At 37.6% G+C, this 72,089-nt stretch overlaps 2 protein-coding genes across 5 annotated transcripts; one reads left to right on the top strand and one right to left on the bottom strand.

Moving 5' to 3' along the window:
• The first annotated feature begins 19,659 nt into the window (after positions 1-19,659).
• LOC122029532 (homeobox-leucine zipper protein HAT22-like) lies at positions 19,660-63,113 on the top strand. 2 transcript variants are annotated; one of them, XM_042588557.1, is made up of 3 exons: positions 19,660-19,813; positions 62,232-62,573; positions 62,669-63,113. In XM_042588557.1, the coding sequence occupies exons 2-3, from the start codon at positions 62,277-62,279 to the stop codon at positions 62,957-62,959; spliced, it is 588 nt and encodes a 195-aa protein (XP_042444491.1). In that variant the 5' UTR covers positions 19,660-19,813; positions 62,232-62,276; the 3' UTR covers positions 62,960-63,113. The 2 variants fall into 2 exon arrangements, with proteins under 2 accessions (XP_042444491.1, XP_042444490.1); XM_042588556.1 differs by having other exon boundaries at positions 62,137-62,573.
• Positions 63,114-65,131: 2,018 nt separating this feature from the next.
• On the bottom strand, positions 65,132-70,480 carry LOC122029576 (probable protein-S-isoprenylcysteine O-methyltransferase). 3 transcript variants are annotated; one of them, XM_042588626.1, is made up of 6 exons: positions 69,950-70,480; positions 69,571-69,814; positions 68,617-68,860; positions 65,741-65,869; positions 65,507-65,610; positions 65,132-65,438 (listed from the first exon to the last, which is right to left on the bottom strand). In XM_042588626.1, the coding sequence occupies exons 2-5, from the start codon at positions 69,755-69,757 to the stop codon at positions 65,520-65,522; spliced, it is 651 nt and encodes a 216-aa protein (XP_042444560.1). In that variant the 5' UTR covers positions 69,758-69,814; positions 69,950-70,480; the 3' UTR covers positions 65,132-65,438; positions 65,507-65,519. The 3 variants fall into 3 exon arrangements, with proteins under 3 accessions (XP_042444560.1, XP_042444559.1, XP_042444558.1); XM_042588625.1 differs by having other exon boundaries at positions 65,132-65,429; positions 70,008-70,479; XM_042588624.1 differs by having other exon boundaries at positions 65,132-65,429; positions 69,950-70,478.
• Between the last annotated feature and the right edge of the window lie 1,609 nt (positions 70,481-72,089).

The raw sequence follows: 72,089 nt of genomic DNA, 5'->3' as shown, positions 1-72,089 counted from the left end.
AGATAAACAAAGATATATGAAATAATCAATTTTACAAATAATAATAAAATTGAACAAAATTTAAATTTTTGCATGCATAAATTAATTTAATTTGACTAAGCATGATTTGAGAATCCAAAATAAATTTCTACCTATTGGATTTATCAAATATTTCATTGGAATGTAATTTCTAGCTACTTTTGCAATACTTTTATGATTTCTTAAATACCAATTAAGTTCTCCATTATTTCTAGAATATGACATTTGTGAGAAATTTGAATTAAAGCATGTAGAGTCATTTTTCAATAAATCTATTTGATCTTTTAATTTTTTATTTTTCATTTGAATTTTATCAAAATTTTCTAACGGACAGGCTGTTGCTAATTTAATTTTTAGATCAAGGTCATCCTTTTTTAATTTAATATATTTGGACCTTAATTTAAATAATGATCTAGACATAAGTTTAATACTATCATATAATTGTTCAGAGGTAGAAATCGTATCTCACTTATCATGGTGTCAGATTCGTAGTTTGATTCTCCTCCTTTATTGCTGCTTTCTTTAGAAGTGGCTCGTCCTTCATCGATGCTCACTTCTTTATGACTTGTCATCAGTGCTATTCTAACATACTACTCACGCTCGGACTCTTCTAAGGATGCCTCATTCCATGTTGCTTTGAACTTCTTGTATTTAGATTTTCTTGCACCTTTGCCCTTCAATCTGGAGCAGTTATCTTTGATATGCCATTCTTCATTACATTTGTAGCATCGTACATTCGGAGCCTGCGACGACTCCTACTCCAAGACCGAGGTCCTGTGGACCTATCGACGAGTAATCCACTAAAATACCTTTTCTAGTACCTTCGAAAAAGGAAATCGAGTATACAGAAAGATAGAACAAGTGCAACACCCTGCACTTGTCCTTTTGCAAATAGTAAAGTGCACAAATTACAAATTCGTTACCTAACAACTTTGAAGATTGTCAACTTAGGCTCGGTGTCGGTTGGTTCCTTGGCAGTAGTCGGGCATGGCAGCATTAATATTGTAGCAAAGTCACAGCAGGAAGCCGGAGAAGTTGGATCCTCAAATGGACGCATAGAGGCTTGTATGGATGTTGTTATTGAAGCTTAGGTCGAAAAGCCTTTATAAAGGCTGTGGAAGGCGCCTCCAACTCGACAAATTAGATCCCAAACAAGTTGGCCCTTATCCACGATGAGGTTTGATTTTTATCCTGTGGAAGGTGCCTTCCATGAACTTAAGGCGCATTCTATAAATAGTGCCAAGGCGCCTTCCACTGCTTGAAGGCGCCTTCCTCCATCCCCCGGAAGGCGCCTCAGGTACTGTTCATTCGAGGCTTTTGGTACTCTTCTTTCCTTGGAAAATGTGTTAGTCCAATAAATCAAATAATAACCCGCAAGACAAATGTTAGCATAATAATATTGAGTAATAATTAGACCCTGTCTCCCCGAGACTAGGGTCTAGTCAAGGTCTCAGTTTAGGAATATGAAATGGACCTAAATTGGACCGACGCCTACTGTCCCTCAATTGGGACGCGTCCTCACCGAGTCACTGTCCTCCAGTGACTTACCTTTACTTATCTGCCAAACATCTAATCCTTCAGACCTGTTTGGACTTTCTCTAGCCTTGCTTAGTATCTAACTAAACTAATCTACTAAGACTTACCTGCAATATTGAGTTAGTACCATAGATATAAAATGGTAAAGATAAAACAGTGTTAGCATTATTAATAATTCACTGGTCTGGTCGATCGTGCGTTGATTACATATTACCTAGGGTTACCTTCCTCTAGGGATGCCCAGCTTCACTCACTAGGATTTCCATTGTTTGACTTCACTCATCGGGGCTTCCACCACCTAGCTTCACTCACTAGGGTCTGACTTCACTCACCAGGACTTCCACTACCTAGATTCACTCACCAGTGCCCGACTTCACTCACCAGGACTTCCACTACCTAGCTTCACTCACTAGGGTCTGGCTTCACTCACTAGGACTTCCCCTTGCATAACCTCCAGTTAGGACTTACCTTTTCTGGTCATCTAGTTCTGACTAGACTTTTCTTTTCCAAACATCAAGTCCTGTTTGGATCAACCCTTGGTCAAACTGATCAGACTAAGGTACATTGTTAAATATCAAAATCATAGAGGTTGATTTTACCAATAATCTTCTCCTTTTTGATATTTGACAATTTTCTTAAGTTATGCTTGGGTATAAGGGTTAATTCTCAAAGTTTGAGAGATTCGAAAAGTTTGAGAGTTAAGAAATATTCTTTTCTAATGTAAGATCTTAACTTTTCTAACTTAAGATCACTCTCTCTCTTTGACACACATCAAAAAGATTTAACCTGAAGGTTACTCTCTATTAGGTTTTGCAACAACAATAATATTTGAAAGACATAAGTAAGTGTTTCAAAAACATAATTAAGATGTAATTTTTCAGAGTAGTTGTTAAAGGGAAAATTATGTTTAATCTTTCAATCAGGACTCCACCTCAACTTGACACACCCTTAGGAATCCTTATTAACTATAAGGAAAACTTCCTATGTGCCTAGGGGGTTGGATCCAAATTAAAAGAATACCTAAGCTATTTTCAGAATATTTTTTAAAAAGGTATTTCAAAATAATTTCAAAAGTTTAAAAGAAAAATATTTTTCAAATATTTTTGTTAAAGAATTTTCAAAGTAATTTTTTTAAAAAAAAATTCACAAGGATTTAAAAATACTATGTTAATTAAATTTGTCTTTTAAATAAGTCTCCCCCTTAATTTGCCACTTCTTTAGGAAACTCTTATTAACCACATATTTGTCTGGGGGTCTACAAGTTTATGGTTGACTTTAAAGAATTAAGACACTGAGTGTTGGTTAACAATCATTTTAAGGCACTAAGTGTTGGTCAACAATCATTTTCTTTTCCTAACATCTAAACCATTCTAGATTTTTAAACATGGTAATCTTACGTGTTTAGGGAGATGCTTAATATGTATTATCTAAGGTAGATATAATTTTTTTTTAAAATTCTAACTTAAATAATCTAAAATTAGTCATGAATTCAATTTAATTAATTAATGTCTTGAATCATTAATTAATCATGAATTATTTAGCTATTTTGGATTTAGGAATAGAATTTTAGATTAATCTTGTATTTAAGTCAAATCTAATATTGTTTTCATATTAATTGATTAATTTTAGAGTAAATGAATAAATTATATGTTAATGTATTAAGTTAAGATTGAGTTAATAATTGAATTTCTAATTAACTTATTAACTAAGATTAACTATAATTTAATATAGTTTAATCTTAATTTGAATTAACAAATAAGTTATAATTATTTTTGGATTAATAGTAAACATTGAATTATTTATTGAAAGTAATTAATTTTATTTAGTTGATTAATTTACACTAGTATTGGTTGGATTAATTGATTAGAATAATTAAAATGCATATTATTAAATGAATTATTAAATTAAGATTAACTAATTAAAATTTGAGTTAATTGATTGTTACTTGAATTTAGATAAGTTAATAAAATTTGAAATAATTAACTAAGATAAACACTTATTGAAGTTCAAATTTAATTAAGTTTAAATTTTAAGTTTTAAGTTTCAATTTTAAGTTGATTAAGTTTTAGTTGATTTAATTATTTGTTGAATCAAGATTTAGGTTTAAGTTAATTAAATTAATTAAACTTTAGGTTTATGATTTCATTAAAGTTTTTTAAAAATAATTTTTAAAAATTTTTTAAAATAATTTTTAAAGATTTTTTTAAAAAATAATTTTTAAAACAATTTTTTAAAATAATTTATAAAGATTTTTAAAAAATAATTTTAAAAGAATTTTAAAATAGTTTTTAAATGATTTTCAAAATAGTTTTTTAAAAGAATTTGTAAACAATTTTGAAAATATTTTTTTATAAAAACAAATTTTAATTTTAAAATAAATAATTTTTAAAGGTTTTTAAAAATAATTTTTAAAATAATTTTTAAAATATTTTTTAAAATATTTTTTAAAAGAATTTTTAAAATAGCTTTTAAATGATTTTTAAAAGAATTTTAAAACAATTTTCAAAATAAATTTTAATTTTAATTTTACTTTTAGTTTGGTTTTAATTTTAAATAAGTTTTAGGTTAAGTTTAAAGTTATTTTTTAATTTTAATTTTAATTTAATTTATTTTAATTTTAATTTATTTTAATTTATCTAATTTAATTTAATTTAATATAATTTGATTTTAAGTTTAATTTATTTTAATTTAATTTTAAGTTTTAATTTAAATTTGAATCCTGAATTATCTCACCCAGTATATGTTTCAATTAGAAATTTTATAATTTTGTGAGATGAATTAAGTGAAATTTTAGGGTTTGGTTTAACTTTGTGTTAGATTTAAGTTTAACTTTGGATTCAACAAACATACATTTTTTGAATAAAGTTTTAAGCTGTGGCGAGTCACCTGGACATCATTAGAATAACCATTCATTCGAAATTTTTCAAATAGTCATATCCACTAAACTTAATACAAAACTTTGGTCTAACTGGTTAGGATTGGTAAGGGGTAGCTTCAGTTAGTTCCAAAATTCGTAGGCACATTTGAATTCTCTGATTTTGCACACAATTTTATTAGGCAATAACTCTAAAATAAAGTTTATTACCTTTTGGTTTGCTTCTGAATTGTAAGTGGTTCTTTTCAATGTTATTCCATAGTCGAAGTCGCCTATTATGATGAAGTACTCCATTTGTATCCTCCACAGATTGAATTCATGCCTCATGTACATCTTATATGGAGGTGGTTCATTGACATTTCGACTGAGCGTCTCTTTGTGCTCCATTTCAAATATCTCGTAAAAAAAAATAGAAGGAATGTCTTAAGGCTAGATCTTGAATTAGTAGAGTCTGAAGTAAAAAGGAAATATCAATGACTCGAGTGGTGTTGCACCAACTTCTAGTAAAAATCGAACAAAGAAAAGTTATTTGAAGAGGTAAACTTTTACCGATTTAAATAGAATGCGAAAAACTGAAATCCAAAGAAAATAAAATAATTCCCCCTGGCTTGATTGGTGGTTGCACCAATTCAGAGCAGAACCTGCTCTGATACCACTTGTTGGATCGAGTCGCACGTGAGAGGAGGGGTGAATTACGTGGTTTTGAAAATTTATCTTTTCTTTTTAAAAGTAAAAGCAAAGTACGCAGCGGAGAAGGGAAGTCAGAAAGCGAAGTAAAAGAACAAGCGGACAACAATGTAAACACAGTCGGTTTACTTGGTTCAGAGATTGTGACAACTCGTACTCCAAGACCCAGGTCCTGTGGACCTATCGATGGGTAATCCACTAAAATGCCTTTTCTAATACCTCCGAAAAAGAGAATCGAGTACAAAGAACGGAACAAGTGCAACACTCTGCACTTGTCCTTTTACAAGTAGTAAAGTGCATAAATTACAAATTTGTTACCTAACAACTTCGAAGATTGTCAATTTAGGTTCGGTGTCGGTCGGCTCCTTGGCAGTAGTCGGGCGTAACAACGTCATAGCAGAGTCACAACAAGAAGCTGGAGTAGTCGGATCCTCAAATGGATGCGTAGAAGCTTGTATGGATGTTGTTATTGAAGCTTAGGTCAAAAAGCCTTTATAAAGGTCGTGGAAGGCACCTCCAAAGGCCTTGAAGGTGCCTCCAACCTGACAAATTCGATCCCAAACAAGCTGGCCCTTATCCGTGATGAGGTTTAATTTTTATCTTACGGAAGGCGCCTTCTATGAACTGAAGGCACATTCTATGAATAGTGCCAAGGTACCTTCCACTCCTTGAAGGCACCTTCTATCCCCTGGAAGGTACCTCAGGTACTGTTCACCCGAGCCTTTTGGAGCTCTTCTTGCCCTGCAAAACGTGATAGTCGAATAAACCAAATAATAACTTGCAAGCAAGTGTTAGCATAATAATACTGAGTAATAATTATACTCTGTCTCTCTGAGACCAAGATTTAGTCAAGGTCTCAGTTTAGGGATTTGAAATGAACCTAAACTGGACCGACGCCTACTATCCCTCAATTGGGATGCATCCTCACCGAGCCACTCTCCAACAGTGAGTTACCTTTACTTATCTACCAAACATCTGGTCCTTTAGACCTGTTTAGACTTTCTTTGGCCTTGCTTAGTATTTGACCAAGCTGATCTACTAAGACTTGCCTGCAACATTGAGTTAGCAGGATAGATATGAAATGGTAAAGATAAAACAATGTTAGCATTATTAATAATTTGCTGGTCCGGTCGACCGCGCGTCGATCACATATTACCTAGGGTTACCTTCCCTTAGGGATGCCTAGCTTCACTCACTAGGACTTCCATTGTCTGGCTTCACTCACCAAAACTTCCACCGCCTACTTTCACTCACTAGGGCCCGGTTTCATTCATCAGGACTTCCACTACCTAGCTTCACTCACTAGAGCCCGACTTCACTCACCAGAACTTCCACTACCTAGCTTCACTCACTAGGCCCAGCTTTACTTACTAGGACTTCCACTATCTAGCTTCACTCACTAGGGTCTGGCTTCACTCACAAGGACTTTCTCCTGGCTAACCTCCAGTTAGGACTTACCCTTACTAGTCATCTAATTCTGAATAGACTTTTCTCTTCTAAACTTCAAGTCTTATTTGGATCAACCCTTGGTCAAACTGACTAAACTAAGGTACATTGTCAAACATCGAAACCCTAGAGGTCGATTGCACCAACATATAATCCTCTGGACCATTCAAAATCCTTCCGTTGAGAGTTATCACTATCCAATCACTTTCGAACTCCATCAGATTGCCTGGAACCATCGAGCATGAATCCCTGTAATGTTGGTTGCTTCTCGAAATATCGTACTAGTTCCCCTGTATAAAAATTTTGTACAAGTCCTGAACCTTTCCTAACAACCTATTGTATTCTTTAGAAATTAAACTTGGAATCGCAAACAGAACTTAACATTATTGATTCCAAGTTCAACTTATCTGTTCTTAGAGGTTTAGACTTGGATTGCAAACGATGCTTAACATTATTAATCCAAATCCACCCATGTTACAAAGTTGATTAAATATTTATTTCAAAGATCGGCTTCCAGGTTAAACATGGCGAGACACTAGGCCTTCTTGGTTATGGAATTATCCACCACTTCCTAGACAAAGCCTTTCAAAGAAATTCAATATTTAATCCCCTTATAGTAACCCTAGATTTAACCACTAAGAACAATCGAATCACAAGATCAAAAAACAAAAGAAACACAAAATTGAAATATAAAATCGATTGCCTAAAACCAATAGTCTCTTGTGTTTGGTATTTCAAAATCCATACAAAGAAAAACTAGTATGATGCGGAATAAAACTTCTAGTTATACCTTTCTTTGTAAACAAAACCTCTTGATCTTCTATTGTATTCCTCTCCTTCTCTTGGACGTCGTGTGGGCGATGATCTACCAAGAAGAAATCTACCAAAACCTTCTACTCTTTCAAGTTTCGGCCACCACCACAATGCTCAAGGGATGCTAGGAAATAATGCCTTCTTTCTTTACTTCTTCACCTCCAAATAACTGACCACCAAGAGCTCCACAAGGGTTGATGCCGCCGGCCACCAAGAAGAAGAATAGGAGAAGAAGAGAGGGCTGGCCACCAAGGATGGAAGAGAGGAACAATAGAAGAGGGTTGTGTCTCATGAAGACACCTTTTACCTCTCTTTTATAATCCTTGGTGAATCCAAAAAAGGAAAGTTTTATAAAAGATAAAACTTTCTTTTATTCCTCTATATGGCCGGTCACAACATGTTTATACAATCAAGGAAAGATTTTAAACAAAAATTAAAATCTCTCTTTTAAAACATCCCTTATGTGGTTAGCTATAAAAGGAATATTTTATAAATTAAAATCTCTCTCTCTTAAATCCTTTTATGGATATCTATAAAAGATAAGATTTTAAAAATAAAACTCCTTTTATATCATGGTTATAAAAGGAAAAGTTTTTCTTAAAAATTAAAATCTTTCTTTTAACATTATAGATATCTACAAATAAGAAAAGATATCTAATATCTCTTTTAATCCTTTGTAGAAAATCTATAAAAGGAAAGATTTTAAAATTTAAAACTCTCTTTTAAAATCATGTGGATAAAAACATAAAAGGAAAGATTTTATCAAAATTTTATTTTTAATAAAATTCCCTTTCCTTTCCTTATTTGGCCGACCCCTTGCTTGGGCACCAAGCAAGGCTTGGTCGGCCTTAGCTCTAGCTCCAAGCTTGGCTTGGGCGACCCCTTGCTTGGGCTCCAAGCAAGGATAGGGGTCGGCCCCTAGCATGGGCTAAGAGGCAAGGCTTTGGGTGTATATAAGGCTTTATATAAGAGGCTACAATAGGGACTGAAAGGAGGAATTGGTTTTGGTCTCCCGATGATCTTGAATTTCCTGTGTTCGCCCCGAATACCCAACTCAAGTTCATCAATAATAACTCATATCACTAAAGAGCTACTATTGAACTACCACACCAATCCCAAATTACATTATGAGATCCTTCTTATCATGAGTGTGTTAATCTCCCTATGTTTAAGATATCGAATGCCCATTAATTAAATGAGTTACTGACACTCACTCAATTAATATCTAGCTCCAAGAATAGTACCACTTAACTTTATTGTCATGTCGGACTAAGTCCACCTACAGAGTTTACATGACAATCCTTATGAGCTCATCTTGGGAACATCATCAATCTAGATCACTAGGGCATAGTTTTCTTCTATAACCAACAACACATCATATAAATAATATTATTTTTCAACCTATCGGGCCTTTTGATTTAATGAGCTAAATCTCACCAATTGATAAGTCAAAGAAATAAATACTAAGTATACGTGCTTGTTGTTATATCGGGATTAAGAGTACACACTACCATAATAACTGAGGTTCTATTCTTTTATGTAGTTATTATAAAAAGAACAACCTCAAATGATCCTCCTCAATACACTCTAAGTGTACTAGTGTAATTTTATAGTCAAGATAAACTAATATCAAATTACACTACGACCATTTCAATGGTTTGTCCATTTTCATTTTGGTCGTGAGCTACTATTTATAATTTATAAGGAACTGATAACATGATCTTCTGTGTCACACCAAACACCATGTTATCTACAATATAGATTAAATGGACAACTACATTTAACATAAATGCAGACATTTGACCAATGTGATTCTTATTTTATAAAATAAATATTTACAAAAAGCTAGGCTTTTAATATACACTCTAACATGTAATGGTTACATGCAATGAGTAGAATACAGAATATAAATTTACTTCCACTTACGTTGGGTCTAAATTTTTAGCCTTCACTCATCTAGATTGAGTTGCCAGGCTACAACTCCCAGTGACTTCCACTTGGATTTTGTTTGCAAAGTGCTCATGTAACGACCCCACCCTCCTCCCTACTAGTCTGTGAGGGTAGGACCGCTACTGGACTACTAACTATACTTAACTAGAGTTGCTGACATGAAATTAAGATTACTTGAAACTCTCAGAACTCAAAGCATACAATATGTAACAGCGGAAATCATACTACTCAATCATACGTTCACAACTAAAAACTATACATAAATCTGAACATGCTAGAAAATATATATATAAATCTACACAAGCATGCAACAATGATACAACTCAGATAATAAACCAATGTGCATAGCAATTAAAAGAAAGAGTTCTAAATATAAAATATCCAATGAGCAAATCTAACAACATGAAAGAATAGTTTCAACATTTTGAATACAAAATCTTAATAAATTTTAAGCTAAGTCCCAAGGCTTCCATAGTCCAAACATCACACATCCATCCGCACCTCCTTGTCGCCTTCCTTCGCTATAGCTTTTCCTTTCCTTTATCTGCAGTAAGAGGAAATGCAACTATAAGCAAAAATGCTTAGTAAGCGCTATCTAACTCACAAAACTCGAATATGCATGTGAACATACTGAAATGCTAAACATGTAAAGCTGCACATCTAATAGCAAATAACAGCAAGAAAAATTCTAAATAACATGCTAGCATAAAAGAAACTAAACTTGCTGAATTTTAAACTTATGTGAAGCTTATTTCACTTGTTTAAAAACTTATACTTTTATACTTGAAAATAATAATCTTTTGGACCCAGACTTAGTACCATTGCGCGCTCCCTAATAGAAACTGAGGTAGCGAGCCACCAGTCCTACGAGGGTAAACCTGGATTTGTTTAACGACAACCTCGGAAGTCGGGTACTAGCCTTCTCAAGTAAAATACTTATACTTGTTAATACTTCTAATAAAAGAATGCTTCATAAATCAAGCAGTAAGCTAAAAAAAATAACTGTTCATATTAATTGCATAGCACAAACCAAAATCTGTACAGCAAGGCTAAAGAAGGTTGTTCGTGCCCCTTTTTATAGCACAAATCTAAACTGTATAGCAACTCCAAAGGGATGTTCATGCTTAATTACTGGAAATGAAACAAAATAAAATCTAGCTGCATACTAAAAGGGAGTAAACTAAAAACCGAACTGCACAATGAACTCTTCATGCACAAGTCAAATTAAGCTTGCTGGAAATTTAAAACAGAACCCATAGAAAACTTGTTCACAGCTTAAACTTATATAAGGCAACCGAAATCTGTACTAACAGTGGAGAGACACGACAAGGACCACTAGGCTACTTAATTGGTATTGATGGCTATTGTATTGATGGCTACTTAAACTTATATTGATGGCTACTGTAAATTCAATTAAGCTACTTAACCTTTCATTGCAGTGACCACCGAAACCAACACCTTTCCCGCTGTTCAGTACCACGACAAGGAAACCAAAAGGGACCAAAATACAACTAGTAAGGATAATTGCTATTGTAAACCTAAAACCATAATTGTTTTTCATGCCCAGTGCCACGACAACAACAAAAGGAAACCAAAGCATAACCATTCTGCAGTAATCCACAAAAAAAAAACAACAAAATACATGCTTTAAAAAAAAACTAAACTCTTTCTTGTTCATTTCCTAACAGCAGGAATCCGAAGCCTGTAACCCTTCCAACTAACCGATCATACCCATAAAAACTCACGAACAGAAGGATTTAAATCAACATCTGGATTTCTAGTTATAAGGCCTAAAAACACAACTCATATGCTTAACCTATACTAGTCATCCTCTTTCTTTCTTTGAGGTTTACGGTAGCAAGCACAAAATAGACAATCTTTACAACATGCTACGAATTCAAGAAGAACAAAGGTCCGAAACTACTCCTACTGCAAGTGAGAAGCACTTACTTTGGTTTCTTGGACTCACAACCAAGAAGAAGCTTCTAGGGTTTTCGAAGAGCTTGCAAATCCAACCTTTTCTTCGTGCCTACGGATTCCCTCGATGAGAAGGTCTCTAATCCGTGAAAAGCTCACGGGATTTGTCCTTCGCCGGCCGCCGGAGACGAAGCCCTAGTTTCGACTTCGTCTTCCGCCCAAATCGAGCCGTCGTCTCACGCGAGAGAGGGAGAAGGGAAAAGTTAGGTCACGAGCAAATAACTCAAATTCTCCTCTTAATACCCAAATATTTCTGTTATCTATTACCACATAAATATATTTCACCCTCTCTTTGATCAGCACGACTAGGGATGGCAATGGGTCGGGTTCGGATCGGATTCTATGCCCTCCGTACCCATACCCATCGGGTATAGGATATCCGATGGGTATACCCATACCCATTAAAGGACCGAATATATTCTATATGTGTAATGTTTCTTCTTTCTATCGAACTATTATTATTCAAAAAAATATATTAAAATTAGCATCCTATTAAAAAAAATATATATAATAAAAAATAGATTAAACATCTATATAATCTCCTACTAATATCAACAAAAAATAGTAAGTTACATTTTAGAAAAAGAAAATTTTCTTTAATATATGTATATATATTATTTAATCGGGTATTCGGGTCGGGTATCGGGTATTGATAGTCCCTCCATACCCTCCTCCATTCGGGTCGGATGTCGGATCCTCCATCGGGTTCGGGTGAAATTGTCATCCCTAAGCACGACCCTGCTGGGTTCTTGGTCATCACGCTTCACTTAAGTCTCAGATCGGGTGGGAGGTCGCGGGTTCGAACCTCTTTATTTTTTTTAAACTTCTTTCTTTTGGTAAAAATACCAAACGAACTCCGAAAATTACATAAAAATACTCTAAAAATTTCTAAAAATCTCTAGAATATTTCTAAAGCATTTCTAAATATTTTTAAGCACTATTAAAACTTGTAATAAGGAAATTTGTGTTGTTACAGCTCAGCTCCCAGCTGACTCTACCTGGACTTGAGTCACTTAGCACTCAACTAGGAATTTATCTACCAAACCTTAATTACTTGGACTTGATTCACCTAGCCTCCAGCTAGGAATTTGTCTACTAAGCCTTAATCACTTGAACTTGATTCACCTATCTTCTAGCTAAAAATTTGTCTGCTTAGTTTCAACCAAAACTTAGCTCATACTGACTCCCAATTAGGACTTTTGATGTCTAAATTTACTAGGACTTAGTCACTGTCCGATTCACATCTAGGACTTTATCATTTGTTAAGTATCATATACTTGCAAACTTGACATAACTGGTTAGATCACAACTAACCTAATTTTAAACTCAGTCATATATCAAAACTCTGAGTTAATGTTCTGCACCCAACATCAACATAAATGACATCTTAATTTTAGCTACGGTTTTGTTAGATATCTTTATGCCAGAATAATTTTTTTACAAATTAGCTTCACCACCTAACTTAAATACTAATCGTGTTATCGACATTGATCCTTTCAATGAAAAATGTTGCATTTTGAGGTTCAATTTTAGCCATCGTTCACTTGTTCATATGAACTATAAAAAGATTGCTACAATAAATAATGCTGCACCTTTTCGTTGAGTTTAAATTCATTGCTCAAAAAATTTTATAGTTGCTCATAGTTGTACTAAGATTCTTCTAATTGAGCCACTAAACTCCACCAACTTCTGCATTTATTTAACCAAATAAAAAACATAAATAAGAGATCTGAAAGCATCAAATATTAGATTCATACACTTGAAAACTGACTCCTTAACGGAAGAACACAGAAGATCACCATCGGAGGTTCATGCACCAACTGATGAACTCTTCAGTTTTAAAATGATGCAACAGCTCTTCAGTATAAAATTATTTATTTAATAAAAAAAATGATAAAGGAGCAAGCATGCAATGACTTAGAATTCAATAATTTTCGTTTCTTATTTTTTTTTTAATTTTTTTAAGGCCTCATTTGGATCTTGAAATGAAAATTTTGGCCCATCTAAGACACTTATTTTGAGATCAGTAAGCATTGCCTCTTATATTTTTTAAAATATTAATTTTACTATTAAAATTTCATTTTATCTTCATAGTTGTTTATTTTTCCTCTAAAATTTTCAATTTTATTTTTTATGTTAATCTCAAAGTTGTTTTACTATGGATCTATTATGCGCATCTAGCATTAGATAGACGTCATACTTATTGGTTTACTATACAAAATTTAATGCGTAATTTCAACATTGAAATTATTCCTAAATAATTTATTTTTTTTAATTATTTAACTATTTTATTTTATTAAGAGCCTCTCCAATGAATGAACCTAAAAACTGAGATTTTTCATTTTAGATGTGTTATATCATTGCCAACATTAAAAGTAAAAAAAATCACACTCTTCTTTCCGTTATAAAAAACCCTCTCTACAACTTTTGTACGCGGCCCATACTTACCATTCACATATTTATAAAAAAAATCATAATTATTTGTTAATGGATCACTCTTATATTGGAGAATTTATTAAAAATAATATTGAAATTTATAAATTAAAAAGAGTACACCATTAAATAATAAATTATTACAAATAATTTATAAAAAATAATCTTTTACTGACCACACTCATAGTATGTCCAAATATGCTTAACCAATTCAGCTCAAAACTGATGATGTACTTGATTATCACGTATTTCGCTGTTTCTTCGAAGGTATTCTTTAAAATCTTGAGTAGAGCCCTGAAATATATATGTCAGAAGATCTTCTTCATCATTTTACCAATTGTTTACTTCATCCCCCTCATCCTCGATAATTATGTTGTCCAAAATAATACACGTATGCATGATATCCTTCAAGTTATTTTTGTACTAAAATCGTCCTAGACCTCTGATAATTGTCCAATGAGATTAGAGCATCCCAAATGCTTGTTCGACATCTTTTCTTGCAACTTCTTATCTTTGCTTGAACATTTTTCTCTTGGAATCCTGGGGGCACTGGAAGCTTTTAATGAAAGTAGTCCATTTTGGATAAATTCCATTAGTTAAATTGGGGGCACTAATACTTGCTCGACGTCCCTTTTGTATATTGTGTGTCATTTATTGTAAAACTAACCTTGGGTACGTTTCCTTGTAGAACGTTGTTGAATAAAGGTGATTCATTAAGCACACGTGACCTTGTGATTCCAAAAAATACGTGTCATATCCACAAGTCTGTAGATGCAACCACTTCAAGCACAATTATCGGGACTCCATGATTGCCTCGAGTAAACTGGCTTTTCCAAACAGTAAGGTAATTTCTTTATTCCCAATGCATACAATCAAGACTATCCAATATGTCAGGAAAGCTGTGTCTCTACTCATGTATTTCAAGCAAACGTTGGATATCAGAAACATTAGGCCTTTTAAAGTATTGTGGTCCAAATACTTTAATCACACAGTGACAGAAATTGACCAGCAATGTAGAGTAGTTGTTTCACCCATTCGTAGGTATGCATAAAAAATGTCGACAGGGGAGCCATACGCGACGGATAGCAACTGTGCATTTCTGAAGGGGTAATAAACTACGTCTCCCATCTGCATCGACCTTCTATTTAAAATATTTTGAATGATATCACAAGGTATTGACTATACTAGGAATAACTCTCTTTGCATTTGAAATCATCGTCGGAATACTTCATCAAGATATATTGACTGATCAGAGAAGTAATCATTCAAGAGGCGATCATATCTAGCTACACAATCTCAATTTAAATACCTTCTATGAGTTCCACTGGAAAAACTTTAAACTACTAGAATTTTCATTTCTTCATACTTAAGTAGCATCAACATCATTTGATCTAGGTCATCATCTAAATCTGTCAAAATATTTCTTCATTGATCATAGAGAATAGAACGCTTAGAATGATTGACATCGTGAGACATTTAAAATAGACCCAAATAAAGGATGAAATGGATTAAAATGAATAAGAATGGAATGACTTTTGGGTTGAGTATAGATTGGATGAGAAAAATTTAAAATAGAGGAGAGATATTTATAATAAAAAAATAGCCGTTGTAAACAATTCCCTCAAAACAACGGTAGAAAAAATATTTATTTAAAAAAGGTAAAAAAGAACGGTCACAAAAAAATCAAACGGTCAAATACAATAGGAAAAAAAATCGCAAAAATTAATTAGAGAATAAAATAAATAAAACCAACCAACTCCCAAAAACTCAAATGATCAAACTATTAAAAAAACATTTTTATTCTACCCACTAAAGCTTAAAAACCTCGGTTCAATTTATTGAATCCAGCTAAAAGTTTTTTTTTTTAAAAAAAACCTGGCCAGATTTTTGATACGATTTTAAAAAAGGAAAAATCTCTAAAAAAATTACCGCGGGAGATTGCCCTACCGATTAGTCAACATTTATCACTATTTCAAGAATCGCAGGACCCTTCGCAGGAGCCTTCCTTGGTCACTTCATGCCACCTGGCATAGTCGCCTCGTGCGGTTTATGCGGTCACGGATAGCCCTGCGGTGGTCTTGCGGGGCCGCAAGAAGCCCTATGCGGCTGTCCTTTTTCCTTTGTTTTTCTTTTCCCTTAGATTTTTTTCCCTTTTTCTTCTGTCTCCTTATATGAATGTTTTTTCTTCAAAATCTTGGATTCCTTTCCTTCCTCAGTCCTCGGCTCGACACCTCGAAGTAAACAGTTAATGTTTATCCATATGCCGCGAGAGCTGGGGGAAACAGAGGAGAAGACGAAGAGGAAAGCAATGAGGTTGGCGTGGGCGTGGGCGTGGGCGTGGGTGTGCGGCGCGGAGGAGAATCCGTCGGGGACGCAGAGGGCGGCGCCAGGTCGATGCCCGTGCTGCGGCGGCGCGGTGGTGGCGACGGAGGTGGAGAAGGCAGTGCGGCTCTGCTTCCTGCCGCTGCGCCGCCACACCACCACCAAGTTCTCCTGCTCCCAATGCGACCGCCGTCTCGTATCCCTGTACCAGTAGTTCCGATCCGATCCGATCCGATCCGATCCCTCCGCATCTTCCGGCCTCAAGCCTCCCCCTCCCGATCACTCTGTTCAGTCCGAAGGCTGCTTCGACATTTATAGAACTTCTTATGGTGTATAAATTTTGCCAAATATAGTGTGGATTTGTTCTTGCTAATCTAGAAACTTGAGATTCTCCCTTCAAACGGGCAATTGGATGATGAAGGTTTCTCGATCATGAATTCTAGCAACCTAATCAACTCGAAAAGAAAATATAATACGGACAACGTCGAATTCTACAATAGCAATTAAATTAAACAAAGTCGTCCACTAAATCCACTGATTTTAATAGTGATTTTAATAAGAAAAATAAAAGGCAGATCTTCCGTAGAGATTTGGGTGTCAGGTGGCGGTGCCATGCTCTCCTCGGGGAGAGATACTCGAATTTTTCAATCCTACGGGGCCACGCCTCTTGTATTGGAGGGTCTGATTCTGTTGTCAGCCTATTATAACGAGTAAAGCGATAAGCTGTGAATAAATTTAGTGTTGGATTTAATAAGAGTTTATATAAAATTAATTAAATAAATAAATTTAAATAATTTATTAAATTAAATAAATAAATTTAAATATATATATATGTTTCATTTATTAATATTTATGAATAATATTAGTAAATAATACACATGAATCATATTAATTAATAAAAAATAAAATAAAATAAATAAGTTTGAATTGTCAAACTTAATAATTAATTAAATAAGCAATCGAACTAAATCAAGTCAATCTTAATATGAACCAACTCTTCGAAATAGTTGTTCAAGTTTAACTTAGTTTCTTTATTATGAGTTTGAATTTAAATCGAAATAGTTGTTCAAGTTTAACTTAGTTTCTTTATTATGAGTTTGAATTTGATTTAAGTTTACTTGAACTTGATTCATTTAAATATTATTGAACTCTTAGTTTAGTTTATTTTAAAAGTTTCTTTAATTATTTATCATGTTAATAAGAGTTTTATTGATGAACATGATTACAAATTTTGTTCGTGAATATTATTCACGAACAATTCACAATTCTTGTTTACGAACAATTCATAAATAAATTCAAATTGAACACCAAACTTAATAGTGAACATTTAATTCATTTATAATTACAATGCCCTACTGGTAACAACATAGAACCTGTGTGTTATAAAATAACATGTAAATCTACCGAATAAAAAGATTAAGGGGGCGTTTGGTTTAGGGTAATAGGAGTGAGGAATACGAATGGGAATCATTGATTCCCATTGTTAATGTTTGGATTATAGAAATAGGAATAGGAATAAGGGAATGGATCCTTGAAATTGGGTAATAACTCATTCCCATGTATCTCCCCTTCAATGAGTCATTACCCTATTTTCATCAATCAAAATATTCCCTTATTCCAAAAATACCCTTGGCTTAAAACTAAAATTTTCTTCACTAATATCAAATATCAAAATATATTTATTTATTTTTTCTTTCATATCACTTATCTCTCCTTATTCTCTCTCATTATATTTTCTCTTTCATCATAGTTTCTCTCTCATCATTTTATCACACACTTTCTCTCTCCTTAATCTCTCCTATCACACTCTCTTTGCCTCTTTTTTTCTCATTACACTTTCTCTCTCATCATACTTTCTCTCTCCTCAATCTCTTCCATCGCACTCTCTTCCTTCTTTTTTTCCTCATCACACATTCTCTCTCATCACACTTTCTCTCTCCTCAATCTCTCCCATCACACTCTTTTTTCTCATCACATTTTCTCTCTCATCATACTTTCTCTCTCCTCAATCTCTCTTATCACACTTCCTCCTTTTTTCTTCAACACACTTTCTCTCTCATCATACTTTCTCTTTCCTCAATCTCTCCCATCATATATTCACTGTTCTCTTTTCTCTCACCATACTTTCTCTCTCCTCAATCTCTCTCATGACACTCTCTCTCCTCATTTTTTCTCACTATATTTTCTCTCTCTTCATCCTCTCCTATCATACTTTCTCTCACATCATATTTTCTCTCATCATGCTCTCTCCAATCACACTCTCTTTTTTTCATTTCCTCTCATCACAATTTCTCTCTCTTCATTCTTTCTTTTCATACTTTCTCTCTCATAATACTTTCTCTCTCATCATTCTCTTTCATCATATTTTTCTCTCACATTCATCTTTCTCTCACATCTAATTTTTTCTCTTATTTTCCTTTAAGGGTAAAATGGGAAACTTTGATTTATTCCAATAGAAGATATACAACTAACCAAACATTGCTTTTAAGAGTGATATCCATGCTCATACCCATTCTCATTCCACAATACAATGATTCCCATTCCGATTCCTATTCCTAGGAAAGAACCAAACGCCCCCTAAATCCAACATTCGAATATTACGAATCTGTTAGATGAGATGACAATTAATGTTGCCTTCTGGGTGCCCTTTAAGTGGCAAAAAGTGATTCGCTCACTCTCAGTACCCCCGTCAATCCGTCCTTAGGCCAATACAGAGGAGGTAAATCACGGATGGCTACTAGCCATTAGTGCAAATGGCCAAGACATGTAGAGCTGTTAATTTGGGTTGGGCCCGTCAGGTTAGCCCGCCCCGCCAAACAATTTAAGCGGGTTGGGTTGGAATTTTATCAACCCAAGTCCGCCGTGGGCCGACCCGTCTAGGCCCGCGACCCGCGCGGGTCGGCCCGCTCGGGCTTGGGTTGACCCGTGGGTTGAAAAACATATGTAAGCTAAGTTTTAGGCTAATTTATTATTTTTCTTTGTTATAATTTTGAAATAAAAATAATACTTTTCATCCAACATAAGTAATCATTTGTGTTCATTTATATTTAAAATACATGTTTATGTATACATTTAATTGTAGAAAATTTTTTCGAAATAAAATGTTGAATATATGAAATATTTTTTAATTTTTTTAAAAATTTTTGATGGGCCCGCGGGTTGACCCACCAAACCCGCAACCCGCCTTAGAATGAGTTGGGTTGGAAATTTCTCAACCCGCCAAGTTGACGGGTTGGCCCGCCCCGCCCCGTCAAATGGTTAGCCTGTTACGGGCCGACCCACCTTGCCATAGGTTGGCCCGTCTGACAACTCTAAAGACATGGGGGAGGTTATGCTCGGTCATGCCGTGTTTCGACTCCAAGACCTCATGTAGCAATATCCCATGTCTTAACCATCGCATCACCCCGAGGAGACCCCTTCAAGTTAACTAAACAAATGGTACATGAAAAGGGTTGCCATTGATAATGGAATTAAGTAATTATATGAATCCAAATAGTGGGGGAAGTGAGACCCGTCGCTGTCTTTGGAGCCTAACGAATGGTAGGCCAGCCAAAGCAGGAAAACTGGTTAGATGAATTAATTAGTCTGCAGGTGAGTCATGGGATGTGACTTTGCAGCTATCAGATTAAATCTACCTAATTCCTCCAACTATGCTCCTTGATTGTAGTTGCTTTCTTCGATCCAGGCAAAGAGATAATCCACATTTTAATCTGCTGATCCTGCTTGAGTAATTGTCTCCATGATTCTAGGGAGGAGGTTTGGTCCTGCATCTTCTTTTGATAGTTTAATATAATTAAGTCTTGACCACCTAATCTTTAAGGTAGATGATCTTTAATTTTCTATGATTTAAATAATCTTGATCCTCTATTTGTTCTTCTCATATCAGAGGTGAGAAGGTATTCTACTCTATCATCCATCCTTTAATTTCCTACAAAGCTAGTGTCACGGGTTAGAAATTACATCCTCTTCCCTAGACGTATGCTTAATTGTAATAAGGATTGTAAGATGAACTTAGAATCCTAATAAAATTAAACATCCTTTCATTTTGTTGTATCTATGAGCAACTCTTTGAATTCACTCAAACTTTTTTAGGTTTACTCTATCTCACATTTGGAAGATGAAGGTGGGGTAAGTTCATTCAATAATCGTTTTAATATCCATAGTTGTTTGATCTAATGGTGAGTTAGTAAGATCTTTAAAATTTTCTATTAATGATTGATACAATTAGGAGGAGTTTAACAATATATACTCATTAGTTTCTTTTATGTATTTATTTAATTTTATTTTTTAATCTCTTAGTTAAATATCTCCGCTCCACAATTTAGTCATAGCCGTATATCATATATTGCATCGACTCTCGGTTATGATTATATAACATAGAAGCCAAAGGTGACTCGTGCACCAGTAAAATATGCTATATATATATATATATATATATATATATATATATATATATATATATAGGCAAGTAGGGAAGGAAACTTGGGATGATTGAGCTGCCTGGAAGTCCAGGCTAGTTATATCGCCTTATGATTTTTAGTATTTATTTGATAAATATAGATTCACTATTTGAGTGTATATTATATGTTTGATGGTCTTAAATTCATTTACTGAATGCCCATAGTACAATTCATATCATGAGAGAATTTGTAATTAAATCACAACTTGTGATTATCTCTATATGTGTAATTATGAACGTATTAGAATTTTCCTAATCATTGAATTAATACATTCGGACATCATCATTTCTGTAAGATTGACACATGTTATACTCCTTGGTTCGCCAAGCAGCTGTTTTCTCACTGGCTAGAGATATTGGTATGTTGAGAGTTAAACGTGGATGCTAGTTATGGTAACTAGTTCATTGGAGTGACTCGCTGTAACACTTCATATGATTATCTGCATATATGGATATGCCTGTGAAACTTTTACTGTAGCTCGAGTGCAAATTTCCTTCGACTTGAGGTATACAAGTCATCTTAGTTATAGAGACTTATATTTTGACATCTTAAGCAAGCATCTCATAGAGGTATGGACCTGGGATGATTGGGTATAAGTTGAACTGTTTGAAGGTGTTTGGATAGCCCATAGAGGATTCACCGCTCTTTACGAGGAGACGTATATTCTATGCCCACTCGTTAATGAGGAAAATTGGGTCGTTACATATTACTCAAAGTCTTTGGCCAAAACATCATATGTTAAGAGTACAAGACTCTTAGGCGCATGTACGGGTAATTTGAATCCACGGAACGAGAAAGTATTACTTGAGCTAGGTGTGACGTAGTCAGCTTAGTGGAGACTGATACATAGATCATGTCCTGAACCAAGCGAATATAAGATGAATGAAAGGAACGAGACACGACTCATTATAGCTGCTGAAGGGTTTAGAATTAATTCTAAAATTAACTATGATTTTTTGGCTAATTGGGGATCATGATGTACTACTAGGTGTCACTCATGATTGTTCCATAATTAAGTAGTTAATTATGGACGACCAAGATAAATCGAGAATCTATTGGCCCACACGCATTACGAGTCTCTGAAAGACGTAAAGTAAGTTAAAGAATATGATTTTTAGATCAAGAGATAAATGTTTAGTTGGACCAAACATAAGACAAATATGAAAATATTTGTCGAATTGGAAGCACGGATAGACCACATCTCTTATGAAAGAGTTAGACTCTATTTGGATTAGTCATGAACCAACTTAGTTTAGTTGTGAACCAAACCAAGAGGTTGATGAGCTAATTTTTTGTTAAGGGAGAATGAGTTGAATTTGGATTTTTTTTTAATCCAACTCATTAAAGTGGATTATATATAGATATAATTAGGAGAGAATTAGATACAATTTTTATTATTTGGTTGATTGGGTTTTTGGAAACCAAGTCTTTCTCTCCTCTCTCTCTCCCTCTTTCTACCACCACCCACCACAACAAGGAGAAACTTTTCTCCTTGTTGTCGTGACCTCTAAGCAAGGAAGAAATTCTTCCTTGTTTTGCTTCCTCCTCCTCTTGATCCATTTTCTCCGCTTGTGGTTAGTAACTTCCGAAGCAGAGCTTTGTACTCACGGAGTTGTCTTGAGGAGCTCGACATGGATATGAATAGAGGCGAGGTTCGACAACGTCATTATGGTTGATGCCCTTCTCGTTATAGGTCATCCGTAAGGTATACCTAGAATCATTGTTATTTATTTTTGTTTTTGTTTTATGATATTGTCCAGTGCGATTGTATCCTACATGTGTGTGGTGTGTGTTGTAATAAATTAAATTTATTTACGTTTAGTCTTCCACTATGCATGTTTACGAAACGTGTTTTAGCACACACTTCATCGGGCATCTCCAACAGTGGTAATTAGAGTTAGATCGTGCTTCAGCATGATCGTTAAATAGTTTACGAATATTTGTAGCTATAGTTTTATTTATTTTTGGATGATTAGGGAAAAATAGATTGGAAAAATTATTTTCTGGTCCGAAATTAGAAAATAGAACATAACCAATTTCAATTGATCAACCGATCGATCAAAATTGTTTTGATCGATCAGCTGATGGATTTAGCTTGATCGCGTCAAAATTTTTCCCACCTAAATCTATAGGTGGATTGATCCATGAAGAAAAATTACGAACATAAATGAGCTGGATCGATTGGCCAATCGATTGAAGATGGCTAGATTGATCGACCGATCGATCCAGAGAAGAAATACGATTTCTTCGTCTCTGTTCGCTTCTGGGTCGATCAACCGATCAACTTAGATGCCCTGGATCGATCGGCCGATCGATCCAAGCTGTAGTTTTTAAATAGAATGACTATGGATCAATCAACCAATCGATCCAGATTCCCTGGATGGATCAGCCGATCGATCCAGCTACCGTTTCTAAAATAGTAGGTTGAAAATTTCTAATTTTGATAATTCTGAGTTAATTAAAGTGATTTTAATTATTTTCTAATCCGTTAGAAAATTATAATTAGGGAATTTGTTCCCAAAATTATATTTAGGGAATCTATTTCCTAAAATTATGATTAGGAAATTTATTTCCTAATTTAGAATTACTTGGTTCGGAATTATTTTCTCTAAAGAAAATATGTGTTTAGCTTTGGAAATTTATTTCCAAATCTAAAATTAAAAGATACTAGATTTGTGAAATTAAATCTTTTACATAAATTTTATAATTTATAATTAAAGATTTCCGATTTATGAAATCAAATCTTTAAAAGATATATTTTATAAAAATATGTAATTAATGGATCATGATTTATAAAATCAAATCTTTACACATATTTTATATATCCAAATAAAATAATGATAACTATACAATTTGGTATGCATCTCATGTCATTTGTATATCATATAATTACATTTTTACCATACGTGTGATGTGATTAAATTTTGCCATGCGTGTGATGTGTCATACTATGCCATATGTGCGATGTGTCATGTCATCATTTATACCATGCATATAATATCATGTAGATAGAATTTTACATGATGTAGATGTGACCTAAATCCCTTATTCAATCAAGGTCAAGCTCAACTTGAAATTAAATATGTTCAAACCATTGAGATGCAATCTCATGATTAACACAATGGTTTTAAACTTGAAGCGTTAATTTATTTTGTCAAAGCCATGATCAATATGGATAGAGGTAAAGTTGAGTGATATGCATTTGATGTATACTTGTTAATGTATTAACAACATGATGTTTATGCAAAAATCAATTTGTTAATAGCATAATGTGATAATTGTATATAAGCGATATGCAATCGGTAAATTTGTCACCTACCGCTATAGCTAAGAATGACTTTTTGGCCAAAGTCAAGGTTGTTCTTATCTATAGTAGATATCAATCCACTTGGAGAAAACCTACCATCTCCCGAATTCAAAATAAGAATATTTAAATTTGATAAATAAGCGGACTTTTATTACATGTAAATTATTTACATAAATAAAATTATGTCTCTCTTATATTCTCATTTTTGTATTTCTAGGTTAATCATTTAATTATGACTTTTGTTAATTTGCGTTCAATTTTGGACTCAAACAAACTGACTAGGCCAAACTTCTTGGACAGGTTTCGAAGTTTGAGAATTGTTCTCAAAGCTGAGAAGCTGGCTTTTGTCCTTGAACAACCTCTTCCCACAAGTCTTGATGCCGATGCAATTGTGGACCAATTGTTGGTCCATCAGAAATATAAGGATAATTTTATACTTGCTAGTTGCATCATGCTAGCCGTTATGACTCCTGAACTACATAAACAACATGAGCATTTGGATGCTTATGATATTGTCTATCATCTTCATGAGCTATTTGATGAGCAAGTTAGATCCGAAAGGTTCGAAGTCTTCAAGCTTCTCGTTTGATCAAAGATATAGGAGGGTTCGTTTGCAATACAATATGTACTAAATATGAACGACTATATAGAGCGTTTAATATCACTTGGTTTTATGATGTATCATGAGTTAAGTATTGACTTAATTCTACATAGTTTACCGAAAAGTCATTCATAATTTGTGATGAATTATCATATCAACAATTTGGAATCGACTATCCCTGAGATGATAAATATGCTCAAGACTGTGGAGACTTCTGTAAAAAGTGAACAAAAAACTGTGATGTTAGTAAACTCCTCCAAGAAAGGTTCAAAGAGGAAGTCAAAACATCAGGCTAAAGGGAAGAGCAAAAAGGCCAACACAGTAGAACTAGTACAAAAGGGCACATGCCATCATTGTGGCAAGATGGGACACTGGTGAAGAAATTGCAAGATTTATCTAGAGTTTGTGAAGAAGAATAAGGCAACCGATGCCCCATCCTCTTCAGGTATTTTCGTTATTGATTGTCATGCTATTTCCTTAGATACTTAGATATTGGATACTGGGTGTGATTCACATATATGTAATGACATACAGGGCTTAAGGAATAGCAGAAGACTCGTTAAGGGAGAAACAAGTCTGCGAGTTAGGAATGGAGCAAAGGTTGCTGCAGTCGCCATCAAAACATACTTGTTAAAGCTTCCTAGTGGACTTGTTTTAGAACTAGATAATTGTTATTTATTTCTACATTAATAAAGAACATTGTTTCTATTTCTTACTTAAATAGAAAAGTTTTACATTTGACTTTTAGTAACAATTATTAGTACATAACTTTAAATGATGTTTATTATGACACTGAAACTTTATGCAATGACATCTACATGTTATATATATCTAGTGACGTACTCAATATCGAACCGAGTAATAAACATGCTTGAATAGATAATCAATTAACCTCTTACTCGTGGTATTATTGCCTTGGCCATATAAGCAAGAAACATATGTCTGAATTGTAAAAGATTGCAGTTCTCGAATAATTTAAATTAGATATAGTTGATACATACGATTCATGTTTAAAAGGCAAGATGACAAAGTCACCTTTTTCTAGAAAGAGTGAGTGAGTTAATGAGTTACTTGGGCTCATACATACTGATGTATGTGGACCAATGTCAACTCATGCACTAGGAGGTTATAGCTATTTCATTACTTTCATTGATGATCACTCTCGTTATGGGTATGTGTATCTAATAAAACATAAGTCTGAAGTCTTTGAAAAGTTTAGAAAAGTCAGAAATGAAGTAGAAAAATAATTTGGTAAAAGTATTAAGATACTTTGATCTGATTGAGGTGGAGAGTATTTAATCCAAGAGTTTCAAGATTATCTAAGAGAAAAAAGTATATTGTCTCAATAGACTTCGCCTTATACGCCACAACATAATATTGTATCTGAGAGGCATAACTGAATCTTGTTAGATATGGTTAGGTCAATGATAGATCATGTAATTCTTCCCAAAACCTTTTGAGGTTATGTACTCATAATAGCTCTTTACTTACTAAATAGAGTCCCGACGAAGGCAATCTCAAATACTCTATATGAGGTATGAACTAGTAAGAAACCCTTCATATCTTATTTGAAGATATGAGGATGTCCTACTTATGTGAAGAGGACTATATCAGACAAGTTGGATGCTAAGTCTGACAAGTTAGATGCTAATTTTGTTTAAGCTTTAGTTGAAGAAATTTGATGTGGAAAATCATTATGGAATTGATATGATAAGCTTGGCTTTAAGGAAGTTTAGTAGGTAAATTGAGTCAGAAATTGCAGAATTGCAAAGAAGAATTGCAAAATCTGAACTTGGAAGCTGGAGCAGGAGATAAAAGTTTCGATCACTAAGGTATCATCATGAGGAGTCTCTACTCCTTCTAAATCTCGGGCCCAAAGCTAATTGAGGGTTGCTTCCACTTCCTCGGCTAGTGCTAACACCATAACTTTTCAATCTTCAGCTATTAGCCTTTTATCCCAAGTGGAGTCTCCATCTATTAGATCTTCCAAAATCATGTGGGTCATTCCCTTGGAATCAATCTGGCCTTTGCCTTTTTAACTTTATTCTTCTCCTAATCCACCTCTTGTTGAGCTCTAGACGAGTCTTGGGGCTCCTTAGAAGGTGAGCGAGTTCGTCAATTTGTATGATGATCAACATCAATCTCATGAGCAAGATGGTGAGAACATTGGTAAGGCTTGGGAGATCTTTTCTACTAGACTGGCTTTGATTGGCCTTCTGTTGCTTGGTCACATACCGTAACTCCCTTGTATACTGCTAGCATTCCCGATTAGAGTGAGTGTCCGATTGATGATAATGCAAAAATGATCTGCCTCGAGAGGCTCCTGACCCAACTCAAATGCGGTTTCTGGAGTAATTTCCACCGTTTGCACAACTTTTTCTCTTAGGTTCATAAATTCCTGATTTCGTAAAGGAAGAGGGGGGGGAACCTTATGGTTGTTAGAGTGTATACTAAAAACCTAGCTTTTTGTAAACACTTATTTTTGAAACAAAGAATTACTTTAGTCAAATGTCTACATCTATATGTTAAGTATAGTTGTTCAATTAATTTATATTGTAGATAACATGGTGTGTGGTGTCACAACACAGAAGATCATGTTATCAGTTCCTTATAAATTATAAACAGTAGCTCACGACTAAGATGGATAGGAACAAACCATTAGAATAGTCGTAGTGTAATTTGGTATTAGTTTTTCTTGACTATAAAATTACACTAGTACACTCTGAGTGTATTGAAAATGACCATTTAAGGTAAATTCTTTTTATACTGACTGCATAAAAGAACAAGACATTTGTTATTATGGAAGTGTGTGCTCTTAATCACGATATAATAACAAGCACATATACTTAATACTAATTTTTTAATTTATCAAAGGGTGTGATTTAGTTCGATAAATCAATAGGCCCGAAAAGTTGGGAAATGATATTATTTATATGGTGTGTTATTGATTATAGAATGAAATTGTGTCCTAGTAATCTAGGTTGATAATGTCCCCAAGAGGAGCTCATAAGGATTGCTATGTAAACCCTGCAGGTGGACTTAGTCTGACAAGACAATAAAGTTGAGTGGTACTACTCTTGGAGTTAGATATTAATTCAGTGAGTTGCCAGTAACTCATTTAATTAGTGGACATTCGATATCTTAAACACAGGGAGATTAACCCACTCATGATAAGAAGGAGCCTATATAGTAATATGGGATTGGTACGGTAGTTCAATAATAACTCTTTAGTGATATGAGTTATTATTGATGAACTCGAGTTGGGTGTTCGGGGCGAACACGGGAAGCTCAAGTTCATCGGGAGACCAAAACTAATTCCTCTTCTCGGTCCCTGTCGTAGCCTCTTATTTATAAAGTCTTATACCCACTCATACCCACCTTCTTACCCATCCAAAGGTGGCCAGCCAAGCCAAACTTGGAGCCCAAGCAAGGGCCGACCAAGATAAACCTTGGATGGATCAAGTAGGTGGTCGGCCCTAAATTGGAGCCCAAGTTGGTGGCCGGCCACAATAAAATTAAAAGGATTTTATTTTTAAAAATTAAAATCTTTCCTTATGTGGAAGCCATGATTTAAAAGAGAGTTTTAAAATTAAATCTTTCCTTTTATAGTTTCTACAAAAGATTAAGAGAAAAGGTTTGATATCTTTCCTTATTTGTTGATTGAAAGTAAAATTTTAATTTTGGAGAAAACTTTCCTTATTGTAATCATCCATATATTTTAATAGAGAGATTTTAATTTATAAAAGTATCCTTTTATAACCAACCATGAAGGGAATTTTTAAAGAGAATTTTTTATTTTAAAAACTTTCGAAAATAAATTAGGAAGCTTTAATTTTGTGTTTAAAACTTTCCTTGTTTGGAGGAGTTGTAGGGGTCGACCAAATTAATAGAATAAAAGGAATTTTTAATTAAATTTTCCTTTCAATGGCAAGGAAATTAATGAAGTTTTAATTAAAACTTTCCTTATTTGCCAAGACCAAGGAATATAAAAGAGAGGGTAGAGGTGCCTCACCTCACAACAACACATCTATTATTCCTCTCCTCAATTCCTTGCTGGTGGCCAGCCCTCATCTTCTTCCTCTTCTCCTTTTCTTCTTCTTTGGTGGTCGGCAGCATCAACTCTCAAGGAGCTTGTTGGTGGCCGGACTTTGCTTGGAGAAGAAGTAGAGAAAGGAGGCTTTGTTTCTTAGCATCCCTTGAAGCTTGGTTGGTGGATGAAGTTCTTCATCTCTAGGAGATTGTTGGTGGCCAAAACTTGCAAGGAGAATAAGGAGGCTTGAGTGGATTCTCGTCTCGGTAGATCGTCGCCTACACGACGTCCGAGATAAGAAGAGGAATACGACAGAAGATCGTGAGGTCTATAAGCTACAAAAGGTATAACTAGTTATTAGTTTCTACATCATAACTAGTTCATCTTTTTGTTTATATCTTGAAATACCAAACACAAGAGGCTTGCGATTCTAGGTTTCAAATTTATGATTCGAGTTTGTGTTTCTTTTGTTTCTTCGATCTTGTGATTCAATTGTTCTTAATGGTTAAACCTAGGGTTACTATAAGGAGATTAAATATTGAATTTCGTTGAAAGGTTTTGTCTAGGAAGCGGTGGATGCTCCCATAACCAAGAAGGCCTAGTGCCTCGCCATGCTTTACCTGGAAGCCGATCTCTGAAATAAATATTTAATCAAATTTGTAACATAGGTGAATTTGAATTAATAATGTTAAGCATCATTTTCAATCCAAGTCTAAACCTCTAAGAATAGATAAATTGAATTTGGAATCAATAATGTTAAGTTCTGTTTGCGATTCTTAATTTAATTTCTAAAGAACACAATAGGTTGTTAGAAAAGGTTTAGGACTTGTACAAAATTTTTGTACAGGGGAACCGGTACGATATTCCGAGTAGCAACCAACAATTGGTATCAGAGCTAGGGTTTGCCTCTGTGTGTTTGGTTTTCAGTTTAATTATGCACATGTCATACATATTTTAGGCAGGATAATAGTAGGATGTGCAAATAAATTTAACTTTGTGGTTGTAGGCATCCTAGATCCAACTATTATGGTCCTAATGTGATTGTGTGTGATTGGACCCTCGGACATGTCGAGGGCATTTTATGTGTGTGCATGATTGTATGTATTAAATACAATAAGAGTTGTATTAGTTTTAGGATTTTACATTTGTGTTTCGATCTAGATTACATGTACATTCCTTCGTGGAATATATGATCGATAAATGTAAAATTCTATTTTTGTCGCGGATCGTATCCTTGCGAGGCGTGGTACTATTTGTGGACCAGAGGTGCAGCGGAAAAAGAAGCAAGATAGATGCAGCGACTAGACCCGATTGCAATGGCTAAAGATGGCAGCAGCTAGGGTTGGCAGCACACGGAGGACAGTGATGGAAAAGACAATAATAGTTGGAAAATTATTTTTCCATATTTATTTCTTTATTTGTTGTGATGTGTGTATGCATGTTAAAATTTCTCACCTTAAATAACTAAGTGAGAGAGGGATTAGTAAATAAATTCCACGGTCTCCATTACTGGTTTGTAAGTGATACAACAAACTTGCGTGTTGGCTCTGAGTGCCTCCCTCCACAACGGATGAGTTTATTTGCAGATAACTAGGTCAAACTTCCTTTATGGATGATTATAGGAAATTATTTAGGAGTGTGTGATCTTCTCCAACTGAAAGGGCACAATCTTATTTAATGGACTAAGTATCAAGTAATGATATACACTTAGACACATTTAATAGTATCCTCTCCAACGGAGTCACTGCTATTATTTGTGTGACCAAAGGGATACCAACTATTAATTTTATTTGTCATAAAGTTAGGATGACAAGAATAAAATTAATGGGTAAAACCTCCTCTTACAAATGTTTGATTTTGTATACGTCCACACTAACGTGACATACAAAATTCATGGTGTGTAGAGGTGTTGGTAAATTTAAATAGTATTGTTTGAGGAATCAATATTATTTTAAATTTAGAGTCTTGACCAAAACTTATTTTGTGATTCTTAGGATGACTTTCAACCAACTGGCTATTATACTGAAAGAGAATAAACTTATTGGTCCCAACTACATAGATTGGAAAAGAAACCTAGACATTGTCCTAACTACTGAAGGTTATATGATTGTACTATTAGAGGTCTGCCCTAATGTGCCTAGCGGCGATTCTAGTGAAGAGGAAATTGAGCATCATAGGAAATGGGTTAAGGCAAATGAGATGGTGTGGTGTTACATTTTGGCTTCAATGTCAAATGTACTGCTTGCAAACTACCTATGTCATGATGAGCAATCTCAAGGAACTCTTCGAACACCAGAATCGGGCTTCTAGACAAGAGGTAATGAGAAAATTAATGACAGCCGCCATGTCAGAGGGGACACCCGTAAGGGATCATATCCTAAAGATGATGACTTATTTGGACAAAATATAGATCCTTGGAGCTGAAATCGATGGGGTAACCCAGATCGATATTATTCTCCAAATGCTACCCAGAAGTTTTGAGTAGTTTCGCCTGAACTATAACATGAACAAAAGGGCTTATATGTTGGCGGAACTTCTGACAGAACTTCACGCAGCAGAAGGTATATTTCGTCATAGTTCTCATATTCGCTTTGCTGAAAATGTTTCTACTTCTAAGTCGAAAGGTTAGAAGAAGAAGAAACAGACTGGCTCAGCAAAGAAGGTGAATAGATCTCTTGGTACTGGACCTAAAGCTAGAGTGAAGAAGCCAAAGGGCAAGTGCTTCATCTGCAAGCAGTCTGGACATTGGAAGGCGGAATGCCCTCATAGGAGAGAGAACAATAAAGGTATATCTTATTCTCTAGTAGTTGAAATATGTTTAGCGGTGTTATCTACCAGCACCTGGTAGATACAGGAGCCACTGATCATGTCTGCAATACATTGCAGGGGTTCCAGGAAACCCGACAACTATATGAGGGAGAGATAACCGTCTACATAGGCAATGCTACAAAAGTGGCGGTTGTTGCAGTGGGAGATGTCTACTTATCATTCGATAGGAATAGAACTTTGGTTTTGAGAAATTGTCTTTATGTACCAACTTTTAGAAAGAATTTATTTTCAGTTTCTAAACTGTTTGTGGATGGATATACTGTTTCTTTTGATGAAAAAGTAGTTGTCAAGAAAAATAGGATAATTATCTATTCTGGTACATTAGTTGGCAATTTGTATACTCTAAATCCAATAACTCCTATAAAGCAACAAATGGAAATTAATAGCACATCTTTCAATTCTAATAAGAGAAAAGAACCTTCAGAAATGAACCAAACATATCTTTGTCATCTAAGGCTTAGTCATATTAACTTGAGTAGGATTTAAAGGCTTATAGTCGATGAACTCTTGGGTTCATTAGTGTTGGAAAACTTTCCAACTTGAGAATCTTGCTTGGAAGGTAAAATGACCAAGAGACCTTTTAAGGCCAAGGGGTAAAGAGCCAAAGATGTGTTGGAACTGGTTCATTCTGATTTGTGTGGTCCTATGTCTATCCAGGCAAGAGGTGGTTTCGAATATTTTGTCTCTTTCATAGACGACTATTCGAGATATGGGTACATTTATTTGATGCGCCGCAAGTCTGAATGATCTGATAAGTTCAAAGAGTACAAGGCTGATGTGGAGAAACGTCATGGTAAAAGTATCAAGACACTACAGTCTAATCGTGGCGGTGAATACCTCTTTGGAGAGTTTAGGAATTACTTATCATAGGTCGGGATTCAATCCCAATTGTCTACACCTGGTACACCCCAACAGAATGGTGTGGTAGAAAGAAGGAATAAAACTTTTATGGAGATGGTTAGATCGATGATGAGTTATTCAGAATTACCAGATTCGTTTTGGGGATATGCTCTGGAAACAACAGTGTAGATTCTGAATATGGTACCTTCTAAATCAGTACCCTCTACACCCATGGAATTGTGGAATGGGCGTAAGCCTAGTCTAAGTCATATTCGGATATGGGGTAGTCCAACACATGTGCTGAAGGGAGATACTAACAAGTTGGAATCACGTACAGAAGTTTATCTGTTTGTAGGATATCTTAAAGGAACGAAAGGTGGTTTGTTTTATAATCCTAAAAATCAGAAGATCATTGTTAGCACCAATGCTTGATTTTTAGAGGAAGATTATGTAATGAACCATAAGCTCATAAGTGAAATTGTTCTAGAAGAAATGAGAGAACACGCCTACTTTAGTACCAACAGTGCAAGATGAAATATCATAAGAAACTGCAACACATATCACAAATGATACACAACAACAGACAGTGCCTCGTCGTAGTGGGAGGGTTGTTAGGCAACCTGAAAGATTCATGTTTTTAGGAGAGTCGTCGGACTTGATCCCAGGTAAACTTGAACCAGATCCTCGAACATATGACGAAGCACTCCAAGATAAAGATGCAGCATCTTGGCAAAGAGCAATGAATTCAAAAATAGAATCTATGTATTCTAATAAAGTCTGGGAGCTAGCAGAACCATCAAATAGTGTAAAAGCTATTGGATGTAAATGGATCTACAAAAGGAAAAGAGGGATAGACGGGAAGGTGGAAACCTTCAAAGCAAGGCTTATTGCGAAGGGGTATACTCAGAAAGAGAGAATCGATTATGAGGAAACTTTTTCGCCAGTATCTATACTTAAGTCTATCCGGATACTTTTATCTATTGCTGCTCATATGGATTATGAGGTTTGGCAAATGGATGTCAAGATAGCTTTCGTTAACGGAAGTCTTGAAGAAAACATCCATATGAAGCAACCAGAGGGGTTTATTGAAAAAGGCAAAGAGCATCTAGTGTGCAAGCTAAATCGGTCTATTTATGGACTGAAGCAAGCTTCAAAATCTTGGAACATCCGATTTAATGAAGGAATCAGTCGTATGAATTTATTCAGTGTCCGGATGAGTCTTGTGTATACAAGAAGTGTGATGGAAACGTGGTGTTATTTCTTGTACTATACGTAGATGATATTTTTTAGTTGGAAACAATATCAAAGTGTTGTCAGAAGTAAGGGTATAGTTGTCCAAGCAATTCTATATGAAGGACTTAGGAGAATGCACACATATTCTTGGGATCAAAGTAATAAGGAATCGCAAGAAAAGGATGTTGTGTTTGTCCCAAGCTTCATATATCGATACAATCCTTGCTCGTTTTAGCATGCAAGACTCTAAGAAAAGTTTTCTACCTTTTAGGCATAGAGTAGTTTTATCCAAAGAGATGTCTCCGAAGACATCAAAGGAGATAGAGGACATGAAGGCAGTTCCTTATGCTTCGGCTGTCGGAAGCCTAATGTACACTATGCTGTGTACGAGGTCGGATATCTATTTTGCCGTGGGCATGGTTAGCAGATATTAAAGTAACCCTGGATAAGGACATTGGACTGCTGTAAAGCATAAAAGTACCTGAGAAAGACTAGAGATTATATGCTAATTTACCAAATAGATGATTTGCTCTTTGTGGGATACACGGATTTTGGCTTCCAATCAGATAGGGACAATAGTAAGTCGACCTCGAAGTTTTGTGTTTACTTTAGGAGGTAAAGCTATAACAATGGAGTGATAAGCATAGATGCTTTTCGGACTCCACCATTGAAGCTGAGTATGTGGTAGCCTCTTAGGCAGCCATAGAAGTTGTATGGTTGGGAAACTTCATGATGGACTTAGATATGATTCCTGGTTTGCCCAAAAAATTATTACAGTGTATTATGATAATAAGTGGTGCAGTAGTAAACTCAAAGAAACCACGAGCCTATAAGGCAAGTAAACACATAAAGCGCAAGTACCACCCAATACGAGACATCGTATAACGAGGAGAAGTTGTTGTCACCTAGATTGCATCAGATGATAACCTAGGAGATCCTTTCTCTAAGGCCCTTAAGGCGAGCTTTTGATGAGCATGATGAAGGAATGGGAATCAGATGTATGGCAGCATTTATGGCAGCATGGTCGTTTAGTATAAGTGGGAGATTGTTAGAGTGTATACTAAAAGCCTAGTTTTTTGTAAACGTTTATTTTTGAAACAAAGAATCACATTGGTCAAATGTTTACATTTATATGCTAAGTGTAGTTGTTCAATTAATTTATATTGTAGATAACATGGTGTGTGGTGTCACAACACAGAAGATCATATTATCAGTTCCTTATAAATTATAAACAGTAGCTCACGACTAAGATGGATAGGAACAAACCATTAGAAAAGTCGTAGTGTAATTTGGTATTAGTTTATCTTGATTATAAAATTACACTAGTACACTCTGAGTGTATTGAGAATGATCATTTAAGGTAAGTTCTTTTTATACTGACTGCATAAAAGAACAAGATCTTTGTTATTATGGAAGTGTGCGCTCTTAATCATGATATAATAATAAGCACATATACTTAATACTAAATTTTTAATTTATCAAAGGGTGTGATTTAGTTCGATAAATCAATAGGCCCGATAAGTTGGAAAATGATATTATTTATATGGTGTGTTGTTGATTATAGAATGAAACTGTGTCCTAGTAATCTAGGTTGATAATGTCCCCAAGAGGAGCTCATAAGGATTGTCATGTAAACCTTGCAGGTGGACTTAGTCTGACATGATAATAAAGTTGAGTGGTACTACTCTTGGAGTTAGATATTGATTAAGTGAGTTGTCAGTAACTCATTTAATTAGTGGGCATTCGATATCTTAAACACAGGGAGATTAACAAACTCATGATAAGATGGAGCCCATATAGTAATATGGGATGTGTACGGTAGTTCAATAATAACTCTTTAGTGATATGAGTTATTATTGATGAACTCGAGTTGGGTGTTCGGGGCGAACACGGGAAGCTCAAGTTCATCGGGAGACCAAAACCAATTCCTTCTCTCGGTCCCTGTCGTAGCATTTTATTTATAAAGTCTTATACCCACTCATACCCACCTTCTTACCCATCCTAAGGTGGTCTGCCAAGCCAAGCTTGGAGCCCAAGCAAGGGGCGGCCAAGATAAACCTTGGATAGATCAAGTAGGTGGTTGGCCCTAACTTGGAGCCCAAGTTGGTGGCCGGCCACAATAAAATTAAAAGGATTTTATTTTTTAAAATTAAAATCTTTCCTTATGTGGAAGCCATGATTTAAAAGAAAGTTTTAAAATTAAATCTTTCCTTTTATAGTTTCTACAAATGACTAAGAGAAAATGTTTGATATCTTTCCTTATTTGTAGATTGAAAGCAAGATTTTAATTTTGGAGAAAACTTTTCTTATTGTAATCATCCACATGTTTTAATAGTGATATTTTAATTTATAAAAGTATCCTTTTATAACCAACCATGAAGAAAATTTTTAAAGAGAAATTTTTATTTTAATAATTTCCGGAAATAAATTAGGAAGTTTTAATTTTGTGTTTAAAACTTTCCTTGTTTGGAGGAGTTGTAGGGGTCGGCCACATTAATAGAATAAAAGGAATTTTTAATTAAATTTTCCTTTCATTGACAAGTAAATTAAGGAAGTTTTAATTAAAACTTTCCTTATTTGCCAATACCAAGGAATTTAAAAGAGAGGGTAGAGGTGTCTCACCTCACAACAACACATCTATTATTCCTCTCCTCAATTCCTTGGTGGTGGCCGGCCCTCATCTTCTTCCTCTCCTCCTTTTCTTCTTCTTTGGTGGTCGGCAGCATCAACTCTCAAGGAGCTTGTTGGTGGCCGGACTTTGCTTGGAGAAGAAGTAGAGAAGGGAGGCTTTGTTTCTTAGCATCCCTTGAAGCTTGGTTGGTGGATGAAGTTCTTCATCTCTAGGAGATTGTTGGTGGCCAAAACTTGCAAGGAGAATAAGGAGGCTTGAGTGGATTCTCGTCTCGGTAGATCGTCGCCTACACGACGTCCGAGATAAGAAGAGGAATACGACAGAAGATCGTGAGGTCTATAAGCTACAAAAGGTATAACTAGTTATTAGTTTCTACATCATAACTAGTTCATCTTTTTGTTTAGATCTTGAAATACCAAACACAAGAGGCTAGCGATTCTAGGTTTCAAATTTATGATTCGAGTTTGTGTTTCTTTTGTTTCTTCGATCTTGTGATTCAATTGTTCTTAATGGTTAAACCTAGGGTTACTATAAGGAGATTAAATATTGAATTTCGTTGAAAGGTTTTGTCTAGGAAGCGGTGGATGCTCCCATAACCAAGAAGGCCTAGTGTCTCGCCATGCTTTACCTGGAAGCCGATCTCTGAAATAAATATTTAATCAAATTTGTAACATAGGTGGATTTGGATTAATAATGTTAAGCATCATTTGTGATCCAAGTCTAAACCTCTAAGAACAGATAAATTGAATTTGGAATCAATAATGTTAAGTTCTGTTTGCGATTCCTAATTTAATTTCTAAAAAACATAATAGGTTATTAGGAAAAGTTCAGGACTTGTACAAAATTTTTGTACAATGAAACTGGTACGATATTCCGAGTAGCAATCATCAATGGTCTAGCTGAGTAGTGGCGAGAATCAGGGACGGAACTTCCTTTCTCTTTGTAGATTGAGCTTCCTCCACCTAACCATATTTAATTGCGAGGACTTTCAAACTACCGAAATCAACTGGAGGTTTCTTTACCAGATATCTAAAGAAATCTCCATCCATTATGCCTTGTGAGAAGGCACTGACTTCTACTTTTGGGATAACTGATAGACCCTAATTTTGTCGTAAAATGGGTATCAAAAGAATTAAGTGACCGAATTCATTCTACACTAATGTAGCATAGAGATGACTCGGGTCGTCTCCCAATGAATGTAATGATGATGGTATTTTAGGATTGATTTATTGGATATGGAGTTTTGGGTTTTTAAACTATAAATGCTAAAATACAAGTAATAAAAGATAGCCTATCTAAACTACTGATGGAATGAATTAAAGAAGAGCAAAGCAATTAAGAAAACTTGAGCACTAAATTAAAACCGATCTGACCTACTTGCATTCTAAACAAGCAGCAAACAAGAACAACAATCAAACACAAATAGGATCAAAGCATGGAGTAAGCAAAGTCACAAATGGCAAACAAGAATCAAGATCAAGTGATAGAATTAAACTGAACTCCTTCCACAACTGAACTAATGAAACTAATCAATACTTCTCAAATTAAACAGTGCTAACAAAATTGAATTGCTGTGAAGATGAACAGATAAGAAGTAACAACAACTAGAAATTGAAACTAACTAAAGCTAATTCGGATCTATGAAATTGAACAGAAACAAGAACAAACATTCTCAGCTGGAAAAGAAGAGAACTGCAGAAATTAAAGAGGAGGAAAGTGCTGAACCGAAGTGAGCTAGGGCATTCCCAAGCACTCACTGGATTGGACGAAGATGTTCTAATCTTGTAATCGATGATAAACTGATCAAAAGAACTTTGATCTAGCAGATTCAAATGAATTGTGCAGAAATCAGGAATAAGCAAGAGAACACTCCCATCATCTGGATGTAGTCAGAACTTCACAAGAATAAGATCGTTGGCTCGAAGGCGGGAAAGAAATCGGCTGAAACCACCGGATTGCTCCACTTCTCCGTTCTTCTTCCTCTCAAAATCGCGGAAGGAAATGGGAATCAGATGGTCGACGTGGCATCGCTGGCTCGAAGATGGAAGATCACCGGAGGAAGGGAAATGCCCTTGACCTCTCTTGACCGCCGGCGATGGAATGGATCGAGGAAAAAGATCGCCGGAGTGAGCTTGCGCTCCCCTATTTCTTGACGCATACTGTAGCAATTGACGATCCCCCCAATGACACTGTAGCTTCTCCCTTTTAAATCAGATCTGATATCTGAATGGACGGCTGAGATTTCTCATGATCGATCCAATGGTGGAAGTTGCTCAAAATATGATCCAAAAGCTTTGGATCTTGATCGATGGACGTGATCTACTTCCCCTTGGCTCGGATGAACCAGATCCTTGACAGATGGCTCAGATCCCTTTTAATCTTGAATGAACGGTCTATATTGCTTCAGAGTTTGATCTCTTCAATTAGCCCTAGATTTGAGCCCAAATTTGGTCTGATCTGATCTAATCCTTTGCCCCTTCGATCACCTACAAGACCACATTCAAATGATTAACCATAATTCCACAAATATATGATATATTGCATCAAAGATCAAAATCAATTCATACTCTTAACATGTTATATAAATGTGGATTTAAACACACAATCAACTCAAAAGCATGAGTTTAGGATCTTAAACAATGTGATAAAATGATGGTTATCAAATTCCCCCACACTTATTCTTGCACATCCCGAGCAAAAAAAACAACTAAAATTGTCACGCCCTGGAGGAGTCCCTGTCCGAAGAAATTTCGGCAACATCTCCCTTGTACGACGGACAATCTGAAACTTTCTACATCACCATATACCTCAGCCACATGCGGCTGGAATAATAACAATAATAAACAAACAATAGCACAGACATCCACGCAGTTTATATCAATTTCAGCCTCTGGCTGACACAACCACGCAGTTTAATAGTAATGATAAGAAGACTAAAAATCCACCCTACTCAACTGCACCCATAAAGCTCACAAATCACAACGAACTTACCTCTTCTGCCCTCTAGGCAGGCATGTAGTAAAAACAAATCCAAATAAAAGTCATCCACAAGTAAAACAAATCCATACAAGATCCAAAGTATCCAAAATGGAACAAGTCCAAACATAGTCTAAAAAAGAACACCAAAAGACAAATAACCATCCTCGTGGACTGCAGGGGACTAGTGACTGGAACTCTCTCCTGACAGCATCAACCTGAAATAGCAACGGAGGAGGGTGTGAGTCCAACACTCAGCAGGTACAACTGATATGCATAATAAAGAAGATAACATGCAACACTAATCATGCATACAGTCTCCTAATACAAGAAGGATAAATGCAACTGAAACAAAACAGGAGAAAACTATACTAACCAGGACCAAGGTATAAGTACAACAGGGTCGTCAGACCGAGAGTGTCATAATCCTGTATGCATGTCAATCATATGCATCCATACAAATGCAGCAAGTAAATGCAACAAACACAAGTAATAAATGCATTATGCATATGATGTCAATGTCATGGTCACCCCTGACGCCAGTCAGCCATCTCACACACAATGGTGAGTCCGAGTGGGTAGGGTTGTGACAACCGTGCACTCTGACATCACTACCCCTGATGAGTGACCGAGTGGACGGGATGCTGTTGGAGTACGCCTATCCTCCTACCCCCAAACCATAAGTGGGGGAGCGCAATGCTCTCATCTCCCGGTACACGATGACGGGGAGGTATCTCTGCCGGCTACCACGCTGCGTCACACTACCCATGAGCAGACCAACAGAGCCAAACAGAGTCCAACCATCTGCCGGCTACCACGCTGCTACACTAAACCAGCGGACCCAAACAGAGCAGAACTGTTTGCCGGCAACCACGTTGAGTCACCAGACCAACGGAGCCAAACAACAGAACTGTCACACACCTGTCTGATCTACCACTAACCCATGAGTGGTGGTGTGTACGGATACATGTAACTGACGATGTGCTCAACAATAATGGAGCAGACTATCGCACAGCATGCAATCATGCAAAATAATGCATGACACTAAACATGACAATATCATGAATAGCATAGCAAGATCCATATATAAAAATAAAATGTGTACCTCAGACAATGTATCAAATGAAAGGTACACAGATCATATAGGGTATCAAATAAACCCTAGGTCCTTAACATAATGTATAATATAGTTGTGTCACTACCTCTAAAAGCAGGTATGATCAGGTAAGTACTAACATGCAGTGCATAATAAGTAAACAAGCAAGCATGAATCAGATCATGTAGTGACCAACCGAAACAAATGAAAACCACAATAATTGTTATATGTTAAACACATTATTATGCATATCAAAAGACATAAGTCAAAGTACCCGCCTCCAATCGTAAAGTCCAATCTGGTCTAAATACGACTTCGAGATACTCGTCTCGCGTCAAAGCCTTGTGTGATCAATTGAATATATTTTTATTTAGCTACATTCTTATAAATAGCTAAATAAACTCTCTAACCCTAAATTAGGGCCAATCCCAAATCAACACATAAACCTAATTCAAACACATAAACAATTAGATATGTACCAATTCCTACCTAAACCAATAAGTATCATAACCATTTTCCTTACCTAGATTCACAGCCACTAGTTTGTACTGCAATCAAAGAATTGTTGGCTGAAATTGCTGTCGTTAAGGGCTATTGACTGCTGGAATTTTCACTGTTCAGATCAGATGAAATCAAGATCGATAACTCATCAAGCAACAACCCTAATCAACAACCGAAGCTTACCTCAACACTGACCGCCAGAGCCCTAGTTTAGCGATGGTGAAGAGGACATTTGATCCAGCCTTGGACACAACGCGACTGAAGTAGATCCGGTCAAGGCAGAGGCGCTGCTTGGGTTGAGTGACGACAATGGCGTCGACAGGGAACAATGGCCACAGCCGGTGCTAGGGCAGAGATGGAACAGCGATGAACACAACTAGGGCACAGAAGCAAGGGAAGAGGATCGGCTCAGTGCTGCGGTGGTCGGCGCTGGGAATAAAGCTAGGCAACTGCGGCAGTGGAAATTAGGGCAGAGGCAAAGGAGAAGAAGGTCGTTGCTGCTCGGCGTCGGCTGAGATGCAAGGGCACAGAGGCGATCGGCGTTGGGTCGGCACTGCTTCGTGCGGTGTCGGCTGTGGCGGCGGCTCGGGAAGGAAATGGAGGAGAGGCGAGGGGAAACCGCTCGGCGATTAGGGCTCGGAGGAGAAGGCGTCGGGCGAGGAAGGGTGCGGCTCGGGTGCGCGAGGGAGAGGAAAAGAAATGGTGAGGAAAAGGAAGAATAAAGAAAAAGAAAAAAAGAAAAGAAAATATAAAAATAAACATTTCCTCGCTTAAAACGGGGTAGCCTAAATAGGCTTTTCCGGGCCCCGTTAACTCGTTCGTACGTGCTCCGAAAAATTCCAGAAAAAATTCCAAAAATTCCAGAAAAATTCCTTATTAATATTCGTCTATTTTCGATATTTTACATTCTCCCCCACTAATAAAAATTTGATCCCCAAATTTCGTTATCTACCATCAGCAAGTACTAACAACAGATATAAGTATAAATGTTGAACGGTAAATTAAATCACATACCTCAAATGAAAAGATGGGGGATCGAGCTCAGATAGTATCCTCGAGCTCCCAAGTAGCCTCCTCGTTCGAATGATGTTGCCATCCGACTTTAACCTGCCGGATAGTCTTGTTCCGCAACTGACGCTCCTTCCGGTCCAAAATTCGTACCAAAATCTCCTCATAAGTGACGTCAGGCTGAACTGGAACTGAGACATCTGTCAGCACATGCGTCGGGTCAGGTACGTATCTTCTCAGCATAGATACATGAAATACATCGTGGACACCTGCCAGGGACGGTGGTAGTGCTAGCTGGTAAGCTACTGCTCCAATCCTCTCCAGGATCTGGAAAGGGCCAATGTATCACGGTGCTAGCTTACCTCTGAGGCCAAATCTCTTCACCCCTTTCGTGGATGAAACTGGCAGAAATACATGATCACCAATAGAGAACTCCAAAGGTCTGCGTCTCCGATCAGCATAACTCTTCTGGCGGTCCTGCGCCTCTGACATCCTCCTTCTGATAATACGAACCAACTCTGCCTCCTGCCGAGCTCTATGAGGTCCCAACAGCTGGGCCTCCCCAACCTCATCCCAGAGGGTGGGTGTCCGACACGGCCTACCATACAACGCTTCAAACGGTGCCATCTGGATAGCTGAATGAAAGCTGTTGTTGTAGGCGAACTCTACCAATGGAAAATGGTCCTCCCAACTGCCTCCGAAATCCATAACACACGACCTCAGCAGGTCCTCTAAAGTCTGAATGGTCCGCTCTGACTGTCCATCTGTCTGCGGATGGAAAGCTGTACTAAATCGGAGTTACGTGCCCAAGGCCTGCTGCAGACTCTGCCAGAAACGAGACGTGAACCGGGGTCTCTATCCGAAATGATAGTCAAAGGAACACCATGTAATCTGATGATCTCCCGGCAATACAGATCTGCCAATCGATCTAGGGGATCAGTCCTCTAGATCGCTAAGAAGTACGCGGATTTGGTTAATCGATCAACGATAACCCAAATCGTGTCATGGCCTCATCGTGTCCTTGGCAATCCCACCACAAAGTCCATAGTGATATGTTCCCACTTCCACTCGGGAATAGGAATCCGCTGAAGTAGCCCGGCAGGTCTCTGGTGCTCAGCCTTCACCTGCTGACAGACAAGACATCTAGCTACAAATTCTACGATGTCTTTCTTCATACCATTCCACCAGTAGGAACGTCTCAAATCTCGATACATATGGATCCCGCTTGGGTGGATCGCAAATCGAGAGTGATGAGCCTCCTGAAGTAGCTCCTGTAAGACCGGATGAGACTGAGGTACGCACAATCTGCCTCGGAAGTATATAATACCCTCCTCGTCTTATGTAAACTCAGTCTGCTGCCCGGAAGCTATCTGACTGCTAATGAACTGCAAATGTTGATCACCAGCCTGGGCCTCTCGGATTCTCATCCTGATCGACGACTGAGCAACCATGGTAACAAGTATACCCTGCTCTGTAGGTCCCTGTTCCTCAAGGTCTAACTCGGAGAAACCCTGAACCAAGTCTGTAACTGAAACTCGGTGGCAAGCCAAAGTCCCTCTGGACTTCCTGCTGAGTGCATCTGCAACCACATTAGCTTTTCCCGGGTGGTAGCTAATGGTACAATCGTAGTCCTTTAGGAACTCCATACATCTCCTCTGTCGGAGATTAAGCTCCTTCTGAGTGAAAATATATTTGAGACTCTTATGATCAGTGAGAATCTCAAATGTAATACTGTATAAATGATGCCGCCAAAACTTCAGAGCAAAGATGATGGCAGCTAACTCCAGATCATGAACTGGGTAGTTCTTCTCATGCTCCTTCAACTATCGAGAAGCATAAGAGACTACCCTGCCATGCTGCATCAGAACAGCGCCCAAACCCTGAAGAGACGCGTCGGTGTAGAGTACAAATCCATCCTCTCCAGAAGGTAAAACCAAAACTGGAGCCGACACTAATCTCCGCTTCAGCTCCTGAAAGCTGGTCTCACAATCCTCGGACCACGTGAACTTCACGCCTTTCCTGGTAAGACGTGTCAGCGGCATAGCAATTCGTGAGAAACCCTCGACAAAACTTCGATAATATCCGGCCAGTCCCAGAAAACTACGGATCTCCTGTACTGACTTCGGCTGCTCCCAGCTGGTGACAGCCTCGATCTTCTGAGGGTCTACTGAAATACCTCTGCTAGAGACCACATGTCCTAGAAAACCGACTGAGGATAGCCAGAATGCACACTTGCTGAACTTCACGTACAGCTGATGTCGTCTAAGAGTCTCTAAGACTATGCGAAGATGTTGTGCATGCTCCTCCTCGGCGAGGAGACCAATATGTCATCAATGAAAACGATAACAAACCGATCAAGATACTCCAGAAAGATGCAGTTCATCAAGTCCATAAACACCGCTGGAGCATTGGTAAGCCCAAATGGCATTACCAAAAACTCATAATGACCGTATCTCGTACGGAAAGCTGTCTTCTGAATATCTGAGTCTCTGACTCTCAGCTGATGATATCCGGATCGTAGATCAATCTTAGAATACACTGATGTACCTCTGAGCTGATCAAACAAATCCTCAATCCGTGGTAAAGGATATTTATTTCTGACGGTCACTGCATTCAGCTGTCTATAGTCAATATATAGCCTCATAGTGCCGTCCTTTTTCTTGACAAATAATACCGGAGAACCCCATGGAGAAACACTAGGATGAATAAATCCCCTATCCAAAAGCTCCTGAAGTTGAACCTTCAGCTCATTCAACTCTTTTGGTGTCATACGATAAGGAGCTTTCGATGCCGGTGCGGTCCCCGGAATCAGCTCAATAGCGAACTCCACTTGCCTTCTTGGAGGCAAACCTGGTAGCTCCTTTGGAAATATATCTGGGTACTCTTGGACTACCGAAACGTCGGAGAGCTGCGAACTACTGCTGTCCTCAGTACTAATCAAAGATAACAGAAAACCCTGACAGCCATATGACAGCAGCTTCTGAGCCTGAATCGCCGAAATGATCGATATGCCGTCGTCTCTGATGCCAGTGAAATTCCACGAGGGTTGGTTCGGAGGCCGGAATGTGACCACCCTCGTCTGGCAATCAACGGTGGCATGATATGCTGACAAACAGTCCATGCCAAGTATAATATCAAAATCGACCATTTCCAATACTAAAAGATCCACCATAAGTATTAGGTTGCCAAAATCTAACGGGCAACCTCTGATCTCTTGGGTGACACCCAAAGTATCACCGGACGGTAGAGAGATAGTCAATCGCTGGGGTCTGCAAGTGGGTAATTTACCAATCTCCCGCATAAAAGCACTAGATATAAAAGAATACGAGCTACCCGTATCTATCAGTATATCTGCAGATAAGGCATAAATAGAAATCATACCGCGGAAAACCGATCCGTCGGCTCGCTGTGCATCCTCTCTGGTCATCGCATGAATACGCCCAGTCTCTGGCGGAGCAAGAGGTGGTAACGCTGCATGCGATGACTGCGTCTGAGCAGGAGCCCGCCACTGAAGTGGTACTGGATACTGCGCCAGAGAAGTCTGAGAGGGTGGCGACTGATACTGTACCGATGGCTGAGACTGCGTCTGATACTGAGCATGTGACTGGGGCTGCAGCTGATACTGCCCCTGAGTCAGATAATAAGGTCCCGGAATGGAGCTCTGGGGTACTATGGGAGTACTGGGGTACTCCTGTCCGAGCATGCCAAATGCAACAGCTGCAGGGGGAGCAATCCGCTGCTGGCCATGCGAAGGTTGGGCTCTTCGCCCTCCTCGATAAGTTCCGGGCTGACTGGACTGTCCTCCATGATCAGACCCTCCGGAAGTCATATGTTGAGTCTTCTGCGGACAATCTCAGCTCTAGTGCCCAAGCAGTTTGCAATGAAAGCAAACTGACTGTCCCAGAGAGCAGACTGAGATGATATGATCTCTGGACCCACATCTGAAACAGTGAATGTCGCTGGCGGGTTGTTTCTGGTTCTGCTATGGAGACCGAAAACGTCCTGAAGAAGACTGCCCTGATTTCTGAGGCTTACGTGATACCCCAGATGTACCCTGATCTGACCGACTACGCCTGCTCTGCTGTGGTGTAGCCTGAGGCTGCTGGATCTGCCCAGATGTCTGACCCGATTGTTTCCTTTTCCTGTCTAGAAACGCTCTCTGCTGCGCTGACTCAATCAATAGGGCTCTGTCTAAAGTCTCCAGATAGGATATGGTACCAAGACCGGCAAGTCTTACTTGCAAATGTCCATCCAGCCCCTGAATGAACTGCTGCATACGCGAACTGTCCTCAGCAACAAGCTCTGGACAAAATCTGGCCAATCTGTCAAACTTTGCATTATACTCAGTCACTGTCCGATTGTTCTGTCGCAGACTTAGGAAATCCTGCCGGCAAGCCATCTGATAAGCTCGTGGAAAGAAACGGCTCTCAAAAGCCTCTCTGAATCTGGCCCAAGTGATGTTCTGCTTGCCGATGATGGAACGCTGAGTAATCCACCAGGTGTCGGCCGCGTCCTGTAAATGAAAAGCAGCCAGCTCTGCTTTCTCCCACTCGGAGCAAGCCATATAGAAGAAGGTCCGCTCCATAGTCTCAATTCAAGACAGGGCCACACTCGGATCACGGTCTCCTCGGAAGAGTGTAAATTGACTCTTCATCGACTCTGCCAACGCTGGAATCCTGGCTCGTGCCGCAACCATGTCAGTGAGGTGTGTCAGAACAACTGTAGGAACTGGCGGAACCACTGGAGCTGGTGCTACAGGTTGTATCGCTGAATAGACCGGAGGAGGTACTCCCGGTGTTGCTGGGTAAACTGGAGTATATGCCGTCGGTGGCACTGTAGGGTGAACATAGGTGGCCACGACTGGAGGTACAGTAGGTAATGGTACCGGATGTGGAGCAGCCGGCATCCCTGATGCAGGTGCTGCTGGGTACACAGTATGTACTGGGGGCACAGGTGCCGCTAGTGTCGTGTGCACGGTAGGTCCAGGTGGCGGTGGTGCCGAGTACGCCATAGGCTGGGCTGGAGCCGGTGTCGGGTATGCCAATGGTACCCCCAGTGGTACCGAAAATACGGTAGGGGTGGATCCAATCGGTGTAGCTGAAGTAGGTACCTCTAAGGGAGCCATCGGGGTCTGAGAGCCCGACGCGCCCGCAGTACCCTGAGTCTGTCCCTGACTGACAGGCTCATCAACAGTAGGCATCTCTGGCATATCCAGAGATCCAGAGGTCCTCGTACGTGGTCGTCCAGCACCACGTCTCGCAGCTATTCGAGTAGATCTCCAAATATCTATTAAATTATATCACAGATATTACTACAAGTATAAATAATTACTAAATAACATCATACCTAATTGCTGTCTGGAGATGTTCCGTCGCTGTCCAGTCCCCAAATTGACCTCGGAATTTCGTACGAGAAAATCACCGGAAATCCATATAAATCCGAAACAGAAGTCCAAAACATATACGTAATGGAAAACCCGTGCAACCAAAATAACTACCCAGTTTGACTCGCAAACTTGGGCTAGCACAAAAAAAATATCCAAAATACTAAAAGCAGGTATCACACCCTGCTCTGATACCAATAAATTGGTATCAGATAAATCTCGAAAATCCACCACACAGAAATCAAACAAGTATCGCCAAACTTTGGCACTCTGATACCATATAAATTAGTATCAGGTTATCTCAAATATCCAAAATACGAAAACAAAGATCGTAAAACTTAAACTCTGATACCACTAAATTGTAACGCCTCGGAGGAGTCCCTGTCCGAAGAAATTTCGGTAGCATCTCCCCTGTACGGCGGACAATCTGAAACTTTCTACATCACCATATACCTCAGCCACATGCGATTGGAATAATAACAATAATAAACAAACAATAGCACAGACATCCACGCAGTTTATATCAATTTCAGCCTCTGGCTGACACAACCACGCAGTTTAATAGTAATGATAAGAAGACTAAAAATCCACCCTACTCAACTACACCCATAAAGCTCACAAATCACAATGAACTTACCTCTTCTGCCCTCTAGGCAGACATGTAGTAAAAACAAATCCAAATAAAAATCATCCACAAGTAAAACAAATCCATACAAGATCCAAAGTATCCAAAATGGAACAAGTCCAAACATAGTCTAAAAAAGAACACCAAAAGACAAATAACCATCCTCGTGGATTGCAGGGGACTAGCGACTGGAACTCTCTCCTGACAGCATCAACCTGAAATAGCAACGGAGGAGGGTGTGAGTCCAACACTCAGCAGGTACAACTGATATGCATAATAAAGAAGATAACAGGCAGCACTAATCATGCATACAGTCTCCTGATACAAGAAGGATAAATGCAACTGAAACAAAACAGGAGAAAACTGTACTAACCAGGACTAAGGTATAAGTACAACAGGGTCGTCAGGCCGAGAGTGTCATAATCCTGTATGCATGTCAATCATATGCATCCATACAAATGCAGCAAGTAAATGCAGTAAACACAAGCAATAAATGCGTCATGCATATGATGCCAATGTCATGGTCACCCCTGACGCCAGTCAGCCAACTCACACACAATGGTGAGTCCGAGTGGGTAAGGTTGTGACAACCGTGAACTCTGACATCACTACCCCTGATGAGTGATCGAGTGGACGGGATGCTGTCGGAGTATGCCTATCCTCCTACCCCAAACCATAAGTGGGGGAGCGCAATGCTCTCATCTCCCGGTACACGATGACGGGGAGGTATCTCTGCCGGCTACCACGCTGCGTCACACTACCCATGAGCAGACCAACGGAGCCAAACAGAGTCCAACCATCTGCCGGCTACAATGCTGCTACACTAAACTAGCGGAGCCAAACATAGCAGAACTGTCTGCCGGTTACCACGCTGAGTCACCAGACCAACAGAGCCAAACAACAGAACTGTCACACACCTGTCTGATCTACCACTAACCCATGAGTGGTGGTGTGTACGGATACATGTAACTGGCGGTGTGCTCAACAATAATGGAGCAGACTATCGCACAACATGCAATCATGCAAAATGATGCATGACACTAAACATGGCAATATCATGAATAGCATAGCAAGATCCATATATAAATATAAAATGTGTACCTCAGGACAATGTATCAAATGAAAGGTACACAGTGTTGGTTGCTACTCGGAAAACCTAGAGGTTCCACTGTACAAAAATTTTGTACAAAGGTCTGAACCTTTTCCTAGCTACCATGTGTTCTTTTAAATTAAATTTTGAATCGCCTGCGGAACTTAACACGTTTGATCCAAAACTTAATCTATTTGTTCTTTTAGGTTTTGACTTGGATCTCCTGCGGAACTTAACACGTTTGATCCAAATCACCTAAGTTATTAATTCCATTAAATATTAATTTCCAAAATTGGTTCCCAGTACTGACGTGGCGAGGCACATGACCTTCTTGGATATGGGAGCAACCACCACCGACTAGACAAAACCTTCTAAGGAAAGCTAATATTTAATTTCCTAAAATAACTTTAGGTCAACCGAAAAGAACAATCAAATCACAAGGAAAAGAAAAGAACACTATATCGAAAACAAATTCGAAACACTAGAATCGTATGTCTCTTGTATTTAGTATTATTTCCAAAAATAACTAGTATGATGCGAAAAGAAAAATTACTAGTTATACCTTTTAGAAAAACCTCTTGATCTTCTACCGTATTCCTCTTCTAACCTCGGACGTTGTGTGGGCAACGATCTTCCGAGATGAGAATCACCTAGGCACCTTCTTCCTTCTTCCTTCAAGTTTCGGCCAAGCTCAAGAACTTGCAAAGGATGAAGAATTTTCCACCAACCAAGCTCCAAGGGATGCATGCTTTCTCTCCTTCTTCTCCTTCCTTGATCCGGCCACATCCTCCAAGCTCCAAGAGATGATAGATTTCGGCCACAACAAGAGGAGAGAAGAGAAAGGGAAGGGTCGGCCACCACACCAAGGAAAAGAGGGAGGAAAATAGAATAGAGTCATTCCCTTGAAGCCTCCTCTACCCCCTCGTTTATAATCCTTGGTCTTGGCAAATAAGGAAAAATTTAATAAAAACTTCCTTAATTCTTTTGCCATTGAAAAGGAAAATTTATTTAATTAAAAATAATTTTTCTTTTCAATTTGTAATGGCCGGCCACCACATAAATTCTCCAAGCAAATAAAATTTTAAACAAAAATTAAAACTTCCTTATTTGCTTCCGGAAATTTATAAAAATTTCTCCAATAATTTTTATCCCTTCATAATTGGTTTATAAAAAGGAAATTTAATAAATTAAAATCTTTCTTTTAAACATGTGGATAAAAAGAAAGTTATCTCTATAAATTTAAAACTTTTTTAATCTACAAATAAGGAAAGATATCAAATCTTTTCTTAAGCTTTTGTAGAAACTTATAAAAGAGAATATTTAATTTTAAACTCTCTTTTAAATCATGAACATGGTTAAAAAGGAAAGTTTTCTTAAAATTTAAAATCCTCCTTTAATCAACAAATAAGGAAATATTTTTAAATTTTAAACTCTCTTTTAAACATGTAGATGATTTACAAATTAGGAAAGTTTTTACCAAAAATTAAAACCATCCTTTTAAACTACAAATAAGGAAAGAGATTAATCTCTTCTCTTAATCTTTTGTAGAAAGCTATAAAAGAAAATTTTTAATTTTTAAACTCTCTTTTAAAATCATGATATCCACATAAGAAATAATTTTAATAAAAATCCTTTTTAATATTCTAGTGGCCGGCCACCTAAGCTTGGGACCCAAGCTTTGGCCGGCCACCTACATTGCTCATCCACTTGGTCTTGGCCGGCCCTAGCTTGGGTTCCAAGCTAGCTTGGCCGGCCCCATTGGATGGGTAAGAAGGTGGGTATGCGGTGGGTATAAATCTCTATATACTAGAGGCTACGATAGGGACCGAGAGGAGGAATTGGTTTTAGTCTCCCGATAAAATTAAGCATCCCGTGCCAGAACACACAACTTAATTTTATCAATAATAATTCATTCCACTAGAGAACTATTATTGAACTACCGCACCAATCCCAAATTACATTTTGGGCTCCTTCTTATCATGAGTGTGTTAGTCTCCCTGTGTTTAAGATAACAAATGTCCACTAATTAAGTAAGTTACTGACAACTCACTTAATTAATATCTAGCTCCAAGAGTAGTACCACTCAACTTCATCGTCATGTCGGACTAAGTCCACCTGCAGGGTTTAACATGACAATCCTTATGAGCTCCTCTTGGGAACATTCTCAACCTAGATTACTAGGACACAGTTTCCTTCTATAATCAACAACACACGCTATAAGTGATATCATTTCCCAACTTATCGGGCTTATTGATTCATCGAACTAAATCTCACCCATTGATAAATTAAAGAAATAAATATCAAATATATGTGCTTGTTATTATATTAGGATTAAGAGCACACACTTCCATAATAACTGAGGTCTTTGTTCCTTTATAAAGTCAGTATAAAAGAAACGACCTCTAATGGTCCTACTCAATACACTCTTTGTGTACTAGTGTAATTATATAGTTAAGATAAACTAACACCTAATTACACTACTACCTTTCAATGGTTTGTTCCTTTCCATTATGGTCGTGAGCTACTGTTTATAATTTATAAGGTACTGATAACATGATCTCCTGTGTGTGACACCACACACCATGTTATCTACAATATAAATTAATTGAACAACTACATTTATCACAAATGTAGATATTTGACCAATGTGATTCTTATTTCTAGATAAATGTTTTATACCAAAAGCTAGGCTTTTAGTATACATTCTAACACACAGATCAGATAGGGTATCAAATAAACCCTAGGTCCTGAACATAATGTATAATATGGTTGTGTCACTACCTCTAAAAGTAGGTATGATCAGGTAAGTACTAACATGCAGTGCATAATAAGTAAACAAGCAAGCATGAATCAGATCATGTAGTGACCAACCGAAACAAATGGAAAACACAATCATTGCTATATGTTAAACACATTATTATGCATATCAAAAGACATAAGTCAAAGTACCCGCCTCCAATCGTAAAGTCCAATCTGGTCCAAATACGACTTCGAGATACTCGTCTCGCGTCAAAGTCCTGTGTGACCAATTGAATATATTTTTATTTAGCTACATTCTTATAAATAGCTAAATAAACTCTCTAACCCTAAATTAGGGCCAATCCCAAATCAACACATAAACCTAATTCAAACACATAAACAATTAGGTATGTACCAATTCCTACCTAAACCAATAAGTATCATAACCATTTTCCTTACCTAGATTCACAGCCACTAGTTTGTACTACAATCAAAGAATTGTTGGCTGAAATTGTTGTCGTTAAGGGCTGTTGACTGTTGGAATTTTCACTGTTCAGATCAGATGAAATCAAGATCGATAACTCATCAAGCAACAACCCTAATCAACTACCGAAGCTTACCTCAACACTGACCGCCAGAGCCCTAGTTCAGCGATGGCGAAGAGGACATTTGATCCAGCCTAGGGCACAACGCGATTGAAGTAGATCCGGTCAAGGCAGAGGCGCTGCTCGGGTTGAGTGACGACAGCGGCGTCGACAGGGAACAATGGCCACAGCCGATGCTAGGGCAGAGATGGAACAGCGGTGAACACAACTAGGGCACAGAAGCAAGGGAAGAGGATCGGCTCAGCGCTGCGGTGGTCGGCGCCAGGAATGAAGCTAGGCAGCTGCGGCAGTGGAAATTAGGGCAGAGGCAAAGGAGAAGAAGGCCGGCGCTGCTCGGCGTCGGCTGAGATGCAAGGGCACAGAGGCGATCGGCGCTGGGTCGGCACTGCTTCGTGCGGTGTCGGCTGTGGCGGTGGCTCGGGAAGGAAATGGAGGAGAGGCGAGGGGAAACCGCTTGGCGATTAGGGCTCGGAGGAGAAGGCGTCAGGCGAGGAAGGGTGCGGCTCGGGTGCGCGAGGGAGAGGAAAAGAAACGGTGAGGAAAAGGAAGAATAAAGAAAAAGAAAAAAAAGAAAAGAAAATATAAAAATAAACATTTCCTCGCTTAAAACGGGGTAGCCTAAACAGGTTTTTCCGGGCCCCGTTTTTATCCCCGTTAACTCATCCGTACGAGCTCGGAAAAATTCCCGAAAAATTTCCAAAAATTTCGGAAAATTCCCTTATTAATATTCGCCTATTTTCGATATTTTACAAAAATTCATCTCCACAATAATTCCCTAGCAATACCTAGAAGATAGTAAAAGAAATTAATTAAGACCATCTAAAGACCACAAACAATCATGAATTCAATCCCTACAATAATCAGTAGGTATGATGGTTTCAATCCAATTGAAAAACTAAGCAAGATGCGATCTCACAAGGTATTCACCTATCTAACTCTCACACTCAAACATGGATGGAAGTGGAGCTCAACTCAATATCACTCACAACATTTCACTACCATAAGCTTGCTTATTTTCTAATTCTCCACCACTATAAAACATAGCATACATGAATCAAAAGGATTTTATCAACAAGAATTGAAATGGAAACAAAAAGAACAATGAAAGTGAATGAAATAGCAAAAGAAAAGGCATCAATGAAGAGAATGAGAGTATGGAAGGAATTTACTTGATGAGTTGACCCATTTGATATAAAAAGAAATGAATACCATTTGTTTTATCAATACAAAAGACCAAGCCAAACTCTTCTTCAATTTGTTAGCTATCCAAGATTCTTGATACTCCATCTCCACACTTGATACTTTTGCTTTGCCACTTATTTTTTTCTTCACTTCAATTTCAACATTTAGGAGCTAAAATAATCTCACATCACCTTATGAGGAATAATTTCCTCCCCCACACTTAGAATATTGGTCGTCTCGGACAATGAAACTCAATTATGATTTCTAATAACTTGATACTCTTCTAGCCACTTTCCTTTCTTTCATCGTAACTATTTTGCTATACCATTGAAAATTTTCCATTGTTCCCTTGATATTCTATCAAGTTTCTTTGAAGTGTCCTCCAAGATGATCTTAGTTTGATGTGAATCTCTTAATTACAGAAGCTAAATGTTAATCAATTCAAAGAAAAAGTGAGGTATCAGATTCAATTCAACTATTTTACAATACATCTTCAATTAGAATTGCATAACCAGTTCTAGTTTCATGCATTCATGATTCACCTTCTCCTGGTAATGGAAGATCAAATTCTCTTCTTGGATTCCTTCTGTTTAGAAGCTTGTAATAGAAACTTAGCAACCTTTCAGTTTCTGATTGCAGACTTAAAGAGATATTTTGTTTCAACTTTAGATTTTTTTCCAACTTCCAGATCCACTTCTGCACTTAAGAATTCTAACTTGTGGAACACTTGGATAAGGAAGAATAACATTTTTCAATGAGAAAACAAGAAGTTTACTTGAGTTTATCAATAACCAGGAAACTAAACAAAGAGTTTGGCACACAACTAATCCAAACTGATACACAACTACCCTGCAACCAATCACTTAGATGAAGAATCCCAACAAATAGCAAAAGAATGAAAAAAAAAACCATGAAAGTGATTCATCTACTCAACAATTTTTTAACTCAGATTCAGCATCTTTCTCAATCCCAGCAACAGGAACTAAGCAGCAACTCAGAACCAGAATGAATTCTGCTTTCTGAATTCATATTCTGATCATTTTGCTATTCTGGTCTTTGTTAGCCGGGAAAAATCAACTCATCTTTGTATAGTTGAAAACCCGGAACTTGGTATCACAATCAACAACAATTTCAGAAATCATATTTGTTTATGGTTGTTGTCACTACCCTCCCTGCTCAAGGAAACAAAAGTGACCAACGGTGTGGAGCTCGATACAAAACTGGCACACACAAATCAGAAACCTGCAAAGAACTTGGCACTTGGTAAAAATCTAAAGTTCATCATTCATTTATCTATTAAAGATGTCTTCTTGTCACTCAGATGTAGGAGTTACTAAATGTACTAACTGTTGTATTTAGTTTCAGGAATCAGCTCTTTTCTGGAATTTTTAGCTTTTTTCCAGACTTAATTTTTAGACTTTAGAATCTAAGGTCATCTCATCCTATCTTAGAAGAATTTAGCTTGGCCAAGGTTCTCATTAAGTGCTACAACCTCAGGGTTTTCATTTAGATTCAGCAGTTTCCCCTCCTCTTGTTCCAACTCCAGACAATAAGTGACCTTATCACAAACATTAGGCTCCCTGACTAATAGATCGATTTCTCCAACAATAATAGCATTTCTGAAATTCATTCCTGCATTTCTGCATACCAACCCCAATTCTAGAATTCCAGAAATCAAATTCTAGAACCTAATAGCATGATTAAATCTGATCCTGACATAGCTCATAGTGCAATCCTGTTAGATTCAAAGAGCTGTGAATAATAATTAGCATGCAACTGACCCATCAAATTCAATTTCTTTTCATTTATATTCAACTATTATTTTTATCCACCTTTTCTTCTTCTCTATATTTCTCTCACGATTGTGTATCAAGATTAAAAGAATTCAAAATTTTCAACCCTTCCCTGTTTCAAAGTTCAGAATTCTTCAAGACCTTAAAGATTTGAAGTTGCAACATCTTAGGTGATTCAGCAATAGAATTAACTTGGAGTTTAGTAACTTGGCAATTTTCACACTGCAGTTTCAAGAATCAATTAGGCAGTTTCAAAAATCAACTCACTGGAGTTGCAAATTCTAAAAATACCACTGTATTCATCATTCTACTCCAAATTCTGCACTCCTTCCCCCACACTTGAAATATTGTCCATCTTAGTAATCTAACTCATCAAGAATTCAACCAAAACTCTCAATAAAAGAAGAATGACAAGCAAAGAAAATCAAGAATTAGAATGCTAGATAAGAATGGTTCAAGAAAATTGTGGAGAAAGAAATGAGAAATAATGAGGGAACAAGAATGAAAAATCTCCTTCATCTCCATACACACATATGCTATTGTGACTTTGAAGAGAAGTTAAGCAAGTTCTAGAGTTCAATTGTTATAAGTGCATATCACACAAAAATATAATAAAGTATATGCTTAAAGTGGTCCTCTCTAGGTAATTTTCATGCAACCAAGCTTAATCGATCAAAATGGAATCCACCACCACACTAACCAATAGCATGTAAATAAAGCATCCAATCATGTTAAATGACCTAAAATTGATGGCCAAACTTAAAGAACTTTTACCATTTTAAAAGTATTACTAGAAAATTTTCATGGAGAATTTTATTCAAAAAGGAAATGCTATGTAGACTACAAAATGCAAAGTATTAAGCAAAATGCAAATGTAAAGTATGAAAGTAAAAGAAAGTGTAAAGCAAAAAAGAAAAGCAAGGAGAAAAGCAAGGAACGAACTCCCCTTTATTCCCGGTGGTTGAAGAAGATTTAAAAGTAAAATCCATGCCGGTAATGGAATGGTCCTTCCCGGTGGTTGGAGTCGGCTAAGGAGCAAAATCCAAATTGGAAGTGGAATAATTGTAGTTGCAGTCAAGTCCACCTCATCCAACATTTTTCCTTTGAAAATTCTTCCTGGAGGTCGGAGGCGGTTTAGATGGAGCAACCATTTCGGAAGCCTATGGCGACCTAAAAAACCAAAGGAAGACAACACCTCTTGCAAGTATGGGAAAATATTAGTTTCTACATTATATGGTTCAAAAAATATATCACATCCAATAAAATCAATTAATGGTACCTTTATAAAATCTTCTAATGAATCACAAGAAATACTAACCTTGTCATGTTGAAAGGTACCTGAAGGTTCTAAAATGGTGACTGTGACCTCCTCATCATCAACTAATGACTCAGACTCTGGCTTTGGCTCAGGTGAATGTACAACCATAGGTAGTGATTCTTGGGGCTCTGCTTCCACAGCATAAGTCCGTACAATCTCATCATCAACATCTAGTTCAGATGATTCTTGGGGTATTGCTTCCATTGTGCAATCCCCTACACTTACATCATCATCCACATCAGTACCTGCATCATCAACAACATCTACAAAAATAGCATCAGTAGAGTCAGAAATTCTTACAACTACAACATCACAACAAGAAATATTAGAGGAGTCCTGTGGGGTAATGGAAAGGAGATCAGGTCTGTCGACATCTTCTCTTAAGGTAACAGGTTGCCCATTTCTAAATTGTTGAGGGTTGGCTACCATGGTTTCCAAAAGTTTCATAGCTTCATCAGGAGTCTTATCAATCAAGGGCCCTCCACTAGCTTTATCCACCATGTACAAATCAAACGGCGAAAGCCCATCATAAAAATGTAGGACAAGCATCTGATCACTGATTTGATGTTGAGGACAACTGGAGCAAAGTTCCTTGAATCTCTTCTAATATTCATGCAATGTCTCCTCCTCGAATTGTTGAATACCACGAATCTTTTTCCGCATAGCTATATAATCATTCTGAACTTCTTGTAGGCTTTGATATGCTGGATATGGCTCAGTAGACTGACTATGTGTAACCTCGTATCTGAAATTTGATTGATCCACAGGTGAGTAGTACCAATGTTCAGGCTGATAGAACCAAGTCTGAGGCTGATAGTACTGATAAAAGGGATCCATGGTCAAAGAAGTTTCCTGCTCTTACACTAAAACACTAGCAAATAAAATCAGAAGACACAGGAGCATATAATATCAAACACATGGATATATGAATATGAAAGCAATTGAAACAATTTTTTTTCAAATTTTTATGTAAAAAGAAAAAGAAACAATCCTAAGGTATCAAACACCGTTACATTCCCCGGCAACGACACCAATTTGATAGACCCTAATTTTGTCGTAAAATGGGTATCAAAAGAATTAAGTGACCGAATTCATTCTACACTAATGTAGCATAGAGATGACTCGGGTCATCTCCCAACGAATGTAATGATGATGGTATTTTAGGATTGATTTATTGGATATGGGGTTTTGGGTTTTTAAACTATAAATGCTAAAATACAAGTAATAAAAGATAGCCTATCTAAACTACTGATGGAATGAATTAAAGAAGAGCAAAGCAATTAAGAAAACTTGAGCACTTAATTAAAACCGATCTGACCTACTTGCATTCTAAACAAGCAGCAAACAAGAACAACAATCAAACACAAACAGGATCAAAGCATGGAGTAAGCAAAGTCACAAATGGCAAACATAAATCAAGATCATGTGATAGAATTAAACTGAACTCCTTCCACAACTGAACTAATGAAACTAATCAATACTTCTCAAATTAAACAGTGCTAACAAAATTGAATTGCTGTGAAGATGAACATATAAGAAGTAACAACAACTAGAAATTGAAACTAACTAAAGCTAATTCGGATCTATGAAATTAAATAGAAACAAGAACAAACATTCTCAGCTGGAAAAGAAGAGAACTGCATAAATTAAAGAGGAGGAAAGTGCTGAACTGAAGTGAGCTAGGGCATTCCCAAGCACTCACTGGATTGGACGAAGATGTCCTAATCTTGTAATCGATGATAAACTGATCAAAAGAACTTTGATCTAGCATATTCAAATGAATTGTGCAGAAATCAGGAATAAGCAAGAGAACACTCCCATCATCTGGATGTAGTCAGAACTTCACAAGAATAAGATCGCTGGCTCGAAGGCGGGAAAGAAATCAGCTGAAACCACCGAATTGCTCCACTTCTCCGTTCTTCTTCCTCTCAGAATTGCGGCAGGAAATGGGAATCAGATGGTCGACGTGGCATCGTTGGCTCGAAGATGGAAGATCACCGGAGGAAGGGAAATGCCCTTGACCTCTCTTGACCGCAGGCGATGGAATGGATCGAGGAAGAAGATCGCCGGAGTGAGCTTGCGCTCCCCTGTTTCTTGACGCAGACTGTAGCAATTGACGATCCCCCCAATGGCACTGTAGCTTCTCCCTTTTAAATCAGATTTGATATCTGAATGGACGGCTGAGATTTCTCATGATCGATCCAATGGTGGAAGTTGCTCAAAATATGATCCAAAAGCTTTGGATCTTGATCGATGGTCGTGATCTACTTCCTCTTAGCTCGGATGAACCAGATCCTTGACAGATGGCTCAGATCCCTCTTAATCTTGAATGAACGGTCTATATTACTTCAGAGCTTGATCTCTTCAATTAGCCCTAGATTTGAGCCCAAATTTGGTCTGATCTGATCTAATCCTTTGCCCCTTCGATCACCTACAAGACCACATTCAAATGATTAACCATAATTCCACAAATAGATGATATATTGCATCAAAGATCAAAATCAATTCATACTCTTAACATGTTATATAAATGTGGATTTAAACACACAATCAACTCAAAAGCATGAGTTTAGGATCCTAAACAATGTGATAAAATGATGGTTATCAATAACCAAAAGAGCATCCATGGTTACCCGATTAAATTGTTATAAATATTCCTTTAGAGGTCCTTTGTACTTTTTCTTGAGAGCAAACAGATCATGTAGAGTTGTTTGATACCTCCGACTGGTGGCAAAGTGTTGCATGAAAACAGTCTTGAATTCCTAAAAGGTTTGAATGGAGGAAGCGGGAAGACGATTGAACCACTTTTGTGCCAAGCTCGAGAGGGGCATCAACAAAACTTGACACTTGATGTCATATGTATACTGATATAATAGAGAAGCATTTTCAAATTTGCATATGTGATATTTGGGGGCAATTGTTCCATTGTATTCCCCAATCTAGAGCGCTCGAAAATGTTATGATATCTTATCTCGAAAGATGCTTCTTGAAAATGGAGGGCCTTAGGAGCCCTTCCTCTGCCATATGTGGGAGCTTTTCCCCTCAAAGGGTTTCGATTGGGGTCTCTCTTGAAGATTCCAAGGATGGTGCCTGCATAGCTGATGTCCTAATTAAAGTGGGGATCGTAACTATAAGCGTCTCGGTTGGTCAAGTCTACCTTTGATGAGGTACTTGTGGTGCTTTAATCGATCGAGGCAGTATCTCGAATGATGGAGGGTTGGGTACTAGCGGTGCCAACTAGGATTGTCACTACAACACCGCCTATTGTGTGGTAACAACCAACTTATTAAAATCATATATTGCCATGGCGACAACGTTGGGTGTTCCGGTGTCATCCATCTCAACTTCTTAGTTTAAGTCTTAACTCAATTTTCCCACAGACGACGCCAATTTGATCTAGTCTAAGACCGCCGATGAGTGAGCCACCGATGAGTTGGCATGGATGTTGACTTTGTCATCGATCACCGGGCATAGCAAGGACTTGTAGGGAAATTCACTGGAGCCTGGAGAGGGGTAAACAAGAAGGAGAGGGTTGATGGCCGGGGTTCCCAAGCGCAGCCACTCTGATATTCAAGTCAGTCTCTGGCAGGGGAGGATGAAGAGGAAGAAGAAAAATAGTGAATTAGGGTGTCTGGGAGTTTAGATGTGTATGCGCTTACCTGTGCATATGATAGCAAGCGATCTTTTATAGGGATGTAATTGTGTTGTCACGTTCTCCACTTGTTCCAAGATTCGCGCTTACGTTAGCCATGTTTCCTGCAATAAATAACTACGTTTCCCACATTCTTTGAAAGAAATGACTACATTGTTAGTGTCTTGGGCAACAGTGTCATGCCTCGTTTGCAGAGTTGAGAATGGTACAGATGCGGAGATTGTACGGAGCCAGGGATTATCCAGAGTTGGGAACATCATGGAGTCAGGGATGATCCAAGGTTAGGAACGGCATGGAGTTGGGGAACAACTTTCTATTGACTTGAAGCCAATGACGATGCAGAACTAGGAGCGACGCCAAGTCTGGAACGACCTGGAGCCGACTATGACGCCTAGTCAGTGATGACATAGATCCAACGGTGGCGCTAAGCCATGGATGGCTTAGAACCAACTGTGGCGTCGAGTTAGGGACATCCCAGAGTTGGGCGCTTCACGGAGTCGGGAAGCAACCCTTTGTTGACACTAACCACCACCTCAATAGGACTATCAACTTCCTCTTAGCCATGTGACACATTCTAATTGCCTCCTATATCATCCATTATGTTAACTCATTTTAAGGGAACTCGGATTATTAAGCCTTTGATTTACAGTTTTCTTCAATTAAGATGTGTTATGGCCATGTGTTATTGAAGTATTTGTGTTCACTAATATAACATTTCATGCAATGACTTAAAAGAGAACAACATAAACATTGTCAAAAAAGAGCTACTGTAATATTAACAACTATAACACCGCTAAGGAATCTAACATGATATCTCAACGTTTAAATTGCATCTCAAATAGAATAATTATCATAGTATCTCAAGTGCAATTAAAATATGATATCTAAAACAAAATAACTCACATAGTATTTCAAACAAGAATAACTATCTCCTCTATATTAAGTTTCATGTGAATTTGCATTACATTAAACCATATATTTTTCACTGAGAATTTCTTTGAGTAACTGATTTTTTATATAGAATTTAGTTAAAAGTTAAAAGTTTAATATGTTCTCAAAACAAGTATCAACAACTTTTTGAAATATAAAAAGGAGTATCAACTTTCACATAATGTGATTCGGTTGAGATCAGATGATGAGCTGACTTCTTGAAGACTAGACAAGTTACCGCAAGTAGATCGGAGGAGGGTCAGATTGCTTCTTGCTCTTGATCAGGTTAGCTCTTCTCGGATCAATAGCTAATTGGGTCGTGTATTGATCGGGTAAATTAGAGGTTGTCAATTGTTGATCTAGTGTGAAAATTGGTGGAATTATAAATATCGGAGTTGAATCGAGAGTTTTTCCGAGGTTGACAAGCGAGCAAGACTATTGTGACCACAAAGCTAAAGTTAGAAGGGGGCCGAGACAGAGCTCAACGAAACCCCTCGGATGCTCCACATCATAATGCATTTTGATTTTTAGAAACAAAACAAGGGAATCCAAAGCTATAGAAGTGATTCTTCTTTTATATTAATTAGCAGTACAATTAATGATAGATCAATCATTAGTAAGAAGCACCCACAATCTGTGGGGATAGACATAACCCATTGCAACTGTACCTCCACAGTCTTCTTGTAGCCAGCTAGCTAGCTAGCTAGCTAGACATCAGTAATCCATGATTCATGGAGAAAGAAAGAAAGATCATGTTCATCATAATCCAACCCATTCCTTGTTTGCCAAGTTTCAGATAATTTATCAATCAACTCCATGACTCCTTCCTCCCAATTATCCTCATCCTTAAATTCTCATTACTGCCATAATTAATTACTTAACTTACCAGATCAACGTAATAATTAATGGCATAGTTAAAGATTATCTGATAGAGTTAGTACACAAGGCCCACAAGCTGCTGCTTTCTTTGTCATACGTTATAATAATGGTGTTTGGTGAAGAATCATGAGCCCTTGCTTGGGAGTTAGGGTTGCAGGTGTTGGACCCAGCCAGCCTTAGGAGATCATTTTGTCAACTCCCTGATCACTTCTTGCATGGACTAGTTCGCACGCCATCATGCATGCAACTCATGCATTGCTTTACATATATCTTTCTCTTCAAGATTTTGTGAACTCATCCATCGAGATCGATCGATGTTAAGCATGAAACATATATTTGTCACTTGACTCGGTTTTTAAATTTTCTATAGGAAACTGCCAGGAAATTTAAGAGCTGAAATTAATGCTTCGTTCAAACATTGATTTCTTCATTCACTTTCCTCTCTGTTCGCTCCTCTTTATAAAGCCTTCCTCCGTGTCTCTGTTCTTCCAACCAAACTTGCTTCCGTTCATGGAAGAGGAAGAAGAAGAAGAAGAAGAATGCAACACGAGGCTCGCGCTTGGGATCGGAGACTATGGATTGAAGAGTAATGCTAGAGATTCTACCAGTACGCTTCATTTTGATGCTCTGTTTCCGATTCAATTTAAAGAAGAACAGGAAGAGTTGGATGAAGGTGTCAGTGGAAAGGAAACCAGCAACTGCAGCAGTGAGAGACATTCAGTCGGCGCGAGGAAGAAGCTTAAGCTCACAAGGGAGCAAGTCATGCTGCTCGAAGAAAGCTTTAGCCAGCACAGCACTCTCAATACGGTAATTAATTAATTAAATTAAATCTCTTAAGAATTGAATGCGTTTTTTAATGTGTTGAAAAGAATTGAAGAAAAAGATCGTTGAAATTATTGCAGAAGCAAAAGCAGGAACTGGGCGAGCGGCTGGGCATTCAGCCGCGGCAAGTGGAGGTGTGGTTTCAGAACAGGAGAGCGAGGACGAAGACGAAGCGGATGGAGGTGGATTACGAGTACTTGAAGAGGAGCTGCGAGATGCTGAACGAGGAGAACCGGAGGTTGAAGAAGGAGCTGATGCAGCTGGTGAAGTCGACGACGATGACCGTGTCGGTGTGTTCGTCGTGTGAGAGGATGGCCGGCGCCAGGAAAAGCGTGGTGGTGGATGGCCTGATTCTCCGCCGGCGAACTTAACTGACGACTATATAATTTAATATTTTTAATTATTATCTGTTGGAATTATATATAAGCAAAAATAAATATTAATTAGTGTGTGTGTGTTTAATTGAAATTATGTAGATATAATGATTTTTTTTATATATAAAATAAATCAAAACAACACTTCTAATAGATTTTGTATCTTAATTTTTTTATTTTCATACCTAAAAACATAAAGTGAAAGTACTCTAACTTAATTAAAATTATTACACATAAAAACTATTATATACACTACTGTTTATTAATATAATTAAATTGTTCAAACTCAAATAAAGTGTGCTCTCATAGTATTGTATTGTATAATAATTTTAATTAAGTTTGAATTAATTTAATTTAAAATAATACAGCAATGATATATGGTAATAAAGGTGATAATTCTTGGATCACTTTTTGTGGTTCAGGGGATGTGTCATTCGTATTTGCTGTCGGATCGTGGTCGCGATCCTTCCACAAATGGTTGCGATCCCTTTCTGGGTTTATCGTCCCCACCAGATTATAGTTTTTGTTCGGAGCGGGCGGCCAGAGGCCATTCGGAGGACACCCTCGCTCGGCGCCCAATAACCTAGCCACTTATCTACCACCGGAGGCCTCCGAGCGACTTCCGGCCGTCCACTCCGAACAAAAATTATAACCTGATGGGGACAGTGAACACAGGAAGGGATCGCAACAATTTACGGTCGGATCATGACCATGATCTAATCACAAATACGAGTGATACATCCTCTGGACCACAAAAATATGATCCAGGAGATCGTGCTCCTAAGATCATTCCATATAATTTAGATGGTCTCTAATGTACTACCCCCTGTTAGGGCAATATAGCAATGATATACTTAGCTATGTAAATTAGTTGCTACCGTGTTCTGGAATAAAAATATTTTTTAAATGAAAAATACATTAAGGAGTTAAATTTTTTTTTTAAAAGAAAAAGATAATCTTTTTTACTTAAACTAAATGGCAGCCTTTTAAATTTTACCACAAATGATAAAAAAAAGTCATATATTTCTATAATTTATTAACTAAATACTAACACTGTGTTTCGTATTCTTCTTAAATAATTAAGGGAATATTTGGGATTTCAAAATATTTAAGGGGCAATTGTGTAACTCAAAATATATGAAAACGCCTTGCCATCAATTTTTTAAATTGGCATGGAATTTTTTAATTTTTGCAGGCTAATTCTAATCCATTTTCAATTTTCACAGACTAATTCTAAAATTGATGATAGGAATTTTTATCAATCATTAAAATAAATTAGAAAAAACTCGCCATCAATCTAATATTTTTATATTAATTATTTATAAAAAAATTATCTATTAATTTGTTAAAACTCAATTCGATTCTTACATATTTAAGAAATTTAAAAAAAAAAAAAACATCCACCCGCACCATCAGGAGCAACGCCTTGCCATCAACGCCAAAGCAAGTGCACGTAAAATCACGGCGTTATCGCCATCCGTACAATTAATTTGTATTGTTATCGCTTTTACTAAATTTATTAGACTTGAATATCCCATCGACTAAGTAAGCCACGTGCCCTTATGGACTGTGTCTTTGATAGGTTGATTCGGCGGTCAAAGATTTTAGTCAACGTTGACATGGACAAAAATGATACGTAAGATTTGACTTATAATCATTTTAATTTGGAGGTAGATTTTTGTCGTACGATATGTTCACGTAGATGATACGTATGCACTTAATTCCACCGAGGATTCTTCGCCCTCGTTGACTTGAGTGTCTGATTGCTTCCTTAATTGAATCACGAGTCAACGGTCAATGTCCCAAACTCAATATATAATTGCACATTAATTAAAATAAGACTATAAAATTATACATGCTCAGGGTTAAAAATTATCGAACACTTTTAATTTGATACTTAGAAATAATTCGTTCCAACTAGGAGTTTAACATTTTAATAAAAATTAAATAAATCAAAGTAATAAAATATAAATTAATTTATTAGAACTTTTACTTATCCCTATCTCCACCTTAATAACATTTAAAACAACTTTGTTCAAAATTATACCATTTTAGAACAACTTTAACTGAAACTATACCATATTAGAGATAAATTATTCCAAGAAAGTGAACAGTTTGAGTCAAAATTACTCTAAAATAAAGTACAAACATATATTTCAGATATTAAATAATAAGTAAAATATTATTTTAAGAAATGAGGATCTTGCAGCCGTTTCCTTTATCTGGTGCTCCAACAACCACACCCGAAGTCTAATCATCATATAAAAACTTATGAGTCTCTCCACAAGCATTCAAATCAAAACATGAAACACACCACAAATTTCTAAACGTGAAAACTTATTCTGATTACAAGGTGACCTACTCGGAGGAAGTGAAAATGTGATGTGAATTATATTTTCTCTGTTGAATGTCACCGGCTGAGTAGAGTAGGCGCCGGTGACTCTGTTGCACTTCCATGCGTCGCAGCCTGCACATACTAAGATTCATTGATGATCCATAGGCTTAGCAACATAATGGAAAAGGAAGTACTCGAACATTACTCACGATGTTACAGATTTTATCTAACAAAAGGAAGACCAGATGGAACTCTTCTTGCATATTCTACGTACTGTGAACCAAAAAATTGCCTCAAGAAAAATTCTTCATATCTGCTCGTCGTTAAGGACTACTTGCCTTCTGAATAGTAGTTATCCAAGCAAAAATTATGCAGATCCATTGAATAATAGAAGCATAGAAATAAGCAAAGAATACAAAATAGTACTTTCACAAATAGGATACGGTATTCGCGTCGAGAAAAATCGCCAAAGGACAGTTATGAAACCGATGGTGGAGACTGGATTGCAGAGCATAACCTGTGTTCCAGCTGCCCAAATGAAGAATCCAGAGTAGCCAGGGTGGCGGATAAATCTGTTACTCAGGTATAGTGAAGATATAAGTAAATCATAGTTACTGGCTTTGATAACATGGGAAAATGGATGTAAGCAAGAGAAGCTATAGGGAAAATATGTTCTTGAAGAATGAACATTACTACATTATAGATCAATTTCCAGGGCTTTCAACTGATGACTTATTTTCTTTTAGGGCAAGTGATCAATGACCCTTGGTGTGTTTGGTTCAAGTCATCATGTATAACACAAGTAATCACATAACCAAGGTTATGGGAAATAAAAACATAACCTAATGTTATTTGATTCAAACTAGGTAATGTAATGAAAACTTATTTGTTTGAAGGTTTTAATGTATAACCTAATTTAATATTTTATTATTATTTTTTTTTAACTTTACAATTTTCTCCTTTTTACATTTTTTTATTTTTGTTTTTTTAGTTTACGTTTTTTTATTTATTTACATTTTTCCTTTTTTTCCTTTTTTTTGTTTTTGTTTTTGAAGTTCGTTTTGTTTAAGTTTACGTATTTTTTAAAATTTACGTTTTTCTTTTTTTTTTTTGAAATTTACATTTTTCCCTTTTTTATTATTATTATTATTATTATTATTTTAAGTTTACGTTATAAAAAATTTTAGAGATATTTTAGATTAAAAAATTTCGTTAACCCCGAAATCAAGAAAACCCTTACTTTTCTGAAATTTTCTGACTCCGGATTGCATGCCCCTTTTACTGATGTGTCGAGCATGGATTATTAATCGGGAATCGTCGATTACCTAAATCAAACAGGGTTTTCGTTGATAATCTTGTATGGATAACCAAGGTTATCAAGGATAGCCCTCAACCAAACGCACTCTTAGGGTGTGTTTGGTTTAAGTTATCACATATAACCTTAGTTATGTGATTACCTAGTAATCATATAACCAAAATTATGAGGAATGAAACATAACCAGAGAATGTTTAGTTCAATTTAGATAATGCAATAAAACCTCATTTATTTGGAGGTTTTACACATAACCTAGTGTAATATTTTACTGTACTATCCTTGGTTTAATAATGATAATATTATTATTATTAATAGTGATATATTTATAAATAAATAAAATTAGATAAATTTTTTTATTATTTTAGAATTGTTTAAGATAATTTTATTGGGTTTAGAATATATCTATCTAATTTATTCCAACTATAGCTAGGAGTTGATTGATTTAATTAACTATGATCAAAAATAAAAACAAAAACAAAACACCATCGATCATCTTCCTCTTCTCCGTTGTTGCCGCCCATTTGCCACTGCCACCCGTCGCTGCTTGCCACTCACTGCTCACTATTGCTTGCTGCTTGCCACCCGCTGTCCACCGCCGCTGCCACCTCCGGGCGCCGCACTGCCGCCCGCCCACCGTTGTCGCCCGCCCGCCCGCTCGCCCGCCGCTGCCGCTCACAGCCGCCGGCTACTACAGCCCACTACAGTTGCTGCCACTTCCGCCGCCCGCCGCCCAACGCTCACTGCCGCCACCTCTGGCCACCACAAAGCTTCAAGGTGATTTGGCTTCACAGAGATCTGCACGTATGAAGGAATGCAACGTTGTTGCCTGCCGCACCACCCCGTTGTCGATCCGACACCACCTACCGCCCACTGTCGTCAGCTGTCGCCCACTCTTGCCACCCGCCACTGCCACCTCCGGCCACCGCTCCACTGCACGCCACATGAAGCTTTGCAACGAACCTCATGTTGCGCTTCGATCCTTCCGTGGGTAATTTCGGGAAAAAAATTGCTTAACCTCCGGAATCGAGCAAAAACGTTAGGTGACCCCCTGGTTTTCTAATTCTGGGTTCGATGCCGAGATTAATGATGCTTGCTGATGTTTCAGAATCGAGAAAAACTTTGGAATCTAAAAAAACCTTGAACCAAACACAGTTATCCTGGATTACCATAGACGGATAACCTTGATTATCTATGATATCCCTGAACCAAACATGCCCTTAGAAGAATAGCAATCCAAGATAAGTCAAGAAATTAATGCCCAAGATGTGAGACTATGAGTTGACCCTTTGAGGAGATTCGGATAACCAAATGGGGAAAATGATTAGTCATCTAAACCATAATTGAGCATTTGCAAAGATATCTCCGGCTGTTTGCTTTAATTAGATGAACTCAATATTAAATCAAAGACACCTAGTTTGCTTGATTAGATAAGACAATTTTATCAATAAATGAATAGTTGCAATGGAAGGGCATTATTTTATGTAAATGAACAACCGTGTCTTAAGGATTGATGAGAAGTCTAGGTAGTGTAATTCTAAACACAAGGGATGTTCTCATTTTATTACTTGTGACAACATTGCATAGAACTCAGTGGAGGTTAAAATTGACGTGATTTACCCATGATAATGATAAATAATGTCTTTCAAATTAAGAATTAATATGTAGGAAGAACAAATTGTAAGAAGTTTCAAACTAGCACAGTATTCTATTACCCGAATATTTTTTTTAAAATAAATTGCACTTCCATATCCTTTCAGCTTTAGTTATCAAGTTGTCCTACACCTGTTCAGGATCATATATCAAAAGTCTGTTATATGCATAACTCATTTCTTATTCATAAAAAAATATTAAAAGTCGTACCAGTTAATCAATAGAATGATAAATATATTGTTGCTTGAGCCAACTACAACAAAGAGTATATTCTCTAATTTTGGTGCTAAAATTAGATATAACAAAGTGCAGCCTCAAATAACAAGAAGCCATCATAATTTCCAGTCTAATTACCTGTAAATACCATGAGTAATCAATTCATGGTCATCTTCATGATTTCTTCTAATCATATGTGTGAAAGACTGGCCAGCAGTAAGAACAGCAGCTTTACGAATAAACTCTCCAAATAGTACCATCAAAAGTCCAATACTACTAACCCACCAATGCTCTTTCAGACTTGGAAAAAAGAGAGACTCTATAGCATATTCCAGCAGTGCACAAGTCATCGCAATTACATAATTCTTGCTAATCAAAAGGGCTTCACAATAAGCATATTAATGAGTTAATCTCTCAGAATGAATTTGAAAGAAAATCACAAGAATAACAACATTTAGTACTTTCAATTTCATGAAGCATAGATGAGCATACACAGAGACCCATAGGGGTACAATATGAAGAGAAAAAAAGAGGATTATTGCAGCACAAGCAAAATATCTTGGATAATGGAATTATCAAACAAGATAGCAAGTTCCAGAACTTAAGAAGCACAGATGCCTTACAAGATTATGTGCTCACATCCTTCATAAATATATTACAAATCTCAATCATTATCACTTGAATGAAAAGCCAGCAAGAGTAAGAAACAATTCATGGATTATAGATGTCTGTAATTTGAACAAGAAAAAAATTATAATAAAAGAGGGTCACTTCTTGCAATGGAAAATTCTACGGCATCATTAAACCCAGAAACCAATAAAGTGAAATACCAAAAAAACAGAAAAAAAAAAGGAAGAAGCCCCAACAATTCAAGTCAAAATTATGTTAAATCTCATGCATTTATCCCTAGACAACCATATGTAAATCCAAACATATATACCAAACTGGAAATTGTTTATTGCAACAAGAAAAAACTTTTTACTGCCCAGCAATTCTTAGATACAAAGATGTATTCCTCCAATAACAAGCGCAAAAACTAACAACTCAGATGTATACACAGTGAGAGAAAAAGAGAAAGAATAGAGCACTCACAGCTGAGGGTGACATTGGACCGGCCGTGGAAGAAGATAGCAAGTATGTACTCAGAGGAGTGGAAAAAGATGACAGCAACAAGGAACCCCAATACCTGCCAGGAAGCTGTGCTGGTCATCGGAGCTGCCAACATTAAATCGTGCACCAAGGCTCTGATATTCGGAACTCCTCCGATTAGATGCAGCATCAGGAAAACGATTACATGGCTAGGGTTACTTTACCCTCGGCTTCCATGTTTCTATATCTACATATACATGTAAGGCAATCTCAGAATAAAGACGAAGCAAGGAAATTTCTTGAAATGATCTAACAATTCGGAACTGTTCACATAAACACATTCAAGACATAAATCACACAATTTGACTCGACAAAGTATTACCTCAAACAATTGGAATAAAATTGGGAGAAAGGAGAACACTTAAAGGCTTAAGTTTTACTTGCTATTCAGTTCCACCCTTCTGTAGGTTCAAGTGATGAATGCTTCTGGGACCAAAATGGAGAAACACAGCGAATGGACGAAGAACAATTGATGAGGCAACTCTATTTAGTCTCAAGCCAAGAAAACAAACACCACAGATCGTCCAGCAACTCTGCTCGTATGAGCTTCACATGCACTCGCTTCGCGCTGGTTAACTCCTTGTTGGATCGAAGCTGCGCTTCACACCATGACCAACCAAAACAACAGCGGAAGCTTTCAACAATTGGCCGAGCAAGTCGCGCTGCCTCGCCGGTGGATGAAGAAACAGAGCGGTGCTTATGAAGGCAGCGGCGGCGGCGGCCAGAGCACACAACGAACACGAAGAGATGAGGGATTGTAGACGCAGGGTAGGTCATTACGTCAACATTCGGGAAATGGCGAAGGACCAGATTCACCTGGTCCGCCACCTGACCGGCCTAACCTAACCGAATCAACGAACTCAAACAACCCGAGCAGCCCCCTTCAATTTGATAGACTCCAACTTAAAAGCAATTTACTGAGCGTGAGCCAGTTTGACTATCCCTTTCATATACCTAAATTTCAAAATATCCCAATTCCAAAACATATTCCCAAAATATTTTCCTCGTTCGCTCAAAACTATAAACAGAACTAACTTTGAATAAAAATCAACATTGATCCTATCCGGAAATGAAGTCAAATGGATCGTCGAATAAAGTTGCAAAAATATTGATCGAAATATGATATTTCGGAGGGGTATACTAAATTAGTTTCTATATTGACTAAGTCATCAGAAATCCTCTGGTCAATATTATCTGCAGCCAGTGACCGAGTTGTCCCCGCCCCTGAAACTCTGAGACTCGAGTCAAATCTAACGAATATATGAGTAACAAGCTAATAATATAATAATGAAATAAATGAGAGACTAGTATGAAAAACGTACCTTGGCCCAGGTCGCGCCCTCGGATGGAACGTTACTTGAGTTGTTGTGCCCTCGGTCCCTGGAACCCGAGACTCGATGCAGATCCAACGAATATATGAGTAACAGGCTAATAATATAATAATGAAATAAATGAGGGGCGAGTATGGAAAACGTACCCTGACCTAGGGGGCCCTCGAATGGGATGTTGCTCGAGTTGTTGTGATCCGGAAGAGCAGATGACGCCGAGCTGAAGAGCTGGATCTAACGACGAGGAGTCAGACGCGGTGGCACAAAACCTAATGCGACCTTGGCACGCAACTTGAGTTATAACATCGCCGCACAGACCGAAATAAAATATCAGCTCGTAGGCCGGGATATGAAATCGGCAGGCAGACCGAGATACAATGGACACACCCAAATAAGACAATGAGGTGAGGATAGGAATGTAGCCTCGACTCAAAGGCTGAAACTCAACAAAGACGGAACATGATCAGATCGGCGTATATTGGCGACGAGGATCCGAAGGCCCGACCCCCATTGAAGGCATACGACAATGCAGACGGCCCGGAGGTGGAATAAAATGAGGCGATAAGAGAGGCAGCGCTTGGCTGTCCGACGGTCTGAAGGATGACGATCGGTGGTTGTGGGCGCCGATGTGCCAAGGAAGAGGAAAGCGACAGGCATGGCAGCGGCTTGACTCGCGGCAGCGGCCGGTGGAGGCCAGCGCAGTGGAGGAGATGACGAAGGGCGGTGTCAACGCTATTGAGGACGTGCGAGGGAGGGGACAAGGAAGAGGAAAGCGGTGGCGTGCAAAGAGGGAGAAGAGGGGGTGGCTCGGCTGCAGCTGCGGCTCCGATGAGAGGAGGAAAAGAAGAGGCGCGACTGCGAGTCGGGCTGGTGGTGGCGTCATGAGGAGGAGAGGGGGAGGAGCGATGGTGTTGCTGCCGGCGGCATGGTGGGCAGCGTCCGAGGCCCTCCACCAACGATAGTGGCGGCGGCATCCGCAAGGTCTCAGCGAAAGAAGGGACGAAGGCTTGGCCGCAGTGTGAAGAGGGAGAGAGAGAGAGAGAGAGAGAGAGAGAGAGAGAGAGGCGACGGCTAACTGAAGAAGGCGGCGACGGCGTGCGTGAGGTGCCGACGTTCCTCAAGCGGGAGAGAGAG

The sequence above is a fragment of the Zingiber officinale genome, chromosome 10B (genome assembly GCF_018446385.1).
Source record: "Zingiber officinale cultivar Zhangliang chromosome 10B, Zo_v1.1, whole genome shotgun sequence".
Classification (NCBI taxonomy): Eukaryota; Viridiplantae; Streptophyta; class Magnoliopsida; order Zingiberales; family Zingiberaceae; genus Zingiber; species Zingiber officinale.
This window is presented reverse-complemented; position numbering and strand designations above follow the sequence as displayed.

Bases quoted from the DNA above. Each gene is read 5' to 3' on its own strand.
- LOC122029532 (XM_042588556.1), top strand. From the start codon at position 62,169: ATGCTTCGTTCAAACATTGATTTCTTCATTCACTTTCCTCTCTGTTCG. The intron at 62,574-62,668 runs GTAATTAATTAA...AAATTATTGCAG, and splicing joins AGCACAGCACTCTCAATACG to AAGCAAAAGCAGGAACTGGG.
- LOC122029576 (XM_042588626.1), bottom strand. From the start codon at position 69,757: ATGCTGCATCTAATCGGAGGAGTTCCGAATATCAGAGCCTTGGTGCAC. The intron at 68,861-69,570 runs GTGAGTGCTCTA...CTTATTGTGAAG, and splicing joins GTCCAATGTCACCCTCAGCT to CCCTTTTGATTAGCAAGAAT. The intron at 65,611-65,740 runs GTATCCTATTTG...AACGACGAGCAG, and splicing joins TTTTTCTCGACGCGAATACC to ATATGAAGAATTTTTCTTGA.